This window comes from Geotrypetes seraphini, chromosome 3 (genome assembly GCF_902459505.1).
Source record: "Geotrypetes seraphini chromosome 3, aGeoSer1.1, whole genome shotgun sequence".
NCBI lineage: Eukaryota > Metazoa > Chordata > Amphibia > Gymnophiona > Dermophiidae > Geotrypetes > Geotrypetes seraphini.
The window spans coordinates 70,721,530-70,793,618 of record NC_047086.1 but is presented as its reverse complement, the minus strand read 5'-3'; positions in this window follow the sequence as shown (position 1 = coordinate 70,793,618).

Here is a 72,089-nt window from a genome sequence, read left to right as displayed (position 1 = left end):
AATTATGAAGATCATTCAGCCTCTCTTGAGGTGCAGTAAGCCGAACGTGAAATCCCGTAATGTAAAACATAAGTATGAAGGTCCTTGAGGTACTGTGAACCAAAATGCGAGGCAACATTCATCCCTAACTCTGATGCAAACCGAATAGTAACAGCCATAAACCGAATGTATATCCATGATTTTCGAATTGTAACTTTTGCTACCAATCTAGGGTAAAAACACAGTTGAGGTAATGTCACTTAATTATGAAGGTCCTTCTGCTAAACTATAAGGTAAACGATGCAAACCCCGCAACAAATGTAAGGTGGTGCCGCTCATGCGGTTATGTAACCTAATTAATTTTACTGTTAAAGGCCAATTCTAGGCACCCTACATCATCCATAACCCGAATGTAGACCCAGATTACAAGATCAATAACCCAGATGTTGATGCTCCTTGCTGAGTAAGGGACTCCTTACGTTTTTATGTTCCTGATGGCTGCGAATGTGTCTCCGGTAATAAGGTAATTAACGAGGTGGTAAGTAGCAAGGCCGTGTAGCTGATGAAGAGAGTTGAGTGATGGAAGCAAACAGTTAATAGAGGAGGTACGTACATATCTGTTGTCAGTAGCATCACCCCGTATAAGGGCCCGGTATGATCAAGGAGACCTCGAGGATGGTAAATGAGGGCTCAAAGCCTACATCTGTCTTCCCATTCAAGGTTGTAAGCACGGTGGTAAATGATGATATCATGGCCATGTTGCCGATGAAGAGAGAGTGAGGCACGAAAACAGTTAATACATGAGGTACGTATAAAGTGAGGGCCAGACCACCCTTGCCTGAGGGCCAGACCACCCTTGCCTGTAGCACCCCATATATGGGGAAAACTCGAGGAAGCCAAATTTGGGGGCTCAAGGTCTACATCGTAGTCCCCTCTGGCAAAGTAGGAATTCGTAGATGAATGGAGGAAGAAAATGAACCCTGGAGACTAAGAGTCTTATTTCAGAGGGATTGATACAACCTGGATATGGTCCCCTTGATTGTAGGATTCAGGGAGGATGAAAGTCTTGAGTGGTGGACTGTGTAACCCTGGCGTGCTTAAGATGAGGAGCTGCTCCTGGCGCCCAACTCTTACGCCTGCTAACTGGCTAAGGAGGAAATCATTCATGAATGGAGGAGAAACATGATACCCAGGATACGAAGTCTTGTTGAAGAGGGATTGCTAATAAGACTCGTGAAGCGGGCGTGGTTACAGCACATGTGATATCATCCTTTCCTCTGCTAACCAGTAGCAATCTCAGGTGCTGGAGGTAGGTGTGTCGGTGTAGGAGCAGCTTGTGATGACTCACCTGGGACGGACGTCGACCGCACCCCGTGCTGAGGCTGTGCGTCCGTAGGAGCCGGTGCTGCTGTTGTGGCCGTAGAAGCCACCGCTGATGTTGTAGCGCATGTGGTCCTCGTCTGTCTTTGACTCCTAGCCGTGGGCTTTGCAGCACAGCAGTTGTTGATCGTGGCTTATGTTGAGCTGGCATGGCTATAATAAGTACTAAAAGAATAAATACTGTCAGTAACGTTCTACGTGTATTGGAACCCGAGACAGGCCCTAGTATTAGTAAAGCACTCCTTCTGGGATCACATGATGGGATCTAATAGCATATAAGATCCTTTAAATAGCATATAAGAGCCTTAAATAGCATATAATAGCCTTTTAACATACAAGAGCCTTGCCTTTAAATAGCATACCAGAGCCTTTAAATAGCATACAAGAGCCTTTAAATAGCATATAATATCCTTAAATAGCATATAAGAGCCTTCAAATAGCATACAAGAGCCTTCAAATAGCATATAATCTCCTTAAATAGCATATAAGAGCCTTCAAATAGCATATAAGAGCTTTTGAATAGCCTATAAGAGCAGTTGAATAACCAACAAGAGCCTTAAATAGTATATAAATAGCCTTTAAATAGCATATAAGAGCCTTTAAATAGCATAATAGCCTTATTAGCAGGGCCTTTAAAGGCATATACTAGTCTGAAATAGCATAAATAGCCTGACCTAGGATATAATATAATTGTCTAATAGCATTTAATGAAATAGCATATAATAGCCGTAGATAGGATATAAATGCGTAATAGTATAGCATTTAATCCTCCCCCCTCCCAATCAAATGGCATATAATAGCCGTGGATAGCATATCATTGCGTAATAGCATAGCATGTAATTAAATAGAATATAATAACTGTGGATAGCATATAATTGCGTAATAGTATAGCATTTAATCAAATAGCATGTCCTTCAAAAGCTGTGGATATAATTGCGTAATAGCATAGCATAGCATATAATCAAATAGCATATAATTGGCAAATAGCTAAAATAAGGAAATTTATTTATTTAGTTATATATTATTATTATTATTTTGTAATACCCATTGAGAACTCCTCAGGCAGGCTCAAGCAGAGAGGGGCCACGTGGGTGGTCAACTCTCACTCTGTCGGGCCTCTGCAGAGCCGCAGAAGCTCTCTGCTGGATCCATAGGGAGGACCAGGGCCTACCTTGGCGGCAACCTCTTCGAGAGGGCAGCGGCCCCTAACAGGATTGGCTCCCTCCCCCTAGCGGTCGCTCGGAGAGAGCAAGAGATAATGGCCACTGCGGATGGGCAGACCAGACGGGCCACCTGGCCCCCATTTGCCATCATGTCTCTATGCTTCTGTATCCCGACCTAAGACTCAGCTAAAGAAGAAAAGACTCTTTTAGCTCGTTAAAGAATGCACAGATTGCAAATCATTACGGCAAGCTAACAAATTACTTCTTTTAAAACACTCTGAGTTCAACTTTTTAAAGGTTTCCTCAGGTCTTGAGTGTTCAGATGAGCAAATTGCTACAAGTCAGGCAAGCCAAGATTCTTTTGGGGCGAAGGCACGCCGCGAACAGGGCGGCGGAAAGAACAGCCGTGGGGGGCGGGCCGTCCCCCCCTCTCCTCATTGGAAATTGGGACTCGAGCACAGCGCACGCGGCCCGCATAGCAATCGGGGAGCTGAGGACGAACTCCGGCCACGTGGGCGCCACTCAGCCCCCCTCCCCCACTGCAGTCGGCTCTACCATCTAAGTGGCCGCTTGCAGTGTGGCTCAAACCCGGCCACCCGCCTCCCCGAGCGCTCGACGCTCAAACCCGGCCACCCGCCTCCCATAGCGCTCAACGCCCGTGCCTGGCCCGACCCCATATCCCGGCCACGCCGTGACCGCGACCGGCCGCCGCTCTGGCCCGATCCCACCTCCTGGTCACGCCGAGGACCCACGGTGCGCGCTTCCCCCCGGGCTGTACCCTGGCCGACAGCAGCAAGAGAGGCAGGCGCATCCGAGGCGAAGCACGCCGCGCGTGCACCGGAGAGTGCACGCTGGCAGCCGGGCCAAGGGCCGCCCCGACAAGGACCAGACACAGAAAGCCGCGTCCCCACCTCCCCTCCGCTGCCGATGGATGGGGAAATGCTCCCGGCCGCGTGTGCAGCGGCCCAACATCCCAACCCACACTTGGCCCACGGACACTGGAGCCGGAGGCGCCCTGAGGAAGCCCTGCCGACCTCTGGCTCCGCGGGAGCAAGGTGAGAAGAAAACAAATGTTTCAGTAGGGTGAGCGGGAGGGAAGTCACGTCGATCTCCCTGGACCGCCGTCGGGAAAAGGGGCGACCTCCCTTCCGCTTCCCCTTCTTCTCCTAACCCTCCCCCCTCCCATCCCTCGCTGATTGGCGCTTTCCTATCCTCCTCCCTTCCCCCCCCCCACCTATCTATTCGCTCCGGCTTCGGCCGATTTGGCCTCGCTCCTCCCTATATGGGATCGGAGCTTGTTCTTTCCCTGAAATTCTTGGGGTTTCCATTCCAGGAACCCCCGTGGATTTTTAAAAAATGCGAATACGGTTTTTAGGCAGGGGAGACAGGAGAGAGCAGCTGGAGAGGCAGGAGAGGGCAGCCGAAGCGCCGGCGAGTGAACGAAATCACTCGCTGTATGCTCCGACTGCATCTTCCTGTACTAAAGTCAGGCCTCACCAATCAGGAGCTGCTTTGACACGCAGCTCCTGATTGGTAAGGCCTGACTTTAGCACATGAAGAGGCGGTCAGAGCATGCGGCGAGTGATTTCCTTCACTCGCTAGCGCTTCAGCTGTCCTCTCCTGTCTGGTCATTCGTGGTCGGAAAATACCACGAATGATTGGGACCGTGAACTGCCGACCGTGAATTCGCGGGGAGCACTGTACCGCCTTATCAAAATTCAAAGCAGTTTTAAATAGTATATATAAAAAACAAGCAATTATAAAAACATATATTAAAAACAAATATCAATAAAATAACATGACATACTGGTACAAAAAGTAACTGGGCAGAAATACAAAGTTTAAATAGGAAAGGCTAGGAGGAGGGTGAAAACAAAAGGAAAGGGAAAACAGGCAAATAATCTAAAATGCAAGGCTAATGGAAGAGAACAAGCTTCCATCACCATCCTTAGAAAGGACTATCATATATCATATGCATCTTTAAAAAGAAAGGTCTTTAAGCTACTTTTAGATTTATTGAGGAATGTAATATCTCTTATATGATTTGGTACAGAATTCCAGATAGTAGGGGCTGTAACTGAAAAAATGCTAGTACGCATGGAGGGGCATAATCAAAAGGGACGTCTAAGTCCGTTTACGTCCATCTCGCAAGTCATCCAAAGTTAAAAAGAGCCTAAGACACATTTTCGAAAGAGACATCCAACTGGTTTTTACTTTTGAAAATCGTCTAATTATACGTCCTGCCGATCTGATCGTCCAAGCCACTAAATCGTCCATCTATACACCACCTTTCCTTCCAACTTTTCGTCCAAGTCCAAAATGCCTAGAACAAGCCCTGTTGGATGTGGGAGGGGTCTGCAAAGTGATGGACTGCACACCCAGACATGCCACCTAAATAGTGGGGTCCTTTACAGGGCACTACTGTGAACTTTACAAAAAGGGTGCCATGGCTTCTCCTCACTACGGCTCCCTTATAGGTGACGGTGAGCACCCCCCCCAAACCACCTCCAGAATCCCCTAGACCCACTTATCTACCACCTCAATAACCCTTATGGCTGCAGAAGCCACTTATATGCCAGTCAAAAAGGGTTTGGGGGGTGTATAGGGGAGTGCACATGTTTAAGTATCAATACAGTGATTACAGGGGTTTATGGGCATGGGTCGTCCTCTCCATAGGTCCCTAACCAACCCCCAAAATGACTTAAGCTGCCTCTGGGCTGGACGACTAGGCTTTCCTATGCCAGGCGGCCAGGTGATGATGGTCTGGAGGCTGAATTTTAAAGTTCTGAATAAAATTTTTATGGGGGTGGGGGGGGGGGGTCGGTGATCACTGGGGTAGTGTGTGGGGGTCTGTGTTATGTGTTTGCAGTGCTTATCTGGTGAGTTTAGGTAGTTTTTGTGACTTAGACCATGTTTTACAACATCCAAGTTCCGTCTAGGCTCTGTTGTTAAACTTTTGGTTATACATGCTATACGACTAAGTCTAAGCCAGCCCATGTCCCGCCCAACTTCCGCCCTCAACATGCCTCCCGAAACATCCCATTTAGCTTTGGACATTGAGTGGCACTATGATTAGATTTCAAATATTTTTATTGGTATTTTGAAAGGAACAGGTAACAGTGGGCCTCATCTGGGGCAGCCTCCTTGGAGCGGCTGGGGCACGGGCAGTGTGTCTGGGAGGGAATGCATGGATGGGAGAACATCGCAGGGGAGGAGACATAGGCATCCTGGGACTGTCTGCCAAGTCTCTTCCCTGAAGAAGCCCTTTCTGGAAACGTCAATCGCTCCTCCTAAACTTACTTGCTCCACTTCATCACTGACGCTGAAACCGTGGATTGAAGACAAAGTTTTATTTTATTTTTCTTTCCAGCTTATGATTTATCTTTAATCTTATCTATTGTTTTGCCTTTTGTCTTTGTTTTGTTCTATTTCTATCATTTAAATTTCTCCAGAATTCTACTGTTCAACGGCTCCCCCTTCTGCTTCTATTCCTTTCTCTCCTCTCTTCTACCTTCCAAAGTATTTAGATCAATGCTGTCTTGTTAAAATGTTTATTTTATTTTTATTTTTCCTCTAACTCTACTTTTCACTTCTCTATTACCCTCCAGGTACTTTAGTTAGATTGTGAGCCTTCGGGACAGTAAGGGAATTTTTCAAGTACCTTTCTTATTTCTAATCTTAATGTATATTTTCTGTAAACCGCTTAGAACCTAACGGATGTAGCGGTATATAAGAAATAAATTACATTACATTACATTACATTAACAAAAAAGAATTAAAAAAGAACAGAGTTGGCGAAGAACCACCTCACAATACTTATGCGTCCATTGTAACAATACAAAATCAATATATATTAGTTTGCAAGGAAGTTCAATTTGGGGAAGGTTCGCAACCTGGAGAGGAGAGGAGAGAGAAAAAAGAAAAAAAAGATAGAGAGAGAGAGTAATACTATCTTAGAGTAAAGAGAGATATGCATCACAGATATTTAAGAGAGAGAAGTTGAGTAGCACTATGAAGGCCTAGGTCATTTAGAAATACGTCCAAAACCCGTTTTTATTTTCGGCACTTGGACGTTTTTGAGAAATGTTCATCCAAGTGCCGACTTAGGCCGATTTTTGGACATTTTTCTCTTTCGATTATGAGCCCCATAGTGTTAATATATCTAAGTGAAGGGATAGCTAATAGATTTTGATTTGAAGAACGTAAAAGTACGATGAGTACTTTTGAAGAACGTAAAGTATGATTTTTGTCTTAAAGGTTAGTAATATTATTTTATAAGTAATTCGGTGCTCAATGGTGAGTCAGTGTGCCTTGATCAGGAGGGGTGTAACATGATCGTCGTATATTACGTGCAGTGAAGTGACTTGAGGAGAGAGGTCATGTGAGCGGAGCAACACTGGTGGAATACAAGACATGCAGCAGATTTCTGAACAGATTGAAGGGGAGAGAGATGGCTTAATAGAAGACATATGAGAAGCAAGTTACAGTAATCCAGGCAAAACGTCCAAAGTCGGAAGCAGAGAAACAGTCATTTTTGAAACCAGCAACACTGCAAGATGTCCAGATTTTTTATTTTTTTTTGGGGGGGGTTGAAAATCACCTACTTGGATGTCTTGGCTGCCAGGATGTCCAACCCTTAGGACATCCAAATGTTTTCACTATTTTTGACTTCAAAACTGTTCAAGTTCAAAACATCAAAATCCAGACTATTAGCAAGGGAGGGGCCAGCATTATAATGGATTGGCCACATAGACATACTGTACCAATAGAGCAGAGTAGCCTCTTAGAGAGCACTGCTGTGAACTTCACATAAAGGGTGCCAGATGTACATCTTACCATAACCCCCTTCTAATGTATGGTGAACCTTCCCAAACTCTCCCAAGACCTACTGTACTGTACTGTCAACCATCCCAATAGCTCTTATGACTGCAGGTGGCACCTATATGGCGGTGTAGCAGGGTTTTGGTGGGCTCACACCATATATATAGTGGGTTAGAGTAGCTTATGGTCCTGGGTCCTCCTCTCTATGGCTGACTAGCCAACTCACCAGGCTACTTAATACACCTGTGTGCTGCTGTACTAGGCTTTCCCATACCAGGTGCTGCTGTTCTAGAGACTGGTATGTACTGTTTCATTCAGAATTTTGGTAGGTGGGAGGAGGTCATTGACCACTAGAGGAGTGTGGAGGAGGTCATACCTTCATGTATCTAGTGGTTATCTGGTCCGTTTGTGTACCTTTATGGCACTTAGAAGCTTCTTAAAACAGGTCTAGCTCCAAACATCTAAGGTCTGTCCAGGACATCATGGGAAAGGTTTGATTATCACTGCAAGATACCTAAGTTAAGCCCGCCCATAACACATCTCCTGAAACTGACCTTTTATGTTTTCTTTCAAGGGATATAAGACTCAGTTGACGATCCTCTTAATTAGAATTAGTTTTGTACATTAGCATTGAGAAACTGAGCAAAATTAGTCAGCCAGACAGAATTATTCTGTGCTTCTATATTACAAATCATAATAGTAGCAAATTAAAATGTTCCAACAAGGAAAGTGAAACTTAAGGAGATACGATAAAGTGGCAGCAGATGGAGTGACTACTTTTAAAGCAGACTCTGTCATCTATTTCCCTTATTCATTTTTTAGAGTACTTGATTTGTAGTTTAATTTCACACATCTTTTATATTTGATATGATCTTTGAAAAGATACTGAATGCAAAATTGAGTTTCATCAATCTTATGAATTATATAATAGAAATGATATGAAAAAGAATACACAGAATGTAATCTGTGCAGGAAGGGGTAACACACTCGACCTCATGCCACAATTGTTCTTGTGGCATCTTAATGGCTATACTATACCCTTTGAGCTCTTTGTCTTTATTTATATTATATTACAGTCTTAACAGAGCTATGGATCTAAGGACATTTTCAATATCAAGGCTAATAGTCAGCTTTTCATAACTTTGATTGTGAAAAATCCATTTAGGACAGTCCCAAAAGGATTTGTTTCCTTAAAAGTTTAAAAAGCTCAGCAGAAACATTGTTAGATTAGGGAAAGAAAAATATGAGGCTGTCAAAGCTTAAAATAATTTTGTCATTGTCAGTTTTAAAATCTTCTTGAACACAAAGTATTGCACAGAGATCTGTTCAATTTGTCTTTTGTTACTTATTGATAAAAGTAAATACAAAAAGTAGTACGGTTTTATTCAGTTATCATCTTATGCATATCTACTAAGTCAGCTGTTAGATAGCTGTGTGATGTATTTCTTTTGTCTACTGGCTGTCTTCATGTGAGTTTTGACTGATAGGACTGGAGGATCCATTTGCTTTTGATTGCCTCATTCCTAGCACACACCAAATCGATGAGAGATAAGGGAAGTGGAGGGAAGGGAGAAGAGAAAGAGGAAGAGGAAATTGTTGTTCATACATAAGCATTGAAGTGTGCTAAGAAGTTAGCACATTTAATTAACTGTTAGCACATTGGCCACAGTAACCTTAACAATGTTCTCTAAGGAGAAGGAGTGTAATAGCTAGTGCAGTGCCTAAGAACCTGGGGAATTAGGTTCAGTTAAAACATACAATAAATACAGTCAGTGTAAGAGAAAAACTCAATTCCTCTATAAAATACTCTCTTCACCTTTACTTTTCACCACTGCTTACGCGGCCATTAGAGATTGTGAGCAGGAACTGCCAACTAAAAAAGTAAGTAGCGATAATGTGGATGTTATGGAGCGATATTTTGAAGTAAAAGGTGGATATTTTAAGTTGAATGATTTATTTGCAAATCTTTTCTAGATTTTGTCCCGATGCCCTGACGCTGCGAAAAGCGAAACGTGGGCAGCCTTCATCGGCAACGGACAGCTGATTTGCAAAGCTAAGTGCTTTTATTATGCAAGTGCTTAGAGTACATTTTTTTGAAATTCAAATATAAATAGCTCATGAAGCAGCAAAAAATAAATAAGAAAAAATAATGTTAACATGGAGTAACTGGGAGGCGGAGGTTGAAACCTATGAGGACAGTCCCATTGTGGTTTGCAGGCTTAACCAAATAGCCAGCGGCAAACTGGGACCTGAGGTTCTTCCTCCGATGTTAGGACAAGTAAGAAGAAAAGAATAAGAGCAGAAAGAGAATCAGAGTATAGGGAAAAAAACAGATAGATAAATAAAATACTAGTAAGATTTTCTCATAAACTGGACAGATCAATCAATAAAAAAATAATAACAAAGACAAGTGTAATATGGTGGAAAGTATGAGCCCACCAAAACCAAACAAAATCCTACTATACTGCCATATAGGTGCCACCTGTAATCATAAGGGCTATTGAGGATGGTAGTCTGTCCAAGTTAGATTGTAAGCTCTTCTGAGCAGAGACTGTCTATAAATGTCAAAATGTACAATGCTGCTTACGCCTTTCAGCGCTATATTACATTACATTACATTACATTAGTGATTTCTATTCTGCCTGTGCCTTGCGGATTACAAATTATAAGAGATCTGGACATTATCGAGAGAATTGCGTAACAAAGATTATCTAGAGAAATTACATAACAGTGATTCATGTACTTTACATGGTGTGGTAGAGGATTCAATTATAAGAATTACATAGCAGAGAATCAAATGATAACAGGATACAGTGGAGAATATCAGTATATACGGGTTACAGACGAGAAGTTACCTAACAATGACGTAAGAAGTTTGTTGGATAGTGAGGTAGATGCTTATTTAGGAATCAGAATATTTTTGGAGGAAAGGTTCTAGGAGTTGACTAATGTGTTATTCAAGAGAGGGAGAGCTTGTGCGAAAGGGGAGGAGATTAGTTAGTAGGGACGTGTTTTTTGAATAGAAATGTTTTGATTTCTTTTCGAAACACTTTGATGTCTGTTGTGTTGATCATTAGTTTGGTGATGGTGGGGTCAAGTTTCGCTGCTTGTGTCGCTAGAAGGCTGTCGTATAGTTTCTTACGTCGGGTACCATTATGAGGGGGGAAGGTGAATAGGTTTTGAGTTCTCCTTGATCTGGATGAGTGGTAGCGGTATAGGCGGTTGTTTAGGTAACAGGGGGCAGTTCCATGGGTTACTTTAAATAGTAGACAATAGAACTTGAATTGAGTTCTTGCTTTTATCGGAAGCCAGTGAGAGTCTACATAGGCGGGGGTGATGTGGTCAAATTTGCTGAGACAGTAGATGAGTCTGATGGCTGTGTTCTGAACGGTCTGTAGTTGTTTTATCATGTTGTTTGGGCATGGTAGGTAGAGGCTGTTGCAGTAATCCAAGGTACTGAGTGTGAGGGATTGTACAATGATCTTGTAGTGTTCTTTGGTAAAGAACTTTCTTATTTTTCTTAGGTTTCGCATGGTGAAGAATGTCTTCTGTATGACTTTGTGTATCTGTGTCTGCATAGTGCAGCGTCTGTCTAATTGTATTCCTAGAATTTTGAGAGTGCTCTGTATAGGATATTTGATTGCGTTTACTTCCAGTTCTGTTAGTGATGGCTTTTGTTCCTTCTCTAGTAGTAGGAATTTGGTTTTCTCCGCATTCAGTTTCAGCTTATGGTTCATCATCCATTTTTCTACAGTTTCCAGTGTTGTTTTCAGGCGTCCATTGGAGATGGGGTCTTGGATGTCAAATGGGAGAATGATGGTTATGTCATCTGCATAGCTGAAAGAAGTTATATTTAGGGTGTCAAGGGCAGTGCCTAAGGAAGCTATGAAGAGGCGATAGTGGGGATCCTTGTGGTACTCCGCAGGGGTTTGTCCAGGGGTCGGATAAAAGATCTTTTGACTTAACTCTATATGATCTTGTTTGAAGGAATCCTTGGAACCAGTTGTGAACTTTACCAGTTATTCCTATGGCATCTAGTATCTGGAGAAGTATTGGATGATCTACTAAGTCAAATGCTGCTGAAAGGTCGAGTTGAATGATTAGTAACTTGTTTCCTTTGCTGAGGTTCTGTCGGGCTATGTCTAGTAAAGATACCAGTAATGTTTCTGTGCTGTGATTAGCTCTGAAACCAGATTGAGTTGGATGCAGAATGTGGTGGTCTTCTAGGTAGTTGGATAGATATTGTGCTACTAGACCCTCTATGAGTTTGATGTATAGTGGGATAGAAGCGATTGGTCTATAATTTGTTGGGTTGTCTATTGGGCCTTTGGGGTCTTTTAGTATGGGGGTGATTATGATTTCACCAAGTTCCGGAGGGAACTGACCTTCCCTGAGGGTGGTTTGCAACCATAGCGTGAGACAAGCTTTGAATTTGGTGGATGCTGTAGCTAATAGGTAAGGAGGACAGTTGTTCAAATCACAGGAGGATTTGCTGTATTTTTTGTACAGCCGGTTCAGGTCTGACCATTGTGTCATTGGGAAGTTGGTCCAGGTCCTATCTGCTGAGATGGCTTCGTCTTTTGTGGATTTTATTAGTATCTCTTCTATGATATTTTGAGAATTGTTGAATGTGGCTCTGATTGTGATGATTTTATTTTTGAAGTGGTCCGATAGTTGTGAAGCTGTTGGAGTCTGGGTTCCTTGGGTGGCGAGGAAGGGTTTGGTATCCGTGGGGGTTTTTACAATGCTGAAAAGTTTTTTGGTGTCTGGTTTTTCAATGCCAATGAGTTTGGAAAAGTAGTCTTTTCGTTTTTCCTTCAGTTTGATTTTGTATTGTTTGATTTGGGATCTCCATTCTGTTTTATTATGGTCTTGTTTCTGTTTTTTCCATATCCTTTCTAGTTGTCTGCAATGCCTCTTTAGGTATAGGAGTTCGGCGTCAAACCATTTGTCTGATGATCTGCATATTTTGTTTTTTGTTTTTAGTGGTGCTAGTTTGTTCAAAGCGGTCTCACTAATGGAACGCCATGTGTTTATGAATTCCTTGTGGTTGTTTAAGTCTAATGCTGGGTCTACTGTGTCCCAGAAGGTGGTGGGTTCGATTTTCTGTCTGGACTTGAAGCTGGTTGTGCTTGGAATAGGTTTGATGTTATTATGCACCCAGTTGATGGTGAAGGTGTACTTGTAGTGGTCGGACCATAAGGTTGGATTCCAAGAGCCGTTGGTGATGTGGATGTTTTGTGTGTTGAGGTTGGGAGATATGTAAGCGGCAATGTCAAGTTGATGGCCCTTTTCATGCGTGGGTTCAGGATTGAGTATCTGGTAAGATAGGGTGTTGAGGAATTGAAAGAATGTCTGCTACTTGTTTGGAGGTGTGGTCTTCTAGGTGGAGATTAATGTCTCCTAGGATCAGGTTGTGTGGGGAAGATAAGGAATTCTGGAAGATAAATTCTTCTAGTTCTTGTTTAGAGGTGTTCCATTTTCCTGGTGTGACATAGCATAGAAGGCAGTTCAGAGTTCCTGTGAGAGAATTGTCAGAGAGTTGGCAGGCAAGAAGGTCTAGGTGAGGGGTGGAGTGCTTGGTTAGGACTTTAATGTTGAGGTTGTTTTTTACAATGATTGCTAGACCTCCACCTCTTCTGTTTTCTCTGCAAACTAACTCTAGTTTGTATCCGTTTGGGCAGAATTCAGTAATGCGAGGATCTGAGTCGGAAGTGAGCCAGGTTTCGGCTAGGAAGAGGCAGCCTAAATTATCTTTGATCAGCCAGTCTTTGATTAGTTCTGTCTTTGGGCTGATGGATCGTATATTCAAATATGCGCATGCAATTGATGTGAGTTTAGTGGGAGATTGCGTAGTGTGAGTATTGATAAGTGTTCTGGATGGTGATTGAGGTTTTTGAGAGCTGGCCTTAGTTTTTGATGGTGGTCTTTTTCCCCAGGTTGCGGGAATGTTTTCGTGATTGGATGATGGACAAGGTATCAGGGTTCTGGGGGTTTGCAGTTTCCTAATGGGTTGAAGCAGTCTGTGTGTTGTTGTGAGGATGGGTATAGAATGAGTGTGGTATCCAGCTGTTTTCCATTTATCTATGAGAAGGGAGAGCAGTAGTAAGATTAGGCAGAATTTGGTTGTGAGTCTTGCCATTTTTTTTTTTTTTTTTTTTTTTTTGCGTGGATAGGGGTGTTAGGTAGGAGGAGGAGTCTAATCTATGACTAATGTTAGTGAGCCCTATTTACCGTTTTCCCCTTTTGTTCAATACTTTAAGAGTGCAGTTGTGATTTCTCTGGGGTTTAGACCCCTCCTCCATCTGTTGGCTCCTTGGGAGAGCTCTAGCCCTCTTCTTCTGCTTAAGAGGTTTCCCCTGAACCTTATCACTGCTCTCGCAATATATATGAATGAAAGTTAATTTTTACCATATGTGTTATAAAAGTAGCATTTTATTATAGGCCAATGTAAAAAGAAAATGCAAGAATCCTGCTCTTAATGCTACATTTTATTTAACTATCACTAAAACATTTTCTCTTGGCCTCTGTTTATGAGATCTGCAACTGTATCAGTGGAGCAATGTTCCTAAAACCCAGTGTAAAAACAATCCCAAGAATGCTATTCTTAGTTCAGTCCGACAAGACAATAAAAGTAATAAAGTAAAATAAAAATGTTAATTTCTCGTCCTTATCCAGACCTTTACAATTACAACTAAAACAAAGGGGAAAGATTCAAAATTGAGTGTAAAGCAAACTGCTCTACTAATGGCACCTGTCTGAATAATTGCTTTTGCATCGGAAAGGAAGCTGTTGCATTCAGTTCAAATTGTTTACACTGAAGTTTTGAGAAAGAAAAAAAAGCAAAAGCTAGAAACAGTACAGACACAAAAACTATTGCATGAAATTTTGTATGTGGGAAATGCACTTGATGCTGAAGGAGTTAGAAAAAAGACAATTGCCACTACAACTGCCCTGCTGAGGAAATAGTTTGAGAAGCAACAGCCCTCTTCTAACAAGCTTCGCCAAAATGGCCAAGGAATATAAATAATAACAATAATTTTATTCTTATATACCGCCAAAGTCATAATAGTTTGAGGCGGTTTACAGTAAGAAGTGCTGGACAATCAGTGAAAAAACAATACAAATCACCAGAAATACATACATACAGGATAAAAATTAAGGGGTCCTTTTATCAAGCTGCGGAAGGGGTTTTAACGTGCGTTAAACCACCTGCCTCGCTAGCCGCTAACGCCTGCATTGAGCAGGCTTTAGTTTTTTAGCCGGCCACGGGGGTTAGTGCGTGATGAAATGTCCGATGCGCTAACCCCGCTAGCGCGGCTTGATAAGATGACCCCTATGTAAAACAATGAATCCTTAGGTTACAAATTGATCAAACAATTGTGTTTTTACTGATTATCTAAGCCTAAAATAGGATGGGGCGCGCATGATAGTATTGCCCAACCAGTCATTCAATTTACCTGCCTGGAAAGCAAGAGTTCTGTCCAGGAATCTTTTATAATGACAAGCCTTTATTGTTGGGTGAGTAAACATATGGATTCTACATGTAGGCCTGTTAGAGCAATCCCAAAAAAAAGTGAGAGACCAAATACGCAGGGGCCAAGCCAAATATTAATTTAAAGCAAAGACAAGAAAATTTAAACAAAACTCTTGCTTCCACCAGCAGCCAGTCCTTTTACTGCGCTGCAGTGCAAAAGTAGCTTTAGCACACCTTTATGTGCAGTGGCGTCGTAAGGGGTGGGGGTGGTCCACCCCGGGCGCCGTCGGTGGGGGTGCCGGCACCCATCCTCTTCTCTTTCTCCCCCGCTTTTTACAACCCCCTCCCCCTGCTGCGCGTTCACCTTAAGATCATTGCGCTCCAAAAGTTCAGCATTGCTGAAAACAAAAGCTAATCCTAAATATGTGGAAATGAATGCCATGACTTTTACATGTGCGGGACTTGAGTTGTGGAATAGCCTGGTTGGCCAAATTCGAAAATGTAGAGGCAGGAAGTCATGTAGGAAAATGTTTTAAAAAAACACAGCTATTTGTAGATGCATTTCTTTGAGGAATTGACCTTTTGTAAAGATTGAATCTGTCTGTTTTTTGCTCCTGTTTTGTTCTGACTTTCTTAATATTTTATGTATGTAATTTTTTGTAAACCGTTTTGAAAAAAAAACATTATAGAAATTAAAAAAAATAAATAAATAGCTGCTTCCTGGCATGAGCAGCAACTCCTACCTATTGCTTACGCTGGCGTCGGCTCTCCCTCTGATGTCACTTCCAGGTCCCATGCCTAGGAAGTGACGTCAGGGGGAGAGCCGACGCCGGGCAGCAAAGTTGCTGATGCAGCTCATGCCAGGGAAGTTAAAGAGGTACGGGGAAAGGGAAGGGGGTGTGCGTGAGTGGCAGTGGGGGGCGGGGAAGGAGTTCCACTGCCTCGGGCACCTCTCACCCTTGCTATGCCACTGCTTAAGCGGGGGCTTTCCAGTGCTAATACCATTTTTTAATGCAGCCAAAAAATGGCTAATTTTCTATTGTCTGAATTAATGGCCATGCACTAATGTTGCCATTATTGTGCGATGTTATTTTTCCAGGACCATCAGATGTGCATCGTCGTCGGACTTCAAACTACATATGTCATGCTATCATCGGATTAGCAAACTTATGCTAATTAGCTTTTGAAGACCAATGATAATACATATCTGATGGCCCTGGAAATATAACATTCCTAAATTTGAGTAAGAATCTGTGGGGCTCCTAATTGAAACTTAAACACATCTATAAACCCGCCCAAGTTTGCACTTGGATGACCTAAAAGACAGGTTGTCCAAGTGCCGATAATCAAACTGAATTTCTGGATGTATCCAGGGTCTTTTTAGGCCTCTGAATGCCACTGTGCATCCAGAGCTAAAAGGGGTGTATCTGGACGAGTGGTTAGGGCGGTACTGTATTTGAGCGGGATGTGGGCCGACCTAGATTTAGTCATCCTACAGGGATAATCGAATGTTTCATGAGATGTCCTAGATAAAACTTATACATTTTGAGTTAGGCGATGTATAAACATGTATAAGTGCCAAAAAGGTATCCAAAATGACCAGATAACCACTGCAGAGACAATGTAAAGACCTCCACACACACCCCTAGTGATCACTGACCTCCTCACACTGCCACAAATATCAGAATAAAAATGTACATACCTGTCTCCGGGACATCAGCATCTGCTATAGGAAAGCCTAGTAGAGCTGCATACAGGTGTCTTAAGTAGCCTGGGGGTGGGTTAGTGAACCATAGAGAGGAGGACCAAGGTCCATAAGTTACTTTAACCACTACATTCATGGTGTAAAATGTGAGCCCACAAAAAAAACCAAAAACAAAGCCCTACTCTACTGCCATATAGTGCCACCTGCAACCATAAGGGCTATCGAGGTTGTAAACAGGTAGGTATAGTGGATTTTGGTGGATGTTTTAGGGGTCTCACCATATCCAATAAGGGAGTTCTGGTGAGATGTTTATGTGACATCCTTTTTGTGAAGTTCACAGCAGTGCCCTGTAAGGTGTCCCACTGCTCTGTTGCCATGTCTGGGTGACCAGTCCATCACAATGCTGGCCCCTCTCATGTCCAAATGATCTTGTTCTAGGCATTTGGGACTTAGACAAATTTTTAATCAAAAATGTGGTATAAAGATAGACATACTGGCAGTCTGGACGATATAGAAACATAGAAACATAGAGTATGATGGCAGAAAAGGGCCGACTGCCCAACAAGTCTGCCCACTCAAGAACCATCCCTCCTCGAGAATCCATCTTTTAAGCATTCCTCTGGAGCGACCCCACCAGACGGTCCCATCGTCCCTTGAAGTCGAGCGTGGTACTGGCCTCAACTACCTGACGTTGAAGACCATTCCATCGATCAATTACCCTTTCGGTGAAGAAGTATTTCCTGGTGTCTCCATCAATGGCCTGATGTCCCCATCAATGGCCTGGATATCCAGATAGACTACTTTCGGGGGGGAAAAAAATTCTAGATGTATTTTTCGAGAATGGACATACCACTGCCAACTTTGGACATCAAGCGCCATGCGTCTGAATTAGACTTAGACATTTCTTTTGACTATGCCCCTCCACATATTTGTGGTATTTGAGAGATAGCTTCACAACTGTAGCTGCTTAGAATCTATTAATTAAGGGCCATTTGTGTGCAGCCATTACCAAAAATTAGTGCTTGGACCCTTACTGCTATCTATTTTGGAGGTTGCGCTAATCCTGCATTAGCCAGTTAGGGGCTAATTCTTTAAACGGTGCCTATAAGAGAAGGCACCGGCTGCCTGTTAATCACACTTAGGCACCATTCACGGGATCATGGCTAGCAGCGCCTACGAAAAAACATAGGCGCCAGAAATTTAGGTGAGGATTTTAAAGGCCTACATTTCAGGCCCCTAAGTTTTTGGAGAATTGAACTTAGTAGTGCCTAATTCACGCTCCACCCATAAAAATGTTAGGCGTTCAACGCCGCTAAGCACATTGCAATAGGCACCTATCACCCAATTCATTTTTTATTTTTTTAGTCAGTTAAGTTAGGCGCCCTTTACAGAATCAGCCTCTTAGGGGCAAATTCTATAAACAGCGTCCCGATTATAGGTGGCGGTAGGTCTTCTACCGCTGTCTAACCAACCAATCGGGACACACACGCTTAGGGTTTTATTATTATTGATTGACTTCAAAGATGTACATGTACATTCTAATTGTTGCCAACTAGTGCCAATAATTGATTGTTGGTGCCAGTTGACTCATTGTTCAAACTACGCATGCAAATTGGGCATCCATATTTACACACACAATTGTGTGTAACATATTCTATTCTAGGTATGTTTTATATTCTGTCCAGTTTCCCAAAAGGATTCATAGCAAGTTACAATCAATAAAAACCTCAACATATGAGGGCTGTACAATTCAGTCAGCCTAGGAGAGTGTGTTCAGTGATTAGAGCCAGGGCAGGATTAACCAATAGGCCAAGTAGGCACGTGCCTAGGGCCCGAAATGGTCAGGGGGGCCCGATGAAGGAGGACATCAACATTGTTTTTTCCAAACAGCGATGGGCCCCTCCAGCGTCAATCGGTAATGCGGGCCTCCCCAATCGGCAATGCGGGCCCCACCCTGATTGGCAATGCACCCCCCCCCCCATCGACGGAAAGTAAGACAAGCAAGCAACGCGGGTAAGAAAGGCAACGGGAACTGTAATTGAGCAAGCAGTGCTGCTTGCTCAAAGCTCTGCCTTGACGCATGGTGGGGTGGGGCAGGGCAGGGGGCCCAGTGTACTTGTGTGCCTAGGGGCCCTCAATGAATTAATCCTGCCCTGGTTAGAGCCATGGAGAGAAGACAAGGACATATTCTTCATACGCATTGGGATGTGCCTCTGACATTGCCCTTGAGGAAGAGAACGAAACAGAGGACTCTGTAGGGCATTCGGCTGAGGCACCCCTAAAAGAGAGAGCTTGGACTCCTTGCAGACTCATGAAAGCTAAGTTTTCCTTCATATTTGATTTAGTGGAGCAAACTGCTATTATCAAGAACTGTTTGATTTGAACGTTTTTATTGATACACTGATGATTTCTTTGATTCCAAACTTGCACATGGCACTTTATTATTTATTTTTTCATATATAAAAAAGGTACTTGGGGTTCATGGGGTGACAGAAGGTGATGTTTGTGGGTAAAACCTTGTAAGGCGCTTTCTGCGCTCATGCGCTGAGGATATACCCAGGTGAACTCCCTATATAAAAAGTTTTTTTAGGAAGTTCCTATGAACTGATTAGTCACCCTGTGTAAACCATATTAAATCTAACTTAATAAATTTCTTCCTTTTGAATGGTAGGTGTGCAGGTGCAAAGATATAATACAAAGGACTAGGAGCAGGTCTTTGGGATTGATTTGTAATAGTTAGAGCTACAGCCTTGGTACTCTGATGTTGTGGGTTCAAACCCACATTGCTCCTTTTGACCCAAGGGCAAGTCACCTAATCCTCCACTTCCCCAGGTACATAGACTATGAGCCTGCTAGGACATATAGGAAAAATGCCTGAATACCTGAATGTAAACCACTTAGGCATTCGTGGTTTCCCTACTCACGATTTCACATAATCTCAATTTTTGGGGGGAGGAGGAGGGGAAAAAACCCCCATATTTTTGTCTTCCCCCCGGCATCCTGGCCTTACCTGGTGGTCTAGCTGGTTTTCGGGGCAGGAGCGATCTTCCTAAGCTCCTGCCCCGTGCAGATAGCCATTAGGAAATGGCTGTGGGGAGTTCCTGTAGTCTCTCGAGAGACTACGGGAACTCCCCACAGCCATTTCTTAATGGCTATCTGCACGAGGAAGGAGCATAGGAAGATCACTCCTGCCCCGAAAACCAGCTAGACCACCAGGTAAGGCTGGGATGCCAGGGGAAGGCGGAAGGGAGGCGGGGGTGGGTCAGAGCCGGATATTCGCGGTTTTTCACCATTCGTGGTCCAGCTCTGCCCCTACGAATAATGAGGGAAAAGTGTATATAAATACTAAAAATAAATAAATAATGAACATACTATCAAACCTTTCCTTATTAATTTTCAATTAAAATGTTCATGTTCCGAGTTTTTCTGATTCCATTTACAGTAGCTGGCACTATTTCTTTAAATGGCAGAGGTTTTTCAATGCTGGCAGCTGGCAAGTGTTTTAAATCTGCTGACAGCATCTTAAAAATTCTATTTCTTACTCTTTCCACTGCCAACCAGATCCACAGGGTTTTTATACTGTTTATATTTAATATTTAATTCTCCTGGACTGTTATGAGAATATTTATTTGATTGCCAATAATCCTGAAGACCCGAGAAAATAATTCCCCTGCCAGGTTTTTTTTTTTAATCAACTGACAGTTTGTCAACATTTCATAGCTCTTTTCACACACTTTCCCTTTATCGCTACTTTTAACACACAGCCTTTCCCTTTAGAGATCACAGAGGCATAAGTAGACAATATTTTACTTCACTGGCTGTCAGGTCACTAAAGCCCAAGACAAAGGAGGACAATTGCTCTGTCAGTTCTTTATATCTTTAAAACACACAGACAACCTCTATCTTTTTTCGCCAAAGCTCCTTTTATAGTCTACTGTATTTCTGACAGACGTGGACAATAAGGAAGTGGAATTTTGGAGATCAATGTGGGCCAGGGTCAACCCTGAGTGAACACTGTCCCTACACTCAAAACCTCACAGGCACAATCTCACACACACATATTAAAATTTTATTGATTTTTTTATTGATTTCAATATAGTATCAAGTATAACTTGTATAGAAAGCAAATTTAAGCAAAGCAAATTTACAAAACCAAGACATAATAACTCCATACTTAACAAAGTTAAGCAAAAGTAAAAGAGTAATTATTATGGTAAAATTATCTCAAGTCCTCTTTGGATCCAAGAAGTTACACTGGCGAACTAAAGAAAAATATCATCTATACAACAAAGTAATGCTGCCCTCTATACGACGGGAACGGAGCTACCATTTTACTTTTAGAGCTCAAGATTTAGATTTATCCTTGTACAAACGGGATAAGGCCACAAAATTAATCAATTGTTGAGGCTCAAAAAACACATATTTAGTTGAGTGATAACGAGCAATGCACTTACAGGGGTGTCTTCAACAAAATGTAGCCCCTAATGAGATTACCCCTGGTTATAAAAGAAGAAAATCACGTCTGCGTTTTTGTGTTTCCCTTGAAACGTCAGGGAACATTTGCATTTTACAACCACGGAATTCCTTCTGTTTATTCTTAAGAAATAGGGCTCCTTTTACAAAGCCGCGCTAGCGGTTTTATCGCACGCACTGGATTAGTGTGCGCTAGCCGGAAATCTACTGCCCGCTCAAAAGGAGGCGGTAGTGGCTAGCACATGCGGCAATTTAGCGTGCGCTATTCCGCGCGTTAAGGCCCTAGCGCGGCTTTGTAAAAGGAGCCCATTGTCTTAATAACCATGATTTATCAATAGAAAGAGCTAATGTAATAACCAGTGTTGCTGGTGTTGCCACCTCCGTATCTGACTTCTCCAGAATCTCAGTAATATTCAGTGCATTTTATTTATTTGCATACACTTGATATACCACAAATCGTACTAGAAAACACAGTAGAGTGATTTACAATAAAATTTTAAAAGCTAGATGTCAGAGGAAAGAATACAATTGTGAGGGGAAAGCAATGTGAGCAGGCAAGGGAAAGGAAAGAAAAGAAAGGTGGATGCTAAGATGGCTGTAGCAACTAAAGATAAAAACAACAGACTGTGGATGTCCTGAAAGATAATTTTATTCGCTCGGAGGCCAATAATAAATTATCATAATGATTAATGTTAATTTATTATTCTTTTTCCTTATATGATAATTGACAGAATGGGGGAAGGGGGGATGGGGGATGGGTGGGTTATGATAATTTAATATATATGTGCATAATTTAATTGATTAATATACATAGGAATTATATTATTCATGTATAGATATGAGATGGGGATGGGATATAAATCTTTTAGGTATATATTGTTATGGAATTATCAAGTGATAATGAAATATGTTGTGTTCATATTTTAATGTACACTTGATGTATATGTTAAAATGAATAAAGATTTGGAAAAAAAAAATACAAATAAAAGTCTGAATTAGTAATACACGTATGATTGTCCTGACCAGTGGTTCCCAAACCTGTCCTGGGGGACCCCCCAGCCAGTCAGGTTTTCAAGATATCCCTAATGAATATGCATGAGAGAGATTTGCATACAATGGAAGTGACAGGTATGCAAATCTCTCTCATGCATATTCATTAGGGATATCTTGAAAACCTGACTGGCTGGGGGTCCCCCAGGACAGGTTTGGGAACCACTGGTCCTGACGGACCCTACACAATCCGTGTTTCGGCGAGTCCGCCTTCCTCAGGGCTCCGGATGATGTAGGGTACAAAGATTTTACGCGCCACTCTGCTCGTTTCAAGCCATTTTCAGGTTTTATGCTCAAAGACGCTTACATTGTTTTGCTCATATTTTTACCTTTGAGTATTATGTATGTTCCAGTATGATTAGTTTATGGTTAGCAGTTTCAAGGGAGTGAAAATAGGTGTGTGTTTAAGCCACAGGATTAAAATATTATTTGGTGTATGTGTGTTTGTTACAGTTTCAGCACGGGAAGTTTCCCCTCCTGATGACGCTTTCAGTGAAATTCAGGTCTGGGTAGAGGGTTTTAAAGCAGCAAGATTATCACGCAAGTAATACAGGGTGCTTCACACAGATTTGTCCACCTGCAGAGCCGCTGAAAAATTACACAAGTTCTAAGAAGTTCTACTGGGGTGCTGTAGTACTAGGCAGTTAAGTGCATTGCCCTGGTCAAATGTTATGCTCACTGTTTATGATGGTTCCCTGTAACAACTAGCAGCGGCTCGCATGCAGTTGGAATGGCGCTGAACACTTCATATGTTTAAAAACAAAGGTTGTGCATAGAAGTCTAAAATGTAATGTAATGTAATTTATTTCTTATATATTTCTTATATAAAATAATGTTTATTGAAGTATATCCTATACCAGCGATGGCGAACCTATGGGGGCGATCGCAATCAGCTCCTATTGAGAAGAGAACAACTTTGGATCTCGAGACTTCATTCATTAGAACCTTATGGACTAAACAGCCAAATAGAATGGCATGTTTTCTTTTAAAAAAAAGTATTATTTCAATTCTATATGAGATTGTTAAGTCCATAGTTTCATGTATTCATATTCAGCCAGATTTATTATCGGAATTCAACATGAACATATTGTTCTATATATTTAAATCAGAGTTTGTACACTCGTCATTTAATATGTTCAGATCCGATTGGCTGCGAGATCTGCAGTGTCTCTTTAAATGCAGCGCCATCTTTAAACTAAATCTTATGCTTTTTTTGATCAAACAACGCTTTCAATGATGGCATATATCATTGCAGGTATATTTCAACTTTTTTGCAAGGCATATAATTTAAGTAACTAAGATCTTAATGAATGTTGCACGTTAGGCACAACATTCTGGGTTGATATATGTTAAGTTATACACACTGTTTTGAATATTCTGTTTTCAAGCCGACAAATTTTATACCGGCTACATGGCAACTAATTTTGATGTACTGTGGGTTTATTTAAATGTTCAAATGTCGACATTGATGTATACAAAACAAGTTTTGATATTTTCATCAACATTTTCATTACGAAATTTTCTAAAAGTAATTCAGTATTTAGAAACACATTGATCATGCATTAGTGTTCCGATTGGCTAACAAATTCACAGCGTTCTGTTTAAATACGAGCGCCATCTTGCTTTTTACAATCCGGTGTGGAGTTGATGAAAGTCTCACCAACGGCAAGTATTATTTAGTCGTCAAATGGTCAGATTCGAAATCACTGCCGTTCGTATAAATATTATCAAATTTTAAAATATTTTCAATATTCACTGTGGATAGTAGACTTTAATATACTCGAACGTTGTAAACAAGAGATTGAGTTCGTAGCCACATTTTTTCGCCGAAAAATTTCGAGTCGGCTTCATGGTAACTGATCTTGATATATTGTGGGTCAATTTAAATGTTTAAATGTTGACATTGCTATATACAAAATAAGTTTTGATATGCCCATCAATATTTAAAATTAACATATTAACATATTTTCTAAAAGTATATTTAGAAATATTCTAATTATGTATCAGTGTTCTGATTGGCTAACAAGTTCACAGCGTTCTGTTTAAACACGAGCGCCATTTTGTGATTTACAATTCGGTGTGGAGTCAATGAAAGTCTCACCAACGGCAAGTATTATTTAATTGTTAAATGGTCAGATTGGAGATCACTGCCGTTTGTATAAACATTAACAATCTTTAAGACATTTTCAGCATTCATTGTGGACATCAAACTTTAACATATCCGAATGTTGCAAATAAGAGATTGAGCTTGCAGCCACAGTTGCAACATTTAAATCATATCTCAATCAATGGATACATTGATTCAACTTAGACATACTTAAATTCAATGAGATAACATCTTAATGTTAAACATAATATAAATTAAAGAAAATCTATGCAGAACATCATATAATAAATTATGGTTTCAATTATAGTACACTGGGTGCTTTTTGTAGTTTATTAATGATTTATTCGGTAAAATATGGTATATAATGTATTTTTTCATTTTTTCCTTCTGTTTAAAGATCTTTGAGCAAAATGGAAGTTCAACTGGCAATTTAAAAAGCCTTTTCATTACCCCTGAAGAAGCCCATTAGTGCGAAACGGACCGGGCCTCCGTTGGGTTATCAAAGATAAGTGCTTACTATCTTTTAAATACAAGCAGAATGATTGTTATGGTATTGAACCAATAATTGCTGGTCATTTGAATGCTCAATTGTTTAGAAGGAAAAATTTAAGCATGAAATTGACATATACTATATTCATAATAAAAGAAAAAATGTTTTAAAAAACTAAAAATCAATGAAAATTAAAAATATTAAAAATTCAAGGGTTTTTGACCGGTGATGATACCTAACCCCAAAATATTTGTGACTTCATTGATCACACTTTAGGGGTATTTTGAGGTCTTTTTTCCCTTGATTAAAATCACGTTATATACACCATTAGTGTTCCATCAATTTTGTTACATTATATTATCATTTGGACACTATTTCGTTTTCCATTCTTTTATTCAGTTGATACGCGTGCCAACTGTGGCACAAGTCTTTATAGGCTGCCTATCCATATTATCTTCTATCCCTTCCTCTTGCTTCCAATGTTCTTTTGAATTTAGAAAAAGTCTTCACCGGGAAGCTGTTCCAAGCATCTACCACCCCTAAGAACATAAGAATAGCCTTACTTAGTCAGACCAATGCTCCATGAAGTCCAGTAGCCTGTTCTCATAGTGGCCAATCCATGACACTAGCAGTGGTGTACCAAGGGCTAGGCGAGGGATGCGGACTACCCTGGGTGCTAGCCCTAGGGGGATGCACAGTCGGCTGGCCAGGTCCAGAACCTCCCACGCTGCTCTAATCGACATCTGCACTTCAGCGCGGTTGCCGTACCTTTTCCAAAGCAGTGTTACCAGCCGCGCTGAAGTGCAGGAAGGTCCCGCGATGACTACCATCCACAGCCTCTACTCCAGAAGATGTAAATGATGTCGGAGGGGATGGACTGGCATCCTCAGTCTGCCAGCCCACCCCCTCCGATGTCATTTACTTCTTCTGGAGCAGAGGCAGCAAAAGCAGTCATCACGGGACCTTGCTGATTTGGTTGGAGAGAGAAAGGAGCATAGCAGGGTGGTGGAAGGAGAAAAAGGGGTCAGGATGGTATAGAAGAGTGGTGAAGGGAGAGAAAGGGTGTCAGGGTGGTATGGAAGGGTGGTGAAGGGTGAGAAAGGGGGTCAGGGTGGTAGAGGGAGAGAAAGGGTGTCAGGGTGGTATAGAAGGGTGGTGAAGGGAAAGAAATGGGGTCAGGGTGGTGGAGGGAGAGAAAGGGTGTCAGGGTGGTATAGAAGGGTGGTGAAGAGTGGAAAAAGGGGGTCAGGGTAGTATGGAAGGGTGGTGAAGGTATGGAAGGGGGCAGATGCTGATGAAATTGGTGTGCAGGGAAAGGGGAGAGAGACATAAGGGGGAAGGATACTGGATGGAATTGGGTTGGAGGGAAAGAAAGGGGGTAGATGCTGATGGAAGTGGGGAGAGGAGAGAGTGAAATGGGGGTGTGAGAGAGGGAAAGGAAGAAGAGGAGAGATGCCAGACCATTTGAGGAGGGAAGGGTTGAAGATGGATGCCAGACCAATGGGGAAGCTAAAAAAAAATGGAGCAATGGAAGGGGGAGGCATAAAGTTTCTGGAAGGGGAATAGAAGGAGAGAAGATGCCATAGAGAAGGGGCAGAGAGAGGATAGATAGTGGATGAAAGGAAGAGAGTGATAAGAAGATGAAGAAAGCAGAAACCAGAGAAGACAAAGGTAGAAAAACATTTATATTTATTTATTTTTTGCTTTAGGAGACATGTCACTGTTTCTATGGTGTTGCATTGTATGCAGAGTCCAGCTTCTTGGTGGTTCAATTTAACCTTTGTCTACGTATTTATATTTTATCCCCCCTTTTACAAAACTGTAGAGCCGAACCCCTCCTGCCCTGCAGAAACCTCCTACCCCCACCCCCACTAGGATACAGGCAGGAGGGAGCCCAACCCCTCCTGTCCTGCCAAAACACCCTACCCCCCACCCCCACTAAGTTAAGGCAGGAGGGATCCCAGAACCTCCTGCCCTCGACGTATCCCCCCTATGATCACCCCCCAAACCCCTGATTGGCCACCTGTACCCCGTGACCCACACCTGGTGACCCCCCACCCCCAACATCCCCTCTTACCTCAACTTCATTGGCCGGATGGACAGGTCCCAAGCCCGTCTGTCTGGCAGTCTGGACCCAGGTACCTTAGGCAGATGGGCCCAACCCAGCCCATGTGCCTAAGGCCCCGCCTACAGGAGGGGCCTAAGGCAACTGGGCCAATTCTAGTTGGCCCAGGTGCCTAAGGCCCCACCTGTGAGCAGGGCTTTAGGTACCTAGGTCAATCTGGTCCTAAGGCCCTGCATTCTGCAGATGATGGGCCTGCCGGACAGATGGGCTTGGGACCCGTTTGGCCGGCCAACGAAGTTGAGGTAAGGGGGGGTCGCTGTAGGTAGGCCAATCAGGGGTTCGGGGGGAATTGTGTGTATGGGAGTGCATCGAGGGAAGGAGGGCCTGGGATCCTTCCTGCCCATATCTTAGTGGGGATGGGGTGTAGGAGGTTTCGGCGGGGCAGGAGGGGTTGAGTTCCTCCCGCACCGATCTTATCATGGGTGCAGGTGGGGGTTTCGTTAGGGAAGGAGGGGTTGAGCTTCCTCCTTCCCCGATCATGTTGCGGGTGCGGGTAAGGGTTTTGGCGGGGCAGGAGGGATTGGGCTCCTTCCACTCCAATCTTTTCATGGGTATGGGTGGGGGTTTCAGCGGGGCGGGTGCGGGGCTGCTTCTTGGCAGGAGGGGTTGGGCTCCCTCCTGCCCACATCGGTGGGGGAGGGGTGATGGATCATGGCAGGGGAGATGATCCATCTCTCCTGCCACAATCATTGCTGGGGGGGGGGGTGGATTCTGTAATCGGTGTTGTTTTTGACAGACACCGGTTACAGAATCTAGCTTTCAGGAGATGGACTGGCTCCTCCTTCACCTAAAAGGTCTGGTTTTGGATGTTTGGGACTTAGGCTTTTTTGTGGTTTATTATATGTTGTAAGTGTTTAATATGTTTATTATATGTTGTGGTTTATTATATGTTGTAAGCGTTTAAACAGCTGAACGTAGAGGCAGGCCATTATTTTTAAAAAACCTCCTTTTGGACGTTTTTTGAGAATGGACATTTTCCCTGCTTCTACTTTCAGCGTTTAGGGCCTTAGGCGGTTTAGTAAAAGGGGACCATATTGTAAAATATAGACAGCAAATATAAATTCAGACACATTTTGGTCACTAAATTTAAAATAAAATCATTTTTCCTACCTTGTCTGGTGATTTCATGAGTCTCTGGTTGCACTTTCTTCTTCTGACTGTGCATCCAATCTTTCTTCCCTTCTATCAGCCTGTATGCTTTCTCTCCTCCACACCTCATTCCCTTCCCCAACTTTTTCTTCCTCTCCCTGGTCTTTCTTTCTTTCTCTCTTCATGCCCCCTTTCTTTTTTTCTGTTTCTTTTCTTTCCTTCTGTCTCCCTGCCTGCCCCCTTTCTTTCTTTCTCCCTGCCCTTCCCCAAGCCACTGCTACTGTCGCTGCCATCGGGGAACAGGACCCAAAGCCGACGCCGACACCGACGCCGCCCCATGGATAACAGGCCACCAATGGATAACAGGCCCCAAAGCCGACGCCGACACCGACGCCGCCCCATGTTCTCTCTGTTTCGGGCTGATCAGTCTTCCTCTCCCCGATTTCAATTCTGCCGTCAGAGAGGAAGTTCCGGCCAGCCAGGCAGCGATTGGCTGGCCCGAACTTCCTCTCTGATGGCAGAATTGACGTCGGGGAAAGGAAGACTGATTGGCCCGATAGATCGCCAAGGCAAAGTGAGTCCTGGGTGATCAACTCACTTTGCCTTGGCGAGCTACTGGTCGATCGCAATCGACCTATTGGGCACCCCTGCAGTAGATCTTCCAAACACTGCCCAAGGATCAGCTCCATTCAAGTGAAAACCCAACAAGAAATCTTCTTTCATTGGTCAAGTCGGCTGCTTCAGGGGAAATCTACAAACCCTCTGAATAGAACTGATCCTTGGGCAGCATTTGGAAGCTATATAGCTGTGAGAAGAAGCCTGGATTTACAGGACCGTACTAGAGAGTTGCGCAGGGACAGAAATCCCACCCATCCCCGCACGTCCCCGCCAGGATCCTCTCCGTCCCCACCTGTCCCCGCCAGGATCCTCTCCGTCCCCATCCGTCCCCGTCAGGATCCTCTCTGTCCCCACCCATCCCCACAAGGAATTACCTCCATCCCCTCCCATCCCCATAAAAAGCAGCAATTACTTCTGACAAGATCATCAATTCCACAGTTTCTTTTGTGTTTGCGTTGCTGTTTTCCTTATGGAATCTCTTTGGTGGAAACCTTTTTTGGTTTTCTGTTCAGGTAATTCACTTATAAACCCCCTCTTTTACTAAGCTGACGTGTCCATTATATTATATGGATGAACCCTGCTTCCAAAGCCTTCCATCCCCGTGGGAGTCCCGTTGGCTAGAGGGGGGTCCCCGTGGGAGTCCCGTGGGTTAGGGGGGATTCTCACGATCCCCGTTCCCGTGCAGACCTCTAGACCGTACCAGATAGGTGACCTCTAGTGCACATTAAACCCAGCTGTGAGTGTTTCAACTATGCTGCAAGGTTTGGTTATATGGGTTGGAAGGGGTTTTTTGTGCCAATGATTGATTTCATGACAGCACTATACTACCTATGTTTATGACTGTCACTTTATTCTGAGGCTTTTTCCCTCCACCTGCTACCATTGCAGATAGATTGTTATTCGCTCTCTCTGTGGTTTTAGACCTTTTCAACAGTAAAGTAGATTTATTTGTGTATGCCATTTACATGAGCAAATATCACTATTTATGCATGTGGAAGCCCCAGTACTGCTCTAAAATGACCTCCAAAATCTTCCTAAATTGAGATGAAAAATGGTTTGCTTCATCTTGAGCCAACAATTCCTCGGAGATTATCCCTGTTAGACAATGATAGATGATAATGTGAAGGGGTATAAATACAAATTTACACAAAAAATCAAAACAGACACTTGAATAGGCAATATTTCATGAGGGAATAGAACACTGCAATAGCCTTTTGAGCCATTTTGTTGACGTAAGTAAACTAAGGTCATTCATAAAGCATTTAAATACTGTCCAAGAGAAAACAATGCCAAGGTTCCAAAAAGTATTCCATTTTGTTTTCTGCCCACATTATTTTTCAAAAGACTAACAATGGGCTGTTTCTGAAATGAAAATGGAATGAAGACATTGTAAAAATAAATATTTTTTATTTTTATTATTTGAGTTGCTTGTATAATATATATATATATATATATATATATATATATATATATATATATATATATATATATATATATATATTTGGCCAGCTAGCACTATTTGGCACTTTAGCTACTGGGCAGAACTGTCAATGATATATGGTCTGACATACCTGATTTTCCTGCTGCATTTCATACTAACTTATTTTGAACTGCATTTGATGTTGCACCAAGTAGAATGGAAGCTGTTCAGTAAAAAAAAAAATATGTAAAAGAGAATTATAATTGGTTTTGTGCTCATATTACAGCGATTACAGTGTCACCTGAATATATTATGGTTCAGAGGAAAAGCGAGCTCTGCCTAGCTGAAGTCAATAGCAATTTATGTTATCAGGAGTCCACAGAATATCCCATGCTATATAAATGTCAATTCTGTGATGGTAATTGTTTTCTGTGTATAAAACCCCCCAAAATATTGGTACTGCCTTACAAAGTACCCATGGACAATTTGCACTTGCATTTTCTACAGATAATATTTTTTTAATGGTAACTAACAAATCAGAGCGTTGGAAAAACAAACTCTGGACGTCATTTTCTAAGAATGTGCATTTATCATAGATTAAGGCCCTCTTTTATCAAGCCACAGAAGTGAGTGCCGCATGGCAAATGCACCGAAGCCGGTTCTGGTGCATTTACGGTGCTGGCTCGTGCTATTCAGCTTGATCAAAGAGGGCCTTGATTCCGTAAAGCATTTAAAGAGTTTTAGGAGTACTTTTGCAAAAGTGAGATAAGCAACTAGCACACACAGAAGCGGTATGTGAGAACAATAATCTGGCAAAGCTTCTTACATATTTTGAATTACATATTCTGACCTACAGTGTGGCGGCATTTGACTCCTGAGGAAGGCACCTTTTGGTCCTGAAACACTGGATGCATAAGAGTCAATTGTCTGTTATATGAGAAGAAACCTTTTTTTAAGAATTTGAGATTGCGAGTGAAAGCATCTATCCATCCCTAATTTTGCCGATTGACATGAGCACAGAAACCATTGCTTTGCTGACATGACAGTGTTTATCTTTATTAAAATTTAATATACCGTTACAGCTTCTGACAGTTCTAAGCAGTTTGCAACCAAACAATTATCTAGAGAAATGAACTCCATTAAAAAATAAAGTACAGTCCCAGTATCATTCATACAAGACAATTAACTAAAAACAAATTCTGCTCTAATATGTCCCAGGGGACATCCAATGCATACTAATCGAAACAAATTAATACATATGGTCATTTTGAGGAATAGCCTCACCAAAGGCATGTTGAAAAAAATACGATTTTAGTAGTGTCTGGAAGGATATGATTTTGCTTCTCCTTTGTTGCGGGCTGAGCATTAGCTTCTAGTTTCATTTAGGATGACAAAGAAGTTGTTGCTTTTGATAGAGAATGACATGGTGACAGAAACAGGGGAAAAATTTGGCCGTTTGCTTCGGGTTCAGGAACAAGGTTTCTTTCCACCCTGTGGTAGCGGTAAAGGGCCTTGTACCTGCAGTAAAGGATGGCTGCCATGAGTCGCCTCCTTCCCCACCTTCCAAGTTTTATTAAAAATATGATAAAACGCTTATAAAATATTTCTAAGCAATTTACATTAAAAATTAAGGTAAAGACGTAAAGACAGTACTGACAAAACTCATAGTAACATAGTAACATAGTAGATGATGGCAGATAAAGACCCGAATGGTCCATCCAGTCTACCCAACTTGATTCAATTTAAATTTTTTTTTTTTGTTTAATTTTTTCTTCTTAACTCACTTACTAGACATAAAGGGGAGGAGGGTGGAACTACAATTGTAATAGGCTAGTAATACAATAAAGGTAAAAACGTTAGGGAAGGTTGGGTGACAGCCTCATAAGGACTAGTTTGTAGCTATAATTAAGCTAATTTATAGCTGTGATTGCATCTAAGATTATTCCTGAATTTAACTCTGAAAAGCGTCAATAAAAAGGAAATTTTTAAGGGTGCTTTTAAATTTATCTAGTCGTACTTCTTCTCTTATGAATGCTGGGAGGTGATTCCACGTTTACGGCACTTACAGAGAAAATGTCAGCTCTTCTATGGAATAAACAGGAGATTATGATCTGCAGGCATAAGGTATTGGTAGTCAGTCAAAAAATAATGGGTTGGTATGAATGTAAGTAGAGCTAATTTGAATGTTATTCTATGGGGAGTCAGTAACCAGTGTGCGTTCTTCAAGAGGGGTGTTACATTAATTAATATCAGAATATTTGAATAAAAAACTTAAAACAAGTCTAAAAGACATTTGGAGCATTGAGACAAAGCAGCATATTTCTGCTACTCAATGGCCACAGATTTGGACTTGGAGAATGAGATGTACGGCGTCAACATCTATGAGACAAACTTGTTTTTTTCTGTTGTACAGAATTTTTGGGACCCCTTTTCGTTTGTAAAAGTTAGACAGTTCAAAATCTAATAGATGCTGATACTGGATCACTTGCTATTCTATTGTCCATTGATACTCAATTTTTGGAAGTCTATTTGGAGCAAAATCCAATGGTCTGACATCTCTCTCTTCCCTCCTTCCATCACTCTTCTCCTGAATCTGACATTTCTCCCTTCTTTGAGTCATCTCTCCTCCCTCCCAGTGTAACATTTCTCCCTCCCTCCTCTCCACCACTATCATGTCCAACAATTCGTTCTCTTTATGCTTTTCCCCATGTATGCCATCTCTCTTTCCCTCCAACTCTGCACAGCTATGTCCAAGAATTTTTTTTCTCTTCCCTCACCCATCGGCAGCATCTCTCTTTCCCTCCCTTCCAAACCCCCAGCCTGTGCAGCCTCTGTCCTTACTAACCCCCTCCCAGCCCATGCAGCATCTGTCCTTCTTGCTCTCCCAACCCTCTCCCCCCACAGCCTATGCAGCATGTTTTTCCCTCATTCTCAACCCCAGCCCTCCCCTCTCAGCTGGATCCTACAGTACGACCTGTCCCCAGTTCTTGACTCCTCCACCTACCACCTCCCCGCCGTTGAAATTTAAAATCTTTGGGCAGTTGATGGTGCAACGAAGAAAGCCTCCCGCCATCGGCCTGCCCCAGAAGTATTCTTTCTGCAGTACTTTCTCTTCCCACATAGGCAGGATGCTACAGAAAGAACACATCCGTGGCAGGCTGACGGCGGGAGGCTGGCTTCGTTGTGCCATCGGCTACCAGTGGGGAGGTGGTAGAGCCATACTTCTGATTGGCAATTTGGGGGGAGGCCATGGCCTCTGTGCCTCCCCTCCCTCCCTGTTCTGACACCTATAACCTATATCCAGATAGCTATCCAGGAGAACTAGAATGAACAATGACAATAGATGTCTAAAATAGCTGTCCTAATTTATCTAGGTAGATATTCAGGTTCTGGTGTGGAATATCCATGGTACTAGATAACTTCCATTGGCTGTCTTATACCTGGATATCCAGGTATTTGGATTTATTAACCACCATTTCATGAAAAGATTTACCCAAAGTGGTTTACAATGCTCATAATCTAACTCTGGTACCTGGGGAAATGGACTAATAAGTGACTTGCCCAAGGTCACAAGGAACAGGTCGGGATCAAACTCACAACCTCAGGGTTCTGAGACAGGAGCTCTAAGCACTAAGCTACATAGCAGTCAGGTTTCAAAGTTTCTGATGATCACAGTGTTTAAATACTGGGGGTTAGTTTGTCCCTTGATCTAAACCCAACCATGGCTCTGACCAGATTTTGCCCAGCTAAATTTGAATCCTTTAAATATTGACCTCAGTCAAATGAAACAAGTTCATGAACTCAACTGACATTACAAAAAAAAAAATTTCTTTAATATTTATAGAATGGTATTTTCTAGTGTTCCTGTTTTGTTTTGTTTTTTCAGTGGAAATATTGGTATAGTGTGAAATCCCTAACTGCTTGCTTGTTGCAGGTTTCCAGGTCTCGCTCTCTGGGTGGAATTTGGTCAAAGGTTTCCCGATATTCAGAGCGTGTTTGACAAACAGGCAGTATGTAACCCAGGAGCAGCACAAAGGAAAAATTCCATGTAGAATTAATCATTCATTGTTCATTCCAGTTCTGTAAGGAAGTAACAGATTTGGCCCTCCAGAGAGTGAGGAGACAATAGAACCTTTGGCAATGAATTTCAATCTTCTTCAGCATTTAGGGAAATGAATCATGTCTTGTATTGCCAGAAGGAGAAGGAAATTGTAATAACATCCTTGTGTAAGTTGTTGATGGAGTAGCTTTATAATTGATTTGCCTTATATGAAAAGGAGTAAACAGATTTTAACTTTATTTGTTTTTTGCTATAAAACTTTTGTGTACTCGTAGAGGCTGCAACTCCACAGGTCCCTATGAATCTTTAAACTCAGTGTTAAAATGAAACCCCCTACAGAGTTTCCCTTAGAAAATGTGGACATATAGTGGCCCCCAAAATGTATAAAGGTGCACTTTATACATTGTTGCTCCATGTTTATGCCATGTAAAATGGCTGGAGACATGTTTTGGTCAGTGCAGCATTCTTGATTTGTAACCCTGATTCCAACGTGCATGCAATGCAACAAAACCGTCAGGAGTTATAGCTCCTGTAAAGGACAACTAAGTGCCACTTCAGCATGCCTCTGTGATGGTTTGCATTGATGCTAACTGGAGGAGAGTTCATATGAGATTCTGAGGGCAAATGTGATGATGGGGAACCCCCATACCAATGCTATACTTCTATACAGAGAAAAATACGAGTATATACCTTCATTGAAATGCTTGGTGAATGAAGTCATTCCTGGCACCATGTATGTTGACCTCCCCCAAAACCTGTTTATTCCTATCTTTGCCATACATAAGTACCACTATTACTCAAAGTATGACAGGCCAGGGCATATTCAAACATACCATAAGAACATAAGAGTTGCCATATTGAGACAGACCAAAGATCCATCAAGCCTCGTATCTTGTTTCCAACAGTTAAACCCTGTGCACCTAGCTATGTCAGGTAATACTGCTTGTCCCTGGCAGCCCAGGAGTGCCAGAATACTTACTCCCTCCACTACTTTCATATCAAAGCTCTGGAGGACATGTTCTAGGGTATTTAGGGAGTTTCCACCAGCCTTTGCCTTTTTTCAGGCTACCTCCACTTGCATTTTAAATCCTCTGCACCCCTGTTAAGGAACACAGCAACGAGCTGGAGGCAAATCCCTACCACACCTTCTGTTTGCACCCTTGTGATGCAACACTTGTCTGTTCACCTTGCTCTGCTGGTTAGCCATGAGTCATTGACCTGGCATACCAAACGGATGTTTATGGTGTTTTAGCACCTCCTGGAACCAGCGTTTATGAGGTAAAGTTCCCCTTGCAGGTCATTAGCTGCTGCTCTAGAGTCATGAAAATGATTCCTATGCTACAACTGTCAGATATTATAAAATGGCAAACTGCATATTTAAATATTTCATCAAGTCCCTAGGACTCAAATATGAGTTGATAGCACCTAACAACCCTGGTCCCGCTCGCACACAGTTTGCGAGCCAGCTCAGTCTGGAGTAGGGACACCAGGGCTCACAAAAATAAATGTGTTTAGGGTCCTGTTTCTTTGATCTTACTCTGAGTTGGGCATAGGCCGGGGCCGGGTAAACCCAGTAGGCCGGAGAATCACAATTCCAGGGTTTAATCACATTCACTCAGTCCTTAAGCTTAAGTGCTTGTCAAGTTGAGACTGAGGTGCAATTGGTAACTTGAACTTTTACTTTAACTTGGTTGAAGAATCGAAACAAGAACTACTGTACAGTATATACTCGAATATAAACCAACCCGAATATAAACCAAGGTAATCTTTTTTCCCCAAAAAACTGGGGGGGGGGGGTTAATATTCAAGTGCAGTGCCTTGTCTTGCCCTGCCAGGCTCTGTACCCTGTTCCCCCTCCCTCGCTGCTCTGCCAGGTTCTGCATCAAGCCTTCTCACTTCTTCCCTTCCCTGCCCTGCCAGTATCTGCACCCAGACCCTCCCTCCCTGCCCAGTTCTGTACCCTTTCCCCCCTCCTTCCCGATGCCTTGGTGGCCTCCACTGGGCCTGCCCTGAAACCTGATGATCCAGTAGTGGCTGGGACAGGAGGGATTCCTCCTGTCTCCTGTCGCTGCCCGATTCTAATTATTTTTATCTTCCTCCCATCTCCCCCGCAGATGAACCATTGCTTTTCCCTGTGTGGCCAGTGAAACTTGGTTTTCAAGGCCTCTATATTTCTGTGCACTCTGAACCATCTGGAAGAAAAATGTGAGAGTGGACAAGGTTATGCTACTCAACCATCCCACATGTGACTACATCAGTGGACAGCCATAAGTGTGAGTGCTTGAGTTATTGCTTTTTCACATGGAGAGTTTGTGGTAAGAGCAATCACATGACACACAGTAGATATTTCATTAGCGTAGGACCCATGATTTTTTTGTTCTCACCAGAGTGTGTCCCTTTGCTATATTTTAGTGTGATAGCTGCTTGTGTTTGCTTTGGGCACATGGGGCTTGGCCATGAGAGACCTTCCTTGTGTCTGGATCCTGGAACATTTGTGTGTGGTACAGGCTCCAAGTACACCATAGTTTGTACAGGATGGTAAGCAGAAGGCAGGGATCTGGGCAACCTGTCCGTGCATATATCATGTGCTATAACTGCCCCTTCAGTGTTGTTTTCACTGTGAACATGGAGGGTATATCCTGCCCTTGAACTGTTAGGATCTCTGCCAGGGCTACAGAAAGGTGTCATGCCATTTGAGAAAAATATGATATTAGGTGCTATCCTTGAGGCAATTGTCGAATGCAACAGGTTGTTGATGAACACATGGGGCCATTGGAAAATTCATACCTTGACAGGTTGTGCCTAAATTTTTCCACATGTGCATGGATATAGCATGTGGCAGTGGCCTTTTGCTCCAACAAAACAGCATCAGTAAAGCAATATGCAAGGTGGCGCCAGGAATATGCTCTCCCTCTCTGAGAAGTTAGGCTCCCTCCATGCAGACATATTGGGCCCAATTCTATAAATGGTGCCTTGCTTAGGCCACCTGTCAATGACTAACTAAAATCCATGCCTAGCGTAAATTCAGTCGATTAGCTTAAATGGCGTAGTAATTGATGGCTTCATTAAAGTTAATTGAATAATTGATTTAAAAAATAATAATTAAAAGTTAGGCATGGAATTCTATGTGGTGCCTTGGTATGACTAAGGGCTCCTTTTATCAAGCCGCGCTAGTGGGGTTAACACGCGCAACATTTTATCACGCGTTAACCCCCGTGCTGGCCTAAAACTACCGCCTGCTCAAGAGGAGGCGGTAGCGGGTAGCGCAGCCATCAATTTAGCACACGCTATTATGCTGTTAAACCGCTAGCGCAGCTTGATAAAAGGAGCCCTAAAACACCTAAAAGCGCCTACCTGAGTGGGCATAGTTAAGTGGGCATAGTTAAGGGCAAATAATAATAATAACAGTTTATATACCGCAAGACCATGAAGTTCTATGTGGTTTACAATAATTTTAAAAAATGCTATAAATTGAGTGGAGTTAACAATGTTAAAAGCTAATGATTAATATCTCTAGGGATCAGTTATTGTGGAATAAGATTGTTCAGGTTAGTTGCCTAAATACTTCAGGATAACTAGAATAGGTGTGGTTGACTTAGGCTTCAATAGGCATCAGTAAATTAGGCCAGGAGAATCCTGGCCTAATATACCAGTGCCTACCTCTAGGATGCTTAGTGATGCCTAGATATCACTAGGTGGGATTCTATCAACAGTGCCTAGCAGTTGATTGACAAACACGCCAAATGTTGCCTAACACACCAAGTGATGCCTACAATGTGGACACCGCTAGGTGCCATTTATAGGATCAGGCCTGTTGCACATATAAAGTTTCTCTTATATAGGCAGTGCTGTGTCTTATGGACCAGAAATTGCATGTAATGGCCCCAATGCAGCTTGCACAGATCATCCGGGGCATGTATACTGTTGGACATCATTCAACTGACCATGGGCACTGAATATCCATCACATGGATATTCTTGACAGTACAGGATATGTGGTATTGTCCATTCTGGAAGGTGGTGCTGGCTTTTTGAAAGGTGGGTATTGCTTCTACCCAGAACTCCCCCCCACCCATACCATCATATATGGACCAGTAGGCCCCCAAGGGTGAGTGGGGTATCCTTTTAGGGGTGGGAGGTTTGTTCAAGGGGGTTGCTGTTGGAAGTTTAATTGGAAACTTGCTATTGGGGGCTTGAGACCATGGGAGGTGTGTGTTTTGGGGAGGCTGCTATTGAGGCATTGGGATGATCATCAGGGACAGGCTGAGAACATTGGGTTACACTCTGAGGCCACACTTCCACAATGGTAAAATAACTTTGCAAATCATGATACAGAATTTGCATAGTAATGAGCTATTTTACATGTTTTGCATCTCATTATTATGCACTCCATAGTAACCATATTGCAGTAATTTAAGTCACTTTAGAGCCCTTTAACATGTGTTTAACATGTGTTAAGGGGTGAATGATGTGACTTAGAGCCCTAACGAAGCTTGATAACTTCCCCCTCAATGTCATTTACAGCTGTTACCCAGAAGGCCTAGTTACTAAAAGTGCTTGTAATGAGCCCCTCAAGCCCTCAGTAGTTAATGTCCCCTCCCCAAATGTAAAAGACCTAAGCATATTGGACTCTCTGACAGCTTAGCCATAGGCGGCTATTGAGAAAGACATGGGGGAAGCCACTGCTTGCCCTGGATTGGTAACATGGAATATTGCTACTCCTTGGGTTTAGGCTAGGTACCAGTGAGAACGGGCTATTGGGCTTGATGGACCATTGGGCTGACCCAGTAAAGGCTATTCTTATGTTCTTATGAATGTGCTGAAGCATAACTAATGCAAGGACGTCCATTTCCCTCGTATTTTAGAAGAGACTTTATGTCAGCAGATCCTTGTTTTAAAATACTAGTGACACTTCAGACATTCTGACCTGGACATCTCTCAAGTCCAATTTACATCCTTTCCAAAATGCTGCGTCACATAGATAATGCAGCTTCATAAATAGGGCCCTAAGTACTGTTACTGGCTTTGGCACTGCAGGCTAACAAAACTAGTCTGTCCCTGAGATTGCTCTCCTTTTATACGCAATAGCAAATTTGTAAAATAGTTGTGACTCTGAATGATGTATGAATGTTTAAGAATATAAGAGATGCCATACTGGGACAGAGCGAAGGTATATCAGGCCCAGTATCCCGTTTCCATCAGTGGCCAACCAGGTCGCAAGTACCTGGCAAGATCTCAAAGAATAAAACAGGTTTTATGCTGTTTATCCTAGCAATAAGAAGTAGATTTCCCAAAGCCATCTCAATAATGGCTTATGGACTTTTGTTTTAGGAAATGATCCAAACGTTTTTTTTTAAACCCCACTAAGCTAAATGCTTTCACCACATTCTCCGGCAACAAATTCCAGAGTTTAATCATATTTTGAGTGAAGAAATATGCTTGTCCTCTAGTCCTAATATTTTGGGAAAGAGTAAACAAGTGATTCAAATCTACCCTTTCCACTCCACTCAGTATTTTACAGCCCTCTATCATATCTCCCCTGAGCCATCTCTTCTCCAAGCTGAAAAGCCCTAGCCATTTTTGCCTTTCCTCATAGGGAAGTTGTCCCATCTGTTTTATCATATTTGTTGCTCTTCTCTGTACTTTTCTAATTCCGCTATATCTTTTTTGAGATCTTCTTGACTGCATCAGCTAAGTAGGAGAATCTCAGTGTACAAACTGATCTATATTCATCAGCAATACTATAAATCTATAGACACTCTGTTCAATTATCTGGCTCTCTAACAGCCTTGTTCAATGCATTTGACTGAATAATCTCTAACTCTAAAACTTATCTTTTTCTATAGTGTGAGTTTCATACTCTTTGTTTGTGGAACGCCCTCCTCAGTCTAAAAGTTGACTCTCACAGTGTTCTGGGTAAAATAAAATAACAAGAAATCAAAACAAGGGAAATGAACAGCAAAATGAAATATTTTTTTTTCTAGTGTACACCCCAATAAGAAAATAAATATATATATATATATTTTTTTTTTTTTTTTAACTAAATGTGGTTTCTAAATAAAGAAATATTGCAGTCACAACTGGGTTTTTTTTTTAATATAACCTACTATATTTTAAATCTCTTTATACTGAAGTACTTTCCATATGCTTAAAAGGACGAACTCCCAGAAATCTGATTCATAGCTTACCATTATATCTTTGTTTTTTCTTATATGCACATTTGTCTCACATGTTTAATTTTTTAGAATTTAGTGTCTGGTAGCATAGATTAGCTGTCAAAAAATAATAAGAAACCTCTCTTAAATGTGAATTTTAATGTAATATTCAAAACACTTCCTGCATTAAAAGGGGCATTTGTACTAATGGGAAAAAAGACCAGTTTGAAGAGGCACTTTAATGGGAGTAAAATGCTGTGACATTATACAATGACATTTGAAATGGAAAATACACAAATTGCTCAAGAAAAGCACATCAGTTATTTAACTGAATATCGTTAGAAAGTAAGCATTTATGAATTAAATATTAATGTTTTGATCTGAATATGTTTTGTTTTAGATTCACATGCAACTCTACATCTTAAAAGGGCTCCTATTAGGCAACTATTCTATGCATCAAAATTTTCTTAATTTAACAGTGATGCATAAAAAGTACTAATACAATCTACTAAGAAATAGAACCATAAGGATATAAGATAGTCAATGCTGAACCAGACCAAAGTCTACTGATCTCAGAATCCTTTGGCATATCCCAAAAAAGTAGATCAATTTCTCATGTCATTTACCCCCCCTCCCCTTTTACAAAACCATAGCGTGGTTTATAGCACTGGCTCCAGCGGTAATAGCTCCAATGCATATAGGAATTCTATGATCATCGGAGCTGTTACCGCTGAGGACGTTGCTAAAAAACATGCTATATTTTTGTAAAATGGGGTTTTTTTTTTAATTCTTTATTCATTTTTAAAGTTTCAACAAGTGATTTAGAATACAATCATATACACTTTAATATCACTTATTAATCTAACAATTATTGATTCATAATATAATTCCTCCCTCCCTCCTTCCTTTATAACTATTAACAACATTATATTTCCATATGACTTAAAAATAAACCCACCCTCTCCCCCCCCCCACCCTATACTTTAATAAATAAAAGGGGAAGAAGTAAATTATTAGGTATAATCAATCAAAACAATATTTTGTTAATGGCTCCCAAATATCATTAAACTTTTTATAACGTCCCTGATGAATAGCTAATATCTTTCCATTTTAAAGATATGGCACAATGAATACCACCAGAAATTATAGCTTAGTCTATCATAATTTTTCCAATGTCTCGTAATTTATTGAATGGCAACTCCTGTCATTATGAGTAAAAGTTTATTGTTTTTTGAGGATATTTGACTCTTTTTCCTCATTGATGTATCAAATAATATCATATCATATGAAAGCGCTACCGGATTTTCAAGTAAATTATTAACTTGACTCCAAATAGATTTCTAAAAACTATGTATTAGAGGACAAAAAAACAATAAATGATCCAATGTACCAGCTTCAAGATGACAGTGCCAACATCTATTAGATTTAGAGCAATCTAATTTTTGTAAATGCACCGGGGTCCAGAATGCTCTATGCAACAGAAAATACCAAGTTTGTTTCATAGATGCAGACACTGTACATCTCATCCTCCAAGACCAAATTCGTGGCCATTGAGACGCAGTAATTTGATGCTTAATCTTAATTCTCCAAATATCCCGAAGGCCATTCTGTGATTTTTTATTCATAAATCCAGATATCAATTTGTACACTATGCAGCCTGGTGTCCCAGGAAGTCCACCTGAAAACATAAGAAAGGCAAACTGTACTTATCACTAAGATTTTTCCATTCAGGGAACCTTGCCTGAATGGCTTGCTTCAATTGCAAATTGTAGAATATAGTTAATAGCAGGGAAACATTCAGATCATATATACAGCAGGTGCTGACATAACATAAACTGTATGAAAAATCATAATAAAACGGAGAAAAATAAACCTCAATTGTGGGAGGTTGGGACTAATCAATAGATTTCAGACTTTGGAACCGTTGGGTCTAAATACAGTACACGAAAGGCAACCTTTTTTCTGAAATTGAATATTATCACTGAACTTGTCAATTTATGATCATTTAGTGGTTTTGTTATATGCCGTTGTTTAGCCTATCACGCATCACGTTTTGTGATGACATCATGACGCCCGGTTTGTTTTGTTTTTATTCGAGCCGGGTGCGTCTCACAGTCCCAGCACCATTTTGAGAGGAGCCGGCTTCACTACCATTGGATTGTAAGAAGCAAGGAGACATTTGAAGATGGCATATATCCCCTGAAGTAGCCCTTTCCAGGCGAAACAGAAAGCCTTTTCTGTCGGGATTAGGAATTGAAAGCCTCTTTTGAAATTTCACACCTTCAGATGAGTGTATTCCTTCCTTAATTAAGATTTTGTGCTCCATGCCTCCAAAAACTACTTACATAAGTGAAACTGAGCTGTGGCCCTCGCTATTAATTTAGTTAAGTTTGGGATTCTGGTCTTTAGTGTTTGACACAAATAACACATGGAATTTCGTGTTCACAGCTGTCACTATATTTTTAAAAAAAGCTTTTGAAAAAAAACACGACTCTGTATGAATGGAAATGAGTGATTTATCTACTTATTTATATGTATGCGGAGTTTTTTTATAAACCCGTGATGATGTGTTGAGGGCTGGGTACTTGTGTAGTCCCAACCTCCCACAATTGAGGTTTATTTTTCTCCGTTTTATTATGATTTTTCATACAGTTTATGTTATGTCAGCACCTTCTGTATATATGGCCTGAATGTTTCCCTGCTATTAAGTATATTCTACAATACGTATTTAACATATATTTATTAATTATTACGATTGTACCTCAGAAAATTGCTAGTTGTATTGCTTCAATTGCAACCATTTATAATTTTGTGATTTATTAAGATCATATTTGTGTTGCAATTGTGAAAAGTCAAGCAGCTTACCATTAGAAATAACATCATCTAAAGTATGTATACCTGCCTTCATCCAATATTTCCAGATGACCTTATATCTGCCAATTTTAATCTTGGAGTTTAGCCATATGGTTTGATATGTTGATTTAAATATTGAAATAGGTGTTAAATCATTAACATATCTTTCCATGTATCTACTAATATTCTGTGATCTTTATATAGCCTAGGCATCTTGATACTAAGGACATGACTTAATCTCAAAGGAATCAAAAAACAGCAAGGGAATATTTTTATCCAAGGTGATACTTATAAATCACTGTTGTACTAATCACCTTTGTTTTACTTCAAGCACAAATTACAACACAAGTTGATGTGGTTAAGTGAACACTCAGACCCACAGCTGAGGTCCGGTGAAACAAGTTCACGGAGCAGCTATTAAGGAGACCATCATTGTTGTTCACAGTCTCCTCCACCAAACAAAGACTAAATAACAGCACATAAACTTGAAGAAAATAAAATAATAAATTTGACAGCAACTTAACTTTGAATGGTGTGGATGATACACATAACTGCTCCGGGCTCCTCCGTTTATTCACAATACTGACCCCCCAACCTAGGTTTCACCCGCTGGCTTCTTCAGGAGGGGTACTACAATTACAAGATGACTCAAATCAACACTACACCACACAGCTTGCTAACTTAATAAACAATACATTTTGAAATACTCAATATAAACACTCTCTCTGCAACTTACCGGCACAAACACTCCATACTGCTCACACACGCACTGCTGACAAGAGGAACTTCCCAGCAGGCCACGCTTTAAATACACTCCCCTTACTACCTATTACATCATCACTCATTACATCATGAGTGAAAGATTAAAGTTGAAACCATTCAATATCATTGTTTAATCCTGCTGGGGCCAAGGTATGCCATTGAAATATAAACTTCTGCTCTAAATAAAGAAGATGTTGAGTAATGTTTCCAGATTTTTTATGAGCACACATAAGGACAGTGTATTGTAATTCCTCAATGGAGTGCTGTTGTTCAATCCAATGACTGACTAAGGGGGCAGTAACACGTTTGCATCTTATATTGCTCAAATGTTCGGCAATGCGAATTTTGATAGCATGCCGAGTGTGTCCTATATAATATAGCCTACAAGGGCAAATAATGCAATATATTACTGCAGATGACAAACAATTAGTACCTGTTCTTAAATAAAATTTCTTGCCCCTTGTTTGAGGAATTATCACTTGGTCAGTGTTGAGGACATGAGGGCAATACACACACTGATGACAACATACGTGAGGACCCTCTCTATTCTGTTGGACAGGGTCACGGTGTTTCAAAATCTGACCTAAATTCCGGCCCCTAGTGTGAGCAAATAAAGGGATGTCATTCAAGCTCTCATGTACCTGCAGCACTGGCCAGTGTTTCAAAATAATTTTTCTAATTTGTTGACTTCGATTGGAATAAGGCAATACACATACCACGGCCCCACTGTTCTCCCTTTGTTGGGGATGAAATAGCCACTCCCGCTGGCAGTTGCGGGCTCTCTTCCATGCCCGTTTGATTACCCGGGGAGGGTAACCTCTCTCCAAAAACTTTGTGTATAAAAGGAATCTCAAAGGAAACATGAGTTGTCATTTCAACGTCAAACAATCTAGAAACTCTTCCATGAGCTCAGGGAGGATCTAATACATACCTTGACGCATAATAAAGGCTTGATGGTACCTATAAAAGTTGGGAAAATTTAGAATTAAGAGTTAGATGGACATTTTTTTACAATGGGGGTTAACGAGAGAAGTGATGTCATTCTTAGTAGAGAATGACACGGTGATAAAATTCATCACCAGACCCATCCCTGCAGATAACTATAGGAAACCATCTCCATGTCATTCTTTAAGGAGAGAGGGAAGAATCAGAGTATGAATGGGCCCAATCAATGACCCTCAAACCTTGCATTGAAGAATGCTGGTGTAGAAGGATTGAGGTTGAGATAGACACTAAAAAATTACTGTCTCTGGTATCCAGAGCAGATATTGTGATGTTATATTGCCTCATTCCAACAATTCCTAAGATCCAGCCTCATCAGTGATGTCATTATCCTATACTTGGCTCACTTGAATCAGAGTATGAATGGGCCCAACCACTGACCTTCAAACCTTGCATTGAAGAATGCTGGTGTAGAAGGACTGAGGTTGAGATAAACACTAAAGAATGACACAAGATTGTTTCCTGTGGTTATCCACGGGGACGGGAATAGTGATGAATTTTTTCACTGTGTCATTCTCTAGTTCTCAGATCTACCTGGCTAATAATTTTTCTTGGACCTTTCTTCCAGGAATTTATCCAAAGCTTTTTTTAAACCATGCTTAATTAATCATCTTGACCTTGTCCTCCAGCAGCAAATCCCACAGCTTAATTGTGGACTGCATGAAAATATGCTTTCTATGATTTACTTGAGGTATCTTCTTTTATAAAAGGGTTCCATGGGTGATCTGAGAAATCACAAACTGGGCAAGATAATGGAAACTTTTATTAAGACAAACACGATTTAACAGGATGGAATCAGTATGGGTTCAGCCAATGGAAGTCTTACCTCACCAATTTGCTTCATTTCTTTAAACATGTGGGTGAGCCGGTTGATATAGTATATCTAGATTTTCAGAAAGATTTTGGCAAAGTTCCTCCTGAGAAAATTAAAAAGTCATATGATAAGATGCAATGTTCTGTTGTGGATTAGCAATTGGTTATCGGACAGAAAACTGAGGGTAGGGTTAAATGGCCATTTTTCTCAAAGGAGGAGGGTGAATAGTGGAGTACCGCAGGGACCTGTTCTGGGACCAGTGCTATTTAACATTTATAAATGATATAGGGGCCCTTTTACTAAAGTGCAATAAAAAAAATTTAATGCAAGGGTATGCATACATTGAAATAGGCACACACTAATCACAAAATCAATGCATCTACAAGTAGCATGTGGTAGAGCATATCTTCAGTATAGAGGTTCCTGCCTTCATTAGGCATGCACTATGGTTATTGACTCACTGATTAACACATCAGCCAATGCCACACACTGAACACTTGCATTCCCATGTGGTAATATTCACATGCACAACACCTAGGCCTATTATTAAGGAAGTGGAATACTGGAAGTTTGAAGTGCAGTGTGTGAGGTGTAACAGTAATGTTGGTAGTACAGAGACAGTGTTGTACAGAAATAAAATGTTCTGGGTTGTGGATGTAGCCAAATCCTGAGCATGACAGAAGCTTCCTTGGGGGTCTCCTAGATCAATTTTCCAGCAAGCTCCAAGTAAGGTCTAGAGTGTCACCTATTGGCAAATGTTTACCAGTGTCTACATAGTTTAACTGTTAGTGCAGTGGCCTTCAGATTTGAGAACTCTGTTTTACTTCCCATTGCAGGATATACTGACCCATCATAGCCATGGCTATTTTGAGCCAATCAGGGCCACTCACTTCATCCTAAGATGTACAGGATGTCAGGAGGATGCCAAGGGGATGTCAGATGGAGGGGTGGAGGGCTCCGCGGTTCAGCAGATCCTGGCAGGGGGAATCCCCATCAGCTGAGCTGCCAGGAATCCCCGAAACCAGCTCAGCTGATGGGGATTCCTCTACTGTGATCAGCTGATGGGAAGCCTATAGGGGTTTTTTGTTTGGGGTTTTTTTTCACTCTTTGGATAGTAGGAGGGGGTCATGACCACTGGGGGAGTAAATGGGGGTCATGCCTTAAATCCTCCAATGGTCTTCTTGTCAGTTTGGGTATCTTTGTGGAACTTAGATGCAACTTAAACAGGTCTAACTGCTAGCATCTAAGTTCCCTCTAGGAAAGCTTTGATTATGGCTGGGGTACGTCCAGATTGAAGCCCACCCAATTCCCGCCCATAACACACCTCCCAGCACACCCCTTTGCTCTCTGGACAGACAGCACCTTAGAAGTGCTGCTGCACATCCAAAAAGCTGTTTTTGATTATCTGTACTTGGATGTCCCTGCTATTAGGATGTCCAAGTGCCAACTTACTAGGGGATGCACTTAAGTCAGCGATCATCTTTAAACCTGTTTTTACAGATTTAGCAACGATCACTGTGACCGACCCGAGGCACAAAATGGCCCACCGTGTATTTTCTCCTCGATTGACCATTTTCCAATCCAGCCATGCAAATTAGCTAAAACCCCATGCAATATAGCCAAGCAATTCATGCACTAATATTGCTTGGCTATTTTGCATGAGGTTTTAGCGATTGTAAGAACCAATTGCTTTAGACCTGTTGGCATGCAAACTTAATAGTGAATCAATCGCTGTTGGAAAATCAGCCAGAAAATTGGCCAACAGCGATTGAGTCACTATTGTTAGTGAATCTAGGCCTAAGACTTTCTCCAGACAAGGGTCCTCCTGTTTTGCTGCTTTAACAAGCTAACTCAGGGGAAAGCATTAATCCTTCTTCATCCATACACTACCACCTTACATCAGAAAAACATTCAAAGATGGCCATGGCTCGAATTCAAAAGCTGAGCCTTTTGAGGCATTGTGTTCTGATGTCATCTGGAAATGCTGACGTTCATTGGATAAGCATGTTTATTGAAACTTTTAAAATGCTAATCCCAATGTCTCTCCCCAATCTTATATCTTCGATTGGTTCTCTAAAAAGAGCCCTTACTCTTATTTGAATGCTATTCTGACAGCAATCAATTCTGACACCGTATTTCATTCAACACAAGTCAGCGTTCATGTTACTATAACTCATGCTTCTTTTATGCGTTTTTCATCTTTTAAAAAAGCAACCTACAAAAATAAAGATAATAAGTCAAACCTCCACAGACTTTTGACAGAATATTGTTTCAAAAATATTCAATCTGTAACTTACAGAGACATCAAAAGAGTGACAGCCATTTCATAACTGTATTTAATCCATGTGGTTATATTGTATTTAAATGATTGATCCAATGATGTTCTCTTTGCCATAGTTTCTTTCTCAAATCACCTCACTGTAGAGATTCAGTGATTTTGTCAAAAACCCAGCATCTCAGATTTACAAACAAGTGTTCTTCAATACAATATGTCACCAATGGTGCGGCCATTTTCTTAGTATTTAGACATATAATATAGATCGCATGGGCATTTCTATGTAAACTGATTAGAATCACTACTATGTCAGCAGAATTCACATAAGGGGCTCCTTTTACTAAGGTACGCTAGCGTTTTTAGCGCACGCAGGAAATTACCGCGCACTACACCGTGCGCTATGCTTCTAGAACTAATGCCAGCTCAGTGCTGGCGTTAAGGTCTAGCATGCACAGCAATGAAGTGCATGCTATTCCGTGCGTTAAAGCCCTAGCACACCTTCGTAAAAGGAGTGCAAAGTTTCAAGTTTATTTTGATTTAATATACCGCTTAATGTACAGCCTAAGTGGTTTACATAAAATTTTAGTTAAATATACTTATAAAGGGAAATTAATATAAACAATTTAAGATAGTGAGGGAGACTACACAGGTTACAGGAGGAAGACAGCATGAGTTACATTATATATTAAAATTTTTTTTATAAAAAGGTCAGGGAAAGGGAAAAACAAAAGAGAGTACATGTGAGATTGAATGGTGCTGAAATCAAAATCATAAAAGAAAGGTTTTAAGGCTTGATTTAAATTTGGAAACATAAGAACTGCCATCTCTGGATCAGACCTTCGGTCCATCAAGTCCGTGATCCGCACACGCAGAGGCCCAGCCAGGTGCACACCTGGCGTAATTTTTGTCACCCATATCCCTCTATGCCTCTCGTAAGGAGATGTGCATCTAGTTTGCTTTTAAATCTGACATGGATAACCTGGACATACAGATGAATCAACTGGACATACTGGCCTCACTTGTATATGCTGGACACTACAGACATATATTTTCCCATAGCCAGGCTGTACCTTGCTGTCTGTGAACACATGCAGCCTTTGCAATGCTAACCCAGCTGACCTCTGCTACAATGTTTTTGTCTCCATTCCCTGCTGGGAGGATATTTCTCCAAGGTTCTGCTGAACTGTTATCAGTGCTGTATGACTTCATATGCCAGGCACCCTGGAAAGCCATAAAACTTTTATAATGAGCAAGGATCCCTGCAGGAAGATGTGGGTGTAGCGAGATGAGAGAACTTGGTACCAAAACATTTGCTCCCTGTCTCTGAACCAAGTTATGGGAACCAAGCAGCTGGATTGTTGAAAGGTCACCTTTGCCAACTTTCAGCATACAAGGACACCATCCCAAAGATGCACAGAATTGTAAAACCACTAATTAGCATCTACAAAGTGATAAAGATCTCAGCGCTGGAGAAAGAAAGTTCACCAAAAGTTCTCTGTTTCTGCAAGACACCCCCCTACTGGGGAGGGGGGTGGAGGTGAGAGAGGCGTGGACTGAGAGGAGGAGTTAGGTATACATTATTTTATGTACCAATAGGGAATTACATAACCAGAATTCGGGGATGGACTCTTTGGAACAAAGGAAGAATTGCTCTGTATAAAAAACACGTGCATTTTAGGTAAAGCCAGAGAGATTCACTTACTTATGCTATGGGGATCTGCTAGCCCCCTGCTAAGCATATGGGTGCAAGTTCTTCTCTCCATTGCATATTCTGAACTGACAATACATTTTTCTGATTTGTCTCTGCTGCTGTAATACTGTAAGTTTTTATACTAACAATAAACGAATATTGTCTGTTTTGGAAGATACAATGCCATCTTGTAGTTATTCCAATGAGGTAAACAAAGCAGCCTTTACTTCAAATCCTAGAACGGTGGATTCCACAATAACCTCCTCTGGGAGAGCATGCAAGGTGTCCACCCTCGTTGCGTGAAGCAGAACTTCCTGATATTTGTCCTGGACTTGTCCCCACTTAGCTTCAGTCCATTTCCTCTTGTCCATTTGTCACATTGGACATTGTAAATAATTTTTTTTCCTGCTCTATTTTGTCGATTCCTTTCAGTATTTTGAAGGTCTCGATCATATCCCCTCGCAGTCTCCTTTTCTCAAGGGAGAACAATCCCAGTCTCTTAAGTCGTTCCTCGTATTCCAGTTTCTCCATACCTTTTACTAGCTTCGTTGCTCGTCTCTGCACCCTCTCCAGCAGTTTTATATCCTTCTTAAGGTTGGGAGCCAATGTTGGACACAGTATTCCAAGTGTGGTCTGACCATTGCCCTATAAAGCGGCATTATAACTTTCTCCGATCTACTCGTGATTCCTTTCTTTATCATGCCTAACATTCTATTTGCTTACTTTGCTGCTGCCGCACATTGTATTGATGGTTTCAGGATCCTATCTATCAGTACACCCAGGTCCTTTTCTTGTTCGCTCTTTCCCAGAGTTGCACCTGACATTCTATACTCGTGTTCCTTGTTCTTTCTGCCTAAATGCATTACTTTGCACTTTTCCACATTAAACTTCATCTGCCATTTCTCCGCCCATTTCTCTAACTAACACAAGTCACTCTGGAGTTCCTCGCTATCCTTCTGCGATCTGATTGCCCGGCATAGCTTTGTGTCATCTGCAAACTTGATGATCTCACTGGATGTTCCTTCTTCTAGGTCATTGATGAAAATATTAAATAAGATGGGCCCAAGTACCGAGCCTTGGGGCACACCGCTAGTGACTTTCTCCCAGTCTGAGAACTTCCCATTTATGCCCACTCTCTGCTTTCTGTTCTCCAGCCATTTGCCTATCCATCTTAGTATATCCCCCTCTATTCCATGGCTTTGTAGCTTCCTGAGAAGTCTTTCATGTGGAACCTTGTCGAAAGCTTTCTGGAAGTCCAAGTATATTATGTCCACCGGTTCTCCACTAGTTCTCCACAAGTTTCTTGTCTAAGATTCGTATTGAGGGAGTTCCACAATGTTGGTGCTATGGCCCAAAAGATGGTTTTATGAGTCGTGTGGGCTCCTATTGAAAAAGAACATCTAGGGGTCCTTTTACTAAGCCGCGCTAACTGATTTAGCGTGTGCTAAAGATTAGGACGTGCTAAATGCTAAGGCGCCCATAGAATATAATGGGTGCCTTAGCATTTAGTGCATGCTAAATTGATTAGCATGTGTTAAATCAGTTAGCACACCTTAGTAAAAGGACCCAGTACGGAAGAAAAAGAAGAATGAATGGTGATTTTTATGTTATGTGATACGGGTTCTAAAGGACACCTTGTGAGTCCAGAAGCCAAGTTTTTAAGGTCTCTTTTTCTCTACTTTGTACTTTATTATTTGTCAGTCTCAGTTATATTTGTCTCAATGGTGGTCCCAACAATATCTACAGCAGCATATGCAGCATGTGTATAGTTGATATTGATTACGTCTGCATCCAGAGAATTTGAAGCATATTCAAAAACACGTCTAAAATGAGGAGACTGGAAGCATTTAATTGCACATCAATCTCATAACAGAGAACTAGGAGCCACCTCCATTCGTTAGAAGCCACCGTTAAAAGGACTGGTGCCAAAATCCCCAAATGTCACGTCATCTACACATGTTTGCTTTCTCTCTTTTTCATAAGTGCACACAGATGAGCGCATACCTACTCTTTCACATAAACCCATCATTCATGCTCACGCACAGCTTACACTTAATATTCTGTGAACATTCTCGTTGTATTTCTTCTGCCCTATTCCAGATGTTGCAGACATCAGGAGTATGACTTTGCATGTCAAAAAAAGGATAATGAGCTGTATAAATATTGTAATGAAACACATAATGAATTGCACAAGGGAGAGTGATAGCCAGCCTAAAAATCTCAAATAAAGGGGGCTTAATTCAGCTTTTCTGTGATGCTCAAGCCTCTCTGTCGCCTCTTTATTTCCTAGTATAACAAGCACACATTTGCTAGAAACTTTAACTGCCTCCTCTAGCTTTCATCTTCAAATTAAAGTATATGAGGCAATAGAATCAGATGGAGTACATCCCAGACTGTTTAAATTGCCCTTAGAAACAGGGGAGCTAGGTAGATTTGTCAGTCTAAATTCAGTAATAGGTAATGCGATGAAAACACCACTAAAGGAAAGAGTAATATAATAGCGCATGAATAAAACAAATGCAAGTGTTGATTCATAAGTCATGGCAACCATTTTTTTTTCTCTTGAAAATGTGCAACACTGGAAATCGAATATACACATTTGAAAGTGGGTGACGTGTACTTCTTACCCCCCTTTTATAAAGGTATGCTAAGCTTTTTAGCGCGCCCCAAATATTAGCATGCGCTAAACACGCACTAAACGCTAACATGTGCATGTTATCCTACGGACGCATTAGCGGTTAGCGCACACATTGATTTAGCACGCACTAAATCTGTGCTAAAAACGCTTAGCGCGCCTTTGTAAAAGAGGGCCTTAATGTTGCCACCGGATGAGAGATGAATGCAGTGGTCTCTGATAGGGGAGAATCAAAAAAACATGACATTTCAAATCATCATTTTAGGTTGGCATACAGTATATATGAACAGCAAAGTACAAGTACAAACTGTTTAACTATTAACATCCTTCAAAGCGTTATCCTAGGCCTTCAGAGTAGACTCCCAGGTTATCTTGTGTGACATCCAGTTCGTGAGGGACACACTGAATACACAGTACGATAAGTCATTTCTGCAGTACCACCTGTGTCGTGCAGTACGGGAGAAACGTCCAGAACTGTTGCACAACGCCAAAATCCTACATGACAGCGCTTTGAAGGATGTTAACCGTTAAACGTACTCGCTCTCAAGCTGATTGTATGCTTGGGTGAGTGAAGCAGCTAACATTTATCACTTGTTTGCTAATAAAATGATGTTTTCAAATGTCATGTATTGTGCCTCTCCCCTACCAGAGACTGCTGCATTCATCTCTCATCTCATCCTCGCCAGTTTCAGGTTTATTGGAGTAGCACGAAGAGGAAGGGAGCAGCTCAGCAGGAAATTTCTTTCCCTGGCGGGGCTTCAAAAAGATATAAAAAGGATGGAGTCGGTCCAGAGGAAGGCTACTAAAATGGTGTGTGGTCTTCGTCATAAGGCATATGGGGACAGATTTAAAGATCTCAATCTGTATACTTTGGAGGAAAGGTGGGAGGGGGAGATATGATAGAGACGTTTAAATACCTACGTGGCATAAATGCGCATGAGTCAAATCTCTTTTATTTGAAGGGAAGCTCTAGAATGAGAGGGCATACGATGAAGTTAAGAGGCGATAGGCTCAAGAGTAATCCAAGGAAATACTTTTTTACAGAAAGGGTGGTAGATGAGTGGAACAGTCTCCTGGTAGAGGTGGTGGAGACAGAGACTGTGTCTGATTTCAAGAAAGCCTGGGATAAGCATGTGGGATCTCTTAGAGAGAGGAAGAGATAATAGTTACTGCGGATGGGCAGACTGGATGTGCCATTTGGCCTTTATCTGCCATCACGTTTCTATGTTTCTATCTCCACTGTTTTATGTAAAAGCTTGATAAGACCTAAACACATCCAAAAAGATAAGCATTCAACCAAAAAACCATTCATACTCCTATTACTTCTTAGCATTCTTAAGGTATAACCAGGCCTAATAGTATAATATTTTCCCTTATTTCTTGGAGATTTACGCTGACCTCCCCTCCAATCATTCGTCAGTTTTCAAATGTTATCTTATAAAAGAATGTTTTTAATAGTCTTTTAAAAATTTTTTATAATTAATTTTGTTCTACTTTCCTTAGGTAGTACGTTCCAAGCTTTTGGTGCTAACCAGAAAAATACACTTTCTCTATTGGTGACCCAATGGGCCAATTTAAAATGTGGAGACGCAAGCCTAAAATATTGCAAAGATCTTAGACATCTTGTGGATGTATACAAAGTGGTCCATCTGTTTAGGTAGTCTGGTTTGTGTTGCTATAATGCTTTGTGAACTAGACATACCCCCCTCTTTTACTAAGGTGCGTTAACTGATTAGCACCTGCTAATCGAATTAGCACACGCCAAATGCTAACATGTCCATAGACTAACATGCACGCATTAGCGTTTTGCATGCGCTAAATCGATTAGCACACTAATCGGTTAGCACATCTTAGTATAAGAGGGCCATAGTTTAAATTTACATCTAAACCAAATAGGTAACCAAACAAGCCAATAGAAAAACAGTCCCATAATCCATAGGGAAATGTACATATGGTCTGAAGGAACCTATTCCAAACAGAACTACAATTATATAATTTTGTAGTCCAAGAGCACAATCTCGCTCTTTAAAGGGGACAGGCAATGAAAACTCTGTACAAAACAAAAACAGCCTGTTTCCATAAATTTGAGAATTTTGCTTTAAACTGCTCCATAAATTTATTCACTGCTTCATGAATTAAAGTGTTTTTGCACTATTGATTTCACTTTATGGTAGCGCATAAACGCACCCGATGATGGTGTGAGGCAGTTAGGGAGCTTATGCTCTTTATTTCTACCTTGACTAAACGTCTGAGTGGCAACTTTTGTTGCTTTCTCCCTTAGCTTACCATTCCACACTGAGGGTTCGTGTTACAAAAATTATTATTATTATTATTATTATTGTGTTTTTCTGCTTGTTTAAAAAGAAAATTTATGGGGCAAGTTTTTGGCTCAGTGTGGTGATTCGGGTTTGGTCCACTGGCACTGCTGCTTGTTTTGGTTCTTTTAAGCAACTTGGTGCAGCATTTTTGAGATACTTGTGTTGATTCCATAAATTTGGGGGCAGAGCATCAAGTTACAGTATATTAAAGCTCTATCTCTTCTTTCCTCTTCTAGAGTATGCACATTCAGGTTTTCAAGTCTATTCTCATAATGTCTTTTCGTGCTATTCTGATATTTTTGCTGACCTCCTCTGGACCGTTTCAAGCCTTCTTATGTTCTTAGCAAGATATGATCACTAGAACGGAACACAATATTCTAAGTGGAGCCTCACCAATGATTTGTATAAGGGCATTAACACCTCCCTTTGTCTGCTGGTGATTCCTCTCTTTATGCAGCCCAGCATCCTTCTGGCTATGGTAATTGCCTTGTCATATTGGTTTCTCATCCTTGAGATCCTTAGACACCTTCATCTAAGGGCTCTCTCCTGATCCATGCCTATCAGCTTCTTGCTCCCTAACACATACAACTCCTGTGGATTTTTACTCCCAAGTGGTATTGATGGGTTCCATAAAGGATTTGTTTAATAGCCTTAGAATTAGGAGGGTGACTCCACAGGACTGGAGAAAGGCTGTGGGGGTTGGTAAGTCTAAACTCGGTTAGCGCACCTTAGTAAAAGAGTGCCTAAATGGCAATTCACAGGCTCATTATGCTACTTCTCTGTCTTTTGCAAAGTTACGTCTCATCTACCAGACCCAACCTTATTTTCCTACTGATGATTTACAGAAACTGGTTTATGCTATGTTTCTTTTCCTTTCTGGACTATAATATCTTGTTTATTAGAATTACAAGAATTTCTTTGTCCTTGCTATAATTGCTTTAAAATATGGGATCATACAGTGTTGATAAAGGATAACAACTAGAAAGTTCAAAACTCAAAACACAAAAATATCAGTTATTCAATTGTGGCAATTGAAAGGCATATCATTTTAATCCCAGCATATGAATCGCGAGAGGCAGAAAAAAATCCTCAAACTTGCATAGCAGCATATAACAATACGCGTGGAGGGGCATAATCAAAAAAAGCGTCTAAGTCTCCTTTTGGCCTAAGTCCCTAAACGTTCAACCCAGAAGTAGGGAAAGTGTCCATAACCAAAACAAACGTCCATGTTTTGATTATGGCCTTCCTCTGCCTAAACGCCCAATCTCCACTACGTCTACAAGTACCCCCACAGCACGTCTACACTTTTTAGCCATAATGAAACAAAAACATGCCTAGGCCACAAACGTCCAACAGAAGGGCTTTTAGGCGAAGGAGGAGCCAGTCCTTTGCCTGTCAAAAACAACACCGGTTACAAAATCCCCCCCCCCCAACGATCCAGGCAGGAGGGTGCCCAAGCCCTCCTGCCATGTCAAACCGCGACCCCCCCCCTCCCGACAATATCGGGGCAAGAGGGAGCTCAAGCCCTCTTGCCCCCCGACTCCCCGACACGATTGGAGCAAGAGGGAGCTCAAGCCCTCTTGCCCCCCCGACTCCCCGACACGATCGGGGCAAGAGGGAGCCCAAGCCCTCGTGCCCCGCCGACTCCCCAACTCCCCGACAATATCGGGCCAGGAGGGAGCCCAAGCCCTCCTGGCCCTGGCGACCCCCCCCCCCTCGCTAGTTGTCCGGGCCAGGAGGGAGCCCAAACCCTCCTGGCCACGGCGACCTTTACCCCCATCCCGCACTACATTACGGGCAGGAGGGATCCCAGGCCCTCCTGCCCTCGACGCAACCCCCCCCCCCCCCAATGACCGCCCCCCAAGAACTTCCGACCGCCCCCCCCAGCCGACCCACGACCCCCCTGGCCAACCCCCACGACACCCCCTACCCCCCTTCCCCGTACCTTTGGTTTAGTTGGCCGGACAGACGGGAGCCAAACCCGCCTGTCCGGCAGGCTGCCAACGACGGAATGAGGCCGGATTGGCCCATCCGTCCCAAAGCCCCGCCTACTGGTGGAGCCTAAGGCGCCTGGGCCAATCAGAATCTCAACCTTCCTCAAACAACTACACTGGCTCCCAATACCATCACGAATAAACTTCAAACCCTCATGCATCTTACACCATATTCTGTACGGAAACTCAGCTGCTCCTCTCATCCAGCTATTCTCCACTGCTTGGTCAACATCCAGAAGAATTCTTAACAGAATTCAACTAGACCTGCTATCTACAAAATACCTCCACTACAAGCGAATCTTCCACTCTTTGCTAATTTATCTGGGAGTAAAAACCTGGAATGACCTCCCAGAAGCAATCAGGAAAGAGACAAACTACACATTATTCAGGAAAAATCTGAAGACTCACCTCTTTTACAACTAACTGATTCAGCTTCTTTATATCCCCCCCCCCCACACACACACACACACCTAGGCACACTCTTATATCTCCTCGCCCCTCCCTTCTATTTCCTCTCCTTCTTCCCTCTGATCTGTCAACATGAGCTTGTATAGGTTTGTGCGACTCACAAATGCAAAACTAGATTAGATTAGATTAGATTAGATTAGATAAGTGGACAAGGGGTTCTCATACCTAGTTAACCGTTTTTGAATATTGACCACAAGACATATGTACAAAGAGCAAAAATGTCTGGTTTTAGAAAATGACACGGTGAAAAAACGTATTGCTGTTCCCGTCCCTGCGGATAACCATGGGAAACCATCTCCATGTCATTCTATAAGGAGAGAGGGTAGAATCAGAGTATGAATGGGCACAACCACTGACCCTCAAGTCTTGCATTGAAGAATGCTGATGTAGAAGGACTGAGGTTGAGATAGACACTAAAAAATTACAGTCTCTGGTATCCATAGCAGATATCGTGATGTAATAATGCTTTATTCCACCAATGCTAAGAGCCAACCTCATCAGTGATGTCACAATGGGTTCATTATCCTATACTTGGCTCACATAAGAATCACTGACTCTCAAGCCTGGCATTGAAGAATGCTGATTTAGAAGTACTGAGATTGAGATAGACACTAAACAATGACACAGAATTATTTTTCGCAGTTATCCATGAGGACGGGAATAGTGATGAATTTTGTCACTGTGTCATTCTCAGTTCAGTTCTTATGGCCTTTTTTTCTTATTTTCTTGTCAGTTCATTGCACACACTTTTTACATCTAACGATCACCTTAATGCATGTTAATTCATAGGTTAATGTAAACCAAATTGATTTTGTGTGTACTGAATTGTTTAAGATGTACTAGCAACGTATCCAGTCAAAGTGCGAGAGACAATCGCGCGCAGACAAACCTGCCCAGACAATTGTGCGCAGGACGTCAGCGTGCTGGATTTCAACACTATTTTAAAACACTCCGAGGGGGTGTTGAGAGGGAACTCCCCATTTTACTTAGAAATGTTGCCATTCCCATTGGGGGTGGGTGGGGGGAACCGCCCCTCCCCCCATTACAGAGGAAACAGTAATTTTTCCCTAAACAACAGGAAAAAAGGCTGTTTACACTGTAACGGAAGTGGCAACATTTCTAAGTAAAGTAGGAGGTACCCTCCCCACACACACACACACCCTCGGAGCACTTTAAAATAGTGTTGAAATCCAGCACACTGACGTCCTGTGTGCAATTTTCTCTGCGGGTTTGTCTATGTGCGATTGTCTTGCATGGTTTCGTCTATGTACCATTAGCAAACTGAATGCTTATTAATAAATGCCTATTGCTCAATTTTCCAGTGGATTGCAAATCATATTCCCTAAATATCTAATGATATGAGGTTTCTAAGGCTGCTGTGAGATCAGACAGCTCCAATAGATACTCATTTTTCTTTACAAAGCTTCTTTCTTAAACTGTCCATTAAAGCTAATAATGTAGATTCAGTATTATGGTCATTTCTAAATCAGACTGATCAATATCTAATTAGACACTATTGTCTAAAATTGTATTTTAATTAACAAGAAACAATGGATTAAATACATCTTCTCCCAAATAAATAAACTTGACACAAGTCTCGAACATCCTAAATATTATGAGTAGTACGAGTAATATCTGCTGATGAAGCTCTTATGAAGCAAAGTGGGGATGCTCCATTGAGAGTAATAATTGAAGTTCATTACTTTCATGGCCCTGGCTGTTCACCCACCAGCTTTAAAAGCATAAGTAAATCCTAAATGTTAACTTCTAGCTGAAAAATTAGCAGCATATATTTAAGGAAGGAGTTTCATAAAAGGACCAATAATAGCTCATGGTTGTAGTGACCGGATATGATTTTTCTATATCTGGCACCAGTGGGAACTTGAGGTCTCTTCTCCCCTGTTCTGCTAATTCAGTTGCTCACTTTCCTAAGTATTGTGCTATTGTGAACATAAGAACATAAGAATTGCCACTGCTGGGTCAAACCAGTGGTCCATCGAGCCCAGCAGTTCGCTCACATGGCGGCCCTTAGGTCAAAGACCAGTGCCCTAACTGAGACTAACCTTACCTGCGTACGTTCTGGTTCAGCAGGAATTTGTCTAACTTTGTCTTGAATCCCTAGAGGGTGTTTTCCCCTTTAATAGACTCCGGAAGAGCATTCCAGTTTTCTACCACTCTCTGGGTGAAGAAAAACTTCCTTACATTTGTACGGAATCTATCCCCTTTTAACTTTAGAGAGTGCCCTCTCATTCTCTCTGTCTTGGAGAGGGTGAGCAACCTGTCTTTATCTACTAAATCTATTCCCTTCATTATCTTGAATGTTTCGATCATGTCCTCTCTCAGTCTCCTCTATTCAAAGAAGAGGCCCAGTTTCTCTGCTCTCTCTCTGAACGGCAATCCTCCAGCCTCTTAACCATTTTACAACCATTGGGATTTCCATACCTTGTTGTGTTTTTTTGTCGAATTGTGTCAGTTGTGAAGGATTCATTAGCATGATCTGGTGTGACACTTTGTAAGACTCCTGAAGCAGGCCAAGTTGGCCAAAACACATGTGTGTCGAGTCATTGAATCAATAAAGTACACCAGTTTATTGGACATCTTTGCTGTTTCCCTGTGTGTTCTCTCCTGTCCAAACAAGCATGAAATTGAAAGCATACATATTTAGGCACAGAAGAACTAGCACTGATGTGTGCTGACACTTCCATTTATATCTGGGCATGCATTCAAGAGTTGTACTTACTGCAAAACCTTTGTGCACAGGTAACAGTCCATCCAGTCTGCCCATTAGCTATTCTCATTAAAAATACAAGATTAAATTAACTTGTCTCTTCTTTGATATTTCTGGGCCTTAGACTAAAGTTCACCTGGTATTGGCCTAGGTTGCAACTGCTGAAGTTGCCATCTAAGCTCACTCCAGCCTATACAACCATCCCGTTGTTTGCAGGCTATCTACTGTAAAGTCTGGCCAGTAACATCCTCATTTTCCAAGTTAGTGGAGTTCCCATTGATGTCCTCCCCAGCCCATCCTAAACCAAATCATCATATATAGGACACAAACTGTACAATACTGTTCAATACTGGCCTTAGTTCTTTAATTTATACCATTTGTTTTCTAATTAAAGATCCTCTGTATTTATCCCACGCTTTTTTAATTCCATCACCATTTTCCTCTCCACCACCTGCCTTGGGAGGGCATTCCAGGCATCCACCACCCTCTCCGTGAAAAATAATTTCCTAACATTGCTCATGTCTTCCTCCCTGCATCTTCAAGCTATGCCCTCTAGTTTTACCATTTTCCCTTCTCTGGAAAAGATTTGGTTCTATATTAATACCTTTCAAGTATTTAAATGTCTGTATCATACCTCCCCCTGTCCCTCCGCTGGAGTGTACATGTTTAGGTCTTCCAATCTCTTCTCATACTTCTTTTGGTTCAAACTTCTTACAATTTTTTGTCGCCTTCCACTGGCCAACTTCAAGTCTTTTTATATCCTTCACCAGATATGACCTCCAAAACTGAACACAATACTCCAAATGCGGCTTCACCAGGCATGTTCCTTCCCCCACTTTTGGTTAAATAACACAATTTAACCATGCATTAAATTTAATAAACTTCTCTTTGCATACTCCACTGCAACATGTATTTGCCGCAGCCTTGTATTAGCCGAGATACCTCTAGTCAAAATGTAAAAATGAGTATAAGCTAAAAGTATGTTAATGTGGCAAATGCAGCGTAATGCACTCATTTGCCAGGGTCTGCTAATGCTGACAATGCATGTTTAAGGCCAGAATTAACCCTGGCATTATTTAGGAAACAGATCCCATAAAGTGGCACACAGAAATATATGATTGGGTGGCCAAACATGTAAAAGACCAAAGGAAACCTGTTCCTGAAGATTTCCTAAGATGCAATTCTTGTAAAACACTTTCAGAGTTAGTTTAAACGTAAGGCAAACTTTAAAGTATTCAAATGTTCATCATATCCTCGCTTATTATATTATGATTGTTCTAAAATCCTATGTAGGCTATTATCTTGTAAGTTATTATCATTATAACATATTAGCAAATACCTTGATGTTACAACTTTGATTATAAAGTTCCAGTAATTATTTTTACATTATAATTGTATAAATATCTATTGAATAATATAACAGCAATGTTCCAAAGCAGCAAATATGTATCTATTTTTAATTTTTAATAATGCATAAGAAATACACAAGAAAAAGAAATTATGCAACTTTAATAAACATAATGAGCAAAAAAGTACTTGGGTTCTTTATACAATATTTCTCTATAAATGTAAGAATATTAAAATCCCAACGCCTATTTCTTTACTAACCCAGTACATTTTATTTTTATACAATTCAGTCACATTTATCAATGTCAGGTTTACGCATGGGAAAGGCTGTTTTAAAGAAAATCTATTTTGGGAGCAGTTTGTCTGGATGGGACAGAGACCGTGATTATTTTTACCCCGTGGACTTTGCACCAATATTCAAACTGCAGGTACATGAATGCTTTCACTTTGCAAAGTACCTGCAGACAGTTTTGCCTGCTTTCCCTATGAGTACTATTTTAATTAAAAATCACATGTAGATTTGAAAATGCAATAATCTATGCACATTATTTCCTCCAATTTTATAAAGTATCTGCAGAAAAAGGAAGAAATGTCCGTATCTTTTCCTTCAACAGTTTTTAAGTTGAAAATACGTACAAACATAATATATCTTTCATAACTGTCTTAAACCTCAAGCTTAAAAATTAACTATGTACAGCAATGTGGGCAGTGTCAAAATTAACCTCTAAATCTGTAGGTGACTCTTGCTTAGTGGTATGAGGCTGTGGTTTTCCCCCAGTCCTCAGGGACAATCTGGCCAGACGGGGTTTCAGGATATCCACAATGAATATGCATGAAACAGATTTGTACACCAAGAAGGCAGTACAGTAAAACCTTGGATTGCGAGTAACTTGGTATGCAAGTGTTTTGCAAGACAAGCAAAACATTTTATTAAATTTTAACTTGATAAACAAGGAATGTCTTGCAATACGAGTACATACAGTATTTTGTATTAAAGGTTTTGGGTTGTGGAACGAATCGTCTGAGTTTCCATTATTTTTTATGGGGAAATTTGCTTTGATATACGAATGTTTTGGATTACAAGCATGGTTTCGGAACGAATTATGCTCGCAAACCAAGGTTTTACTGTACATGCAAATTTATTTCATACATGTTCATTGTGGTATCCTGAAAACCCGACTGGCCAGATGGTCCCTGGACTGGGTTGAAAACCACTGGTCTAAGGGATCCCTATGAGAAAAGGATCACATTTTACAGTTTAGCTCTGAGGTTGTGGTAAGAACGGCTAGCGTGGCTGATTTTAAGAGAGGTTTGGACAATTTCCTGGAGGAAAATCCATAGTCTGTTATTGAGAAAGACATGGGGGAAGCCACTGCTTGCCCTGGATCAGTAGCATGGAATTTTGCTACTCCTTGGGTTTTGGACAGGTACTAGGGACCTGGATTGGCCATCGTGAGAATGGGCTACTGGGCTTGATGGGCCATTGGTCTGACCCAGTAATGCTATCCTTATGTTCTTATGTTCTTAACCCTTTGTTCAAATCTGTAACTGAATCTCAAAAAAGATATTGTGGAATTAAAAAAGGTACAGAGAAGGAATGACTTTCCTACAAGGAAAGGCTAAAGCAGCTAGGGCTCTTCAGCTTGGAGAAGAAATGGATCAGGGAGACCGATTGAGGTCTATAAAATACTGAGTGGTGTGAAACAGATAGATGTGAACATCACTTGTTTACTCTTTCCAAAAATACTAAGAGCATGCAATGAAGCAATTAAGAAGAAATTTAAAATTTAAGAAAATATTTCTTCATTCAACATGTAAACTCTGGAATTCATTATAAATGAATATGGTGAAAGCAATTAGCTTAGCAGGGTTTAAAAAGGGTGTAGATAATTTCCTAAAACAAAAGTCCATAAGTCATTATTAAGATGGACTTGGGAAAACCCACTGCTTATTCCTAGGATAAGCAGTGTAAAATCTATTTTACTCTTTTTGGGATTGTGCCAGGTTTGACCATTGTTGGAAACAGGATACTAGGTTTGATGGATCTTCAGCTGTCCTAGTATGGCACTTCTTATGTTCTTATGGGTGTACCTAGCATATTTGATACCTGGAGACAGTGGGCATCAGAACACAGCCCAGCACCTCTCCCTCCCCTGCAGGTGATCTTATATCTACACCCCATACCTACTGGCAAGCCAGTCTTTTGCCCCACTCCACCTTTTCCCTCATGTAGCTTTTAAATAGAGGGAAGTGGCACTTGCAGTGAAGAGGAAGAGATGCTGGGAGTTTTAAAATGGCAGGGCCTAGGGATCCCCAAACACCCATGTCATAATGCACCCTTATTGCTTGCACCTGAGGCAGACTGCTCCCATCGCCCTGCCCTTGGTACACCACTGGTTCTAATTAGAAACATAGAAACATGCCAGCAGATAAAGGCCAAATGGTCCATCCAGTCTGCCCATCCACAACATCCATTATCTCCTCATCTCCCTAAGAGATATGTAAGGGCAGAATCAGAGGGTCAATTAGTAGGGATTATACCAAAATGGCATATTATGGGAATTTCAACAGCCAGTTGTTTAAACTCCCATAATATACCATTTTAGATATTTAGACATTGGCTGTCAGCGCTGTCCATGTAAGTTAGCCTAGCCTGTCTCCCGCAGTCTCAATATTGACCTCCAAAACTTCTGTTGCTCACAGGCTTGAGGTAGCCTCCACTTTTTGGAATTATTCATCCTCTCTGATCTATTCTGACTCCTAAAACCCTAAAGGGCTAGTGTGTGATAATATAGTTAGTGTGTGATAATATAGTTAGTGTGTGATAATAAGTTAGTGTGTGATAATATAGTTAGTGTGTGATAATATAGTTAGTGTGTGATAATATAGATGTGTTAACTGATTATTGAAGATATGCCCACTCTTAAACCCCTCAAACAAACAAAAAACATTTTACTGCATGGTTAGAGCATGCAAATGTAACACTTACCTCGGGACACCTGAGCATGTCCCACAGTAAGTCCTTTTAAGCTGCAAGACCACACAATAGTCCTTACTGCAGTTTATGAAAAGGATCCTATAATTTTTTCTTTATTGAAATCTTTAAACTGCTTAACAGCAAAAATCTTGTGATTGGAGCTATATCAAACCTTAAAAAAAAACACAAAACCTCCACAGTACCCCTTACATCTTTCCCAGCCATCTCTAACACCCCTTCCCCATGCACACACAGTGCCCCTTGGAAATAAACCCACTCAAAGCTGCATACAGTCTAATCTAATCTGAAATAAAGAATGACACAGGGACAAATTTTTCCCTGTCCCCGCGGGAACTCATTTTCCCATCCCGTCCTACAAGTTCCTTTCCTGTTTGCAAGCTTTGCCCTCATCTGCACAAGCCTCAAACACTTTTAAATCCTAAGTGTTTGAGGCTTGTGCGGTTAAGGCCGAGCTTACAGGAATGGGGCAGGGACAAAACTCATGGGGGAAGGGACGGGGAAATTGAGTTCCTGTGGGGACATGGACAAATTTGTCCCCGTGTCATTCTCTACTCTGAAATATATATGACCCACTTATCCCCAAGAGGGTCTGAAGTGGTTTGCATCAGAGAAACCAATGAAATCACCTATGGCCTGGCCACACTAAGTAGGCCCACTCGCACCAATGGAAGCTATGCAGCGTCAAGCCTGACTAGTACCTGGATGGGAGACCCCCTGGGAATACCAAGCACTGTAGGCTGAGGGGCCCCATTTTGGGCAGCAGTGACATAGTAGAGCCATACAGGAGAAGGCAATGGCAAACCACTCCTGTACTCTGCCATGAAACATCCCAGGGTAGATTCCTCACTGTGCAAGTGGGTAGCAGGATCCAATCAATACAATCACTGGAAAGTTACTTATAAAACTGTTGTATCCAGTTATTTACAGTTCTCCAAAATCAGATATTTATGGAAAAGAAATGTTTTTTTAAGTGTTTACAAAAAGAAAAATAAGATGACTACTGTATGATAAACAAGACTAAACTGTTCCAAATATATGCTGCTTGAAATGAGAATGAACTCTCCAAAGCATGTTTATAAAACTAATCCTTAATCGCAGGAAAATTTAATAAGCAACAATTCTGGCTATAACAGCCAAGTGTGCTATCAAGTTAAATCACATGCACTGATTCTTGACTATGAAGAACATTAAAGATGAGACTTGAAAAGTTCTATGAGGCTGAACTGGAAGCTAATGAAGTTTAATCAGTAAAGAAACCAGCCACAACTGAATAGGGTGGCGAGGCATGGGCGAGTGGTGTCCCAAAGTCACAGAGGCAAGAAGAAGCAGGGTTGGGATGTTTAACAACAACAAAAACAAACAACAAGGAAGGGACATAGGCAGGAGGAACAGCGGGAGAGAAAAGCAGGAGGGGAGTAGCAGGGAAGGGAGGGTGTCCAGTGGAAAGAAGGGATAGAGTAAGAAGGGGAGGGTGCAAGTGACAGCTTATGAGCACGGGCAAAAGCTTGGTGCTCCTCTTTGTTGCATACTCACCCTGCCCATCCTACAGCAAGTATATTGGGGATAGCCGTATCACAGCATCACTGTTATTTTGGTGGGCTAGGCCTGAAGGGAGCACCCAGCAAGGCAGACAAAAGAAAATGCATGTAAGAGATAATAAGCTATGTGTGTTCACTCTTATAAGGAGGGGACAGTGATGTGAACTTGGTAGACATTTGAGCAGTATGCAACCCTAGACTTTGATGGGTTTGGGCCAAGAGAGCAAGCAAAGGTCTTGCAGCTGGGGTGAAGAGCTTGAGTGGTCACCCAAGATTTTTTTTATTTATTTATTCAATTTTCTAAACCATTCTCCCAGGGGAGCTCAGAACAGTTTACATGCATTTATTCAGGTACTCAAGCAGTTTTCCCTCTCTGTCCCAGCAGGCTCACAATCTATCTAATGTACCTGGGACAATGGCAGGATTAAGTGACTTGCCCAGGTCACAAGGAGCAGCGTGGGTTTGAACCCACAACCTCAGGGTGCTGAGGTTGTAGCTTTAACCACTGCGCCACACTCTCCCCATAGAGTTTAGATAGAGTTAATAGTAAAACATACTGAGATGTCTTACAGTCCGGGTGTATACCAGGATTTCAGTGATGAATTGATATGATGGCAAAGTTGTGGATTGTGGGCTTCAAAGGCAAGACAACCAGATTGTAGAGGTTGAGCTATAGGAAGCTGAAATTGTAAATGATTTGTTAAATAGTTTGCCCCATTGAATGGCTGTTTGTTTTGTTGGCGTTTGTAATGCTGCAGCCATAATAAATCCACTTCTTCTTATGCACTTTTGTGGTCTCATTGGAGGTCAATACAAAAAAAAGGAAAGGAGGGAAAAGGGGCAGAGAAGGGAAGGGCACAGATATGTGCCTGACTGTGGTGAAATTTTATCATCATTTTTTAGATCTAATAATTAACCCAGCAACCACGTTTGTATTAATTGTAACTTTTTTTCTGTAATCTAATTCAGTGTTCTTCAACCTTTTTACACCTATGGACCGGCAGAAATAAAATAATTATTTTGTGGACCGGCATCGGTCCGCAGACTGGTGGTTGACGAACACTGGGCTACATCGTGGGCCAGACCCTGCCCATCTCTACCAAATCTCCACCCCAGACCCTGCCCCCATAGTCCTAATTGTAACACTATTTTTTCCATTCATTTTTCATATATACACACAATATAATCTTATTAACACCGCATCGATCGCACCTCAGACCGGCAGTTGAAGAACACAGTTTTGGGCCTGATGCACATGCCGGCCCTGTGGACCGGCAGGAAACTTCTGTGGACCGGCACTGGTCCATGGACCGGTGGTTGAAGAACACTGATCTAATTGATATACCAGATCAAATTACAATATTCTAACTGGGAAAGAATCAGCAGCTGGACCAGAAGAGCAAATTGTTCTTCATAGAAGTATGATCAAACCACATATCATCAAATGACAACATGGACAACATTAGAAACACTTTCTGCCTACAATCCTTTCAACTGACCCCTCATAGTCTCATTCCTAGAGTTCCTGGTCCATACCCCAACTGACATATTACCCCGAACACACACCCTGCCCCGAACACCCTGACTGAATCTGAGGTGTAGGTAACATGGCATTACAGGGGACCATCTTAATTTATTCTCCAGGGGTTCATTTAATCTATCTGCAGCACTCTAGCTCAGTGGTTTTCAACCCAGTTCGCAACCTGGTCGATCAGGTTTTCAAGATAGAAACATAGAAGCATGAAGGCAGATAAAGGTCATCCAGTCTGCCCATTCAGGGGCCATGGCTTCCCCAAGCATTGGCAATCAGACGAGTCAGTTATTGCTCTACTCCCCCACCACCTCTTCGTGGCTGCTGTAATTTTAAATCTGTGGGCAGCAATGCAGCATCGCTGTAGAATGAAGACTTCCAGGCCAGGCCTGCTCACTGATGCTGTGTGGAGTTGCCCAAAGATTTAAAAATACAGAGACCGGAAGAAGGTAGGTGGGGGAGTCATCATGCCATAAGATCCGGCTGGGGCTAGGGTGAAACTTTTGGCCCTTCCAAAACAAAAAAGTATTCCGTTGCCTATGAAATAGGTTGAAAATCACTGCTCTAGATAACCTATAGTGAAATCTGGCAAATATTCTGAAACAGTTGCAGTTTTTTTTCTTGATTCATTCTGTCATAGTTGATAAAGTTAACAATGCAAGCCTTCTTAACGCTGTTTGAACTATGAATTGACAAGGATTCTAAATGTACCTTTGTTTCAATGATAAAATACATGCATACATCACAACTCCAACTTGTTTTGCCCAAACTAGACCTACTGAGACAGTCTGTGTATGTGTTTTATTGTTTATGTGTGTAGTCAACTGGTTGATTTTAGAAAGGCCCTTTCCAGTGGCTTTATGGTTAAATGTTTTTTATTAAGTTTCAGTGTGCAAGCAAACAACTTCAGCAAAACAAAGCCATACACTTACAATTGTGCACATGTACAGAAAATCGTTTCTAAACCTTATTTATTATAATATCTTTTGATTGTTTTTATGCTGGTCCAACAAAAGATATCATAACTTAGGATATTAGTCCCAATACAGATCATATTGTATGAAAATTCAAAACTGTGCAATTTTTTTCACTTGGCAAATCCTTGGAGAGGAAATGACCGTTAGAGAGCATGAAAGGCTGAGAGACGGACTAAAGAGGTAAAGGAGATTAATGGACCTCCTTTATCCCTCTCCCTTTACCAACATACAAGCTTCAATTATGCTCCCTTTTACCATAAAACTTGCGCTTTTTTATGCTGTTCTATGCCTTGCAGCATACTCCATTAGTGTTTTCCTATAAACATTTAGGGCTCCTTTTACGAAGCCACGTTAGCGGTTTAACACGCTAATTTGCCGACTGCGCTAGCCGCTACCGGCTCCTCTTGAGCAGGCGGTAGTTTTGGGGCTAGCGCGGAGGTTAGCGCGTGCTAAAAAGGTGCTTGCGATAAAGCCGCTAACATAAAAGGAGCCCTGCTTAGAGGTATGTCTATTAAAGGGCATTAAGCCCAATGCATGATAAGCATGTGCAGAAACTATTGCCACAAAGTGGATTAAAGGTTATACAGTAAATAAGCTGTTTGGGCCTGATTCTGTAAGTGGCACATAGATTAAGCACCTAGCCAAATTGCACACAGATTCCAAAATGTTTTAATTGGCTTAATTGATGTGATAATTGATCATGCCGGTTTTCTGCCACTCAAAAAACAAGTTTTAGTTACCAATTAAGAGCTCCTCATGGAACTCAGTACACTGCCTACCCACGCTGCGTGTACCCCCAAAAAAGATATGGTCAGGGGCAAAAATCCTGGCCTATATTACTTGCACCTATACACTAGGATGTGCAGTGGCATAGTAAGGGGGATGTAGGGGGTGCGGACCACCCTGCCAAGTCAGTGGGGGCACTGGCACCTCTCTGTCCCGCCTTCCAGACCATGCCACCCTCATGCCATCCCTCCCTCCCCACCCGGTACTTCCATATTATCTTCGCTAGAATGAGCAACTTCTCCCCTTTCCTCGCACCAGCCTGGCTCCCCTCTGAATCACTTCCAAGTCACAGGGCCAGGAAGTGACATCAAAGGGATTCCACCACTGGCGCGAGGAGCATGCTTGCAGAAGTTTCCAAGTTTATTTATCAATTGATATATCGTCTATCAGGCAGTAGCTAAACGGTTTACAATAGAATAGAAAAATATGATGAAAGAAATAAAAGAAACAATATCAGGTATAATATAATAAAATTGGGGTTGAGAACAGACAAAAACAGACAGTCAAAGGAGAGAGCATTGGGGATTATAATTACTGTACATCGAAATACAAATAAAATAAAAGTGAGGGGAGAGGAAAGTCACAAAAGGGAGGGAGATCGCTTAATATAAAGCACTAGCTGATGACCCGGCGTTGCACGGGTATTTAATTATAGCAATAACACAGTAAATGGATTCAAATAAAGATACTTTATAGTGGTGAATGAAATTATATTTTTACAGCTTTATAAAAAGTACAATATTCAAATTATAATGTGAAATATTTGACAAAATGAATACAATACAACAAACACAAAACTTGATTATAAACAACATTTTTAGTTTCACCTCCAGGAGCAAGAACATATAAATTCTTGGGTGAAGAGACCAACAGAACATATCACCCCAGGTAGTAAGGGATCTGCATAGCAAGTTTCGATCAAATCGGTCAAGCTGTTTATTATTTACTGTGAGAATGGCAGCTGTGTACATTTTTTCCATTGACATGAATGGGTGAAATCTGATTTTCTGTTTGTAGCTCCGCCCACGTGTGCAGGTGGGCCGCGAGACCCCCAGAACATATCACCCCAGGTAGTGAGGGATCTGCATACCAAGTTTCGTTCAAATCGGTCAAGCCGTTTTTGAAGTACTGTGAGAATGGCAGCTTTTTACTTTTTTTCCATTGACATGAATGGGTGAAATCTGATGTTCTGTATGTAGCTCCGCCCACATGTGCAGGTGGGCCGAGAGACTCCCAGAACATATCACCCCAGGTAGTCGGAATTACTGTGAGAATGGCAACGTTTTACATTTTTTCCATTGACATGAATGGGTGAAATCTGATTTTATGTTTGTAGCTCCGCCCACATGTGCAGGTGGGCCGCGAGAGCCCCAGAACATATCACCCCAGGTAGTGAGGGATCTGCATACCAAGTTTCGTTCAAATCGGTCAAGCCGTTTTTGAAGTACTGTGAGAATGGCAGCTTTTTACTTTTTTTCCATTGACATGAATGGGTGAAATCTGATGTTCTGTATGTAGCTCCGCCCACATGTGCAGGTGGGCCGAGAGACTCCCAGAACATATCACCCCAGGTAGTCGGAATTACTGTGAGAATGGCAACGTTTTACATTTTTTCCATTGACATGAATGGGTGAAATCTGATTTTCTGTTTGTAGCTCCGCCCACGTGTGCAGGTGGGCCGCGATACCCCCAGAACATATCACCCCAGGTAGTGAGGGATCTGCATACCAAGTTTCGTTCAAATCGGTCAAGCCGTTTTTGAAGTACGGTGAGAATGGCAGCTTTTTACTTTTTTTCCATTGACATGAATAGTTGAAATCTGATGTTATGTTTGTAACTCCGCCCATGTGTGCAGGTGGGCCGAGAGACCCCCAGAACATATCACCCCAGGTAGTTGGAATTACTGTGAGAATGGCAGCTTTTTACATTTTTTTCATTGACATGAATGGGTGATATCAGATTTTCTGTTTGTAGCTCCGCCCACATGTGCAGGTGGGCCGAGAGACCCCCAGAACATATCACTCCAGGTAGTGAGGGATCTGCATACCAAGTTTCGTTCAAATCGGTCAAGCCGTTTTTGATTTACTGTGAGAATGGCAGCTGTTTACATTTTTGCCATTGACATGAATGGGTGAAATCTGATTTTCTGTTTGTAGCTCCGCCCCCGTGTGCAGGTGGGCCGCGAGACCCCCAGAACATATCACCCCAGGTAGTGAGGGATCTGCATACCAAGTTTCGTTCAAATTGGTGAAGCCGTTTTTGAATTACTGTGAGAATGGCAGCTTTTTACATTTTTTCCATTGACATGAATGGGTGAAATCTGATTTTCTGTTTGTAGCTCCGCCCACATGTGCAGGTGGGCCGTGAGACCCCCAGAACATAACAACCCAGGTAGTGAGGGATCTGCATACCAAGTTTCGTCCTAATTGGTCACAGTGAGAATGGCAGCTTTTTACATTTTTTCCATTGACATGAATGGGTGAAATCTGATTTTATGTTTGTAGCTCCGCCCACATGTGCAGGTGGGCCGTGAGACCCCCAGAACATATCACCCCAGGTAGTGAGGGATCCGCATACCAAGTTTCGTTCAAATCGGGCAAGCCGGTTTTGCGGAGGCAGTTTTTACATTTTTTCCATTGACATGAATGGGTGAAATCTGATTTTCTCTTTGTAGCTCCGCCCAGATGTGCAGGTTGGCCGCGATACCCCCAGAACATATCACCCCAGGTAGTGAGGGATCTGCATACCAAGTTTCGTTCAAATCGGTCAAGCCGTTTTTGATTTACTGTGAGAATGGCAGCTGTTTACATTTTTGCCATTGACATGAATGGGTGAAATCTGATTTTCTGTTTGTAGCTCCGCCCCCGTGTGCAGGTGGGCCGCGATACCCCCAGAACATATCATCCCAGGTAGTGAGGGATCTGCATACCAAGTTTCGTTCAAATCGGGCAAGCCGGTTTTGCGGAGGCAGTTTTTACATTTTTTCCATTGACATGAATGGGTGAAATCTGATTTTCTGTTTGTAGCTCCGCCCATGTGTGCAGGTGGGCCGCGATACCCCCAGAACATATCATCCCAGGTAGTGAGGGATCTGCATACCAAGTTTCGTTTAAATTGGTCAAGCCGTTTTTGCGTGATCGCGGCACATACACACACACATACACACACACATACATACACACATACATACCTCCGATTTTATATACATAGATTTGTTGTTTTCTTGTGAAGATTAAGAAGTGCGGTGGGGGGGAGGTAGAAC